The sequence below is a fragment of the Thermobia domestica genome, chromosome 17, assembly GCF_964235325.1.
Source record: "Thermobia domestica chromosome 17, izTheDome1.hap1.1, whole genome shotgun sequence".
Lineage (NCBI taxonomy): Eukaryota > Metazoa > Arthropoda > Insecta > Zygentoma > Lepismatidae > Thermobia > Thermobia domestica.
The window spans coordinates 160,836,739-160,908,827 of record NC_137470.1 but is presented as its reverse complement, the minus strand read 5'-3'; the positions used below and the strand labels follow the sequence as shown (position 1 = coordinate 160,908,827).

Genomic DNA, 72,089 nt, shown 5'->3' with positions numbered 1-72,089 from the left:
AACTCATGTTGCTCCAAAAAGTACACTATTCTCACTGCGTCCCGATCTGACTTACACAGTAGCACAGAACTGTACAGCATAATTCCGAATACAACGGACCAGTTTCCTGTTTCTTATTGACCTTGGCGAGGTTGCCATCTAAGGATGAAAACTCAAATCCCTACATCGCACCGCACATCATTCCAATTGTAAGGTACACTGGTGAATATTTGCTGTTTTTCTTGAGGCGTGGCCGATATTACCCTGGATGAATTTAAACCGGTAAGCATAGTCCCATAAATCTCCCATGTTTCCTTGATTATTTGTCACAAACCTCATGAAAATCGGACTGCAGTTAGAAATTCTAGACCGAAATGAAATCCGTGAGTTTGAAAAAAAAACTGTATTTTTCATATCATTAAAATCAAATGATAAATTGTATTTTTGCAGCGCTAAATTTATAATTTTCAACTATGCAATACAGCTGCAAAAGGAGTTATTCGAAAAAAAAAACTATAATACGAGGTAGGCTTAATATGAATTTAACATTCACCTCAGGGGCGGATCCAGAGGGGGGCGATCGGGGCGATCGCCCCCCCCACAAGAGGAAACTTTCTTATTTTATATATAAATAAACCCATCCATAACAAGTTTGGAGCTCTTAAAAGTAGCAGTATTACCGCCGACCGCCCCCCCAGAAGTCCGTCCTGGATCCGCCCCTGATTCACCTAATGTGATAGTTGATGTATCTTTCAACTAAAATTGATAATTATATTTCTGCTTTTATGTTCCATATTCTATTACTCTCAATTGGTTGAAACCTAGGTAGTGTACATTACAAATACACCTTGTGTGAAAAACGTAATAAAAAAAAAACTAAGTAGAATGAAAATACAATGTTCCGCGGGATCTATTTTAATCTCTCGCGAGCGAGAAGTTGGGAAACATTAGCTTAAGTTCAGTTAATAGAATTGTATTGGAATTTTACCGTTCAAGACTCCTCAAGGTAAGTATTGTTGGAACTCTTTTTAAAGCTGCTAGTTTTGTTTTTTTACATGGTAAGCTATTTTTTTTTACAGGATAATCTATCACAATTTTAATTACACGCAAATATAGTCTTATTTCACACTTGTATACACAAAAATATACATTCTATGCATTCATGAAATGGAATGAAATCGATGGTGTCAGGCGTCCAATGTTTGTACTGTTTAGAAGATAGAGTACCCCGATGAAACCCACAGGCACGAGTTTTTCTACCAGAAACTTGTATGGTCTGAGACTGAAGTAAGGTTTTATCTTACCAAAGGTCTGAGCCACGGCTCCGTATACTGAGTCACCATACTCTCCTACAGAATCATCATAGCTTACACAAAACACAAACATTTTTTATGCATCTAAAACATAATCGTTGTACAGTGTTAGGTACAGACAGTGTAAAGATACTGATAGTTGGGTTTACGGTAAATTCATCCATTTAGATCACTAGTATTACTTATAATACTAGTGTTTGATACCATGTTTGATGAACTTTAGCGTCTCTTTTGAGCATCGAGGCTATGTGAGATGTGAATGGGACCACGGTGGCTCAGTGGTAGAGCGTTCATGTCTCGTGCATAAGGTCCCTGGTTCGATCCCAGCTCAAGTGGGCTTAATGGTGGTCAAATACCGTGTGCATGGGTTTTCTCGGGCTTCTTTCTTCTCCTTCCATTCTCTTTACTTCATCACTTAATTCATTCTCTTCGGGGCACAGTGGTCCAGTGGTAAAGCTGTCACCTCTGGTGCATGGGGTTCCTGGTTCGATTCCATCTCGCGCCAAGTGAGCATTGTGGTGGACAAACACCGTGTGCGTGGGTTTTGTCGAGGTTCACCCATTTCATCTCACTTTCTTCATTCCACCATTTCATTTATTTCTCATCATTACCGTTTCTCTTAGCCTCAATGCATAATCATGGGACGTTAAACTAAATATATCATTTTCCTCATCATCACTGTCTCCTCTAGCTTAGCCGGCATAAACGTGGGACGCAAAACCCAAAACTTTCATTTCATTTCATTTTCATGAGACGTGTACGTGAGTTTAAAGTGGAATCTGAACCATTGGGAATAGAATCCGGGACCACATATACTGCAGACACTAAACTAGCAGGGAGGGTTCAATTTACGAAAGCGTACAGTTACGATGTAACAGCCTCTCAAATATTATGGAAGCATGTAACTTTTTAGAAAAAAAATATTATTTTAGTTACCGGTATGCGGGAAGACACAACTTGGATGGTTCGGACATGTTTACCGTATGGAATGGGAGGGGATACCAATTTACAATAGATGTACAGTTACAATGTAACAGCCTCTCAAATATTATGGAAGCATGTAACTTTTTAGGGAAAAATATTATTTTAGTTATGCGGGAAGACACAAGTTAGATGGTCCGGACATGTTTACCGTATGGGGAGAGGAGGGGATACCGAGAAAAGTGTGGCAGGATAGACCAGATGGAAAGAGACTGAAAAGAAGGCCAAGGGAAACGCGGGAAGAAATGGTAAGGAAAATTCTGAAGGAATGAGGGTTGGGGATAAATAAAGCAAAAAAAATCCCCAAAAGATCGTCACAAGTGGAAAGATCTATGTAAAACCTCTAAATCTGATGATAAAAAAGAAGAGGCTAAGTAAATAAGTTTGCGGAAACTGCTGCAAGTACAACCTTTATTAACACTTCCTGTTGATTAAAGGCTATGGCTATGCTTTTATGAGGGTGCTTTGACGAGGATGTATTTCTGATGGGTTACCCCCCACAGCGAACGCGACCTAGGTGGCTACTCGGTAATTTTACTTTTGCCAGAGTTGTAAGTCATACTGTGAGCCAGTCAGGGTTTCCAGGTCTTTTTTCTATGTTATCCTATTATGTTACATAGATTTTTCTGTGATAAGCTATTTTTTCGGAATTCCCTTGTATTTTTGTGAATTTTGTTACACACGCACACACTTTATAATAGCAGAGTTCCAATTCTCTGCACAAAGCATCTTCCAAGCAGCTGTTTCTTGGTAAAAAAAAAAATCCCCTTGCCTGGCAACACGTGTTTCCACTTTTTCCTTTCTTTAGACATCTTTTACTGATTCCGAAGCAGCAGGCGGTCTATTGTTCCCAAACGCACCAAATACACTCGATCCGATATATTCTGCGCGTTTTTATTGCTTTCGCGTTTGTATTAGCCATCCACATTTAAATACATGGTCAGCATATTCCAAGCGTACGCATGAGCCATAAAAACGCGTTGCAAACGCATCGAATAGCCGTAGACTTAGTGGCTAGCACATGCATGTCTATGGTGCACATGATTCTAGACTCGATTTCTGGTAGGAAAGCATTGAAACTTGAATATCGATCGGATTCCATCTTAAACTGTAAGTCCACGCCTGTATAGTCTTGGTACTGATAAGAGACGCTAAAATTCAAGAAACAACAACAATGAATACAATATTTGTTGTACAGCCAGCAACAAAAGTTCTTGTCTTTTGGTAAGATTTATTTTGGGAATAACGGTAATGACTGCAAGGTACAGAAAATTACATTCATTTCAATTTACTGAAGACTGTGCTCAAATTGTCCTTCTATTCTGAAGTTATTTACGAAACTAATTACATCAAACGGAAAGAATTTTGTCGCTGGCTGTACAAGAAATGACAGTGTGTAATGGTTCAACTGTCCCTTAAGTAATATCTTAAAATAGGTGACCACTACTCATTTTGTAAATACAGTAGAAGTTACTAGCAGCGCTTCGTATTTCTTTTACATCAATTCTGCTGGCTGTGACAGCAACGTAAGGTGACGGAAAGGCAGACTGTCAGAAGAAGGTAAATTAACTTTGCGCCAGGGGCGCGCTCACAGAGGAGGATCCAAAATGTCATGAATCTCTACCCCCCCCTAAAAAAACTTACCAATTGAGCATATTTTTGTGCACTTTCTCAATAAAACTACGTTTATTTAACAAGGAAATCATTGATGTAACATAAAAAGTTGATCTTACACTTCATCTGTACATTTTCTCTAATAGGGGCCGCGGTGGCTCCTTGGTAGAGCGTTCACCTCAGATGCATGGGGTCCTTGGTTTGATCCCAGCTGGTGCCAAGTGAGCTATGCGATGGACAAACACTGTGTGTGTGTGTGTGGAGGGGGGTTGATGGGGTTCTCCTATTTTCTACCACGTTATTCATTCCACCATTGCATTCATTTCTTATCACCACCCTCTCCCTTAGTTTAGCCGGCATAACCGGGGAACGTAAAACTTAAAGATTTCATTTCATTTTTTTCTCTTGTAAAAATAATCTAGTTCTATCACTTTTTTTTCTGAAAATATAAGTGGAAGTATTTTACAATTACTTATCGTCTTTTCGGGTGCAGAATAGTATCCGTTCAATACTACATACACGTAATGGATTGTAATATTGGGCCAACAAAATTTCTGGGTACCCGCCTGGGCCGCACAATATATTTTTAGGCTAGAGAGCAGAAATGATTAATGAAAGAATTATGGAAATATTGGTAGAATGAAAATGTGGGATGAAGTGGGAGAACTCTCAGAAAATCCACAGATACGATGCTGCCCACCAAAAACTTACATGGTCTGGGATCGAGCCAGCGACCCCTCGCAACAGAAATAACCGCTCTATCACCGAGTCACCATGCAGCTCTAAGTCAAGATGAACTCATATGGTTGATACTGAAGTAGTAACAGATAATTTGAGACTGAAGGATAAAAAAAATAATGTGTGTTTGAATTTAAGTGAGGATTATGGATATTTAGGTTGAGTAAAATTGAAAGTACAGAAATAATTAAGTAAGGTTGAACTCATCTAAATTATCATGAAGTGTCATGAGGTTAGGTTTGAGAGATCCAGAATTGTTGCTACATCGAGGGCGGAAGAACTGATGTCAGTTTGAGGTTGAGGATACCAGTGTGTTATGTGAAGTTGGAAGTCTAAATGTGTCAATGTTGGGTTAGTTTAAGAGACCATCAGGAGTTCGAGGGAACCGTTTTGAATGTGGCTAAAGGTGAAGCTGAATAAGTGTACATTTCCAGATTGCTCTCTGTTTGTCCCTTTTTCATTGAAACTACACTGTAAAAAATGAGGTGTTGAAATAATACAAAATGACTACCACTTTAGCGTGTTACTTGTGTGTTAATTCAGCACCAATCATTTTTTTTTGTCCGTCGTCCCGGTTAAAGGGTTTTGCCCTTTGTTCGGTGAGTGCTTCAGATATATAAAAGTAGGATTGAACTTTAATGTGGTTGGTCTAAGAGGTTACATATATTTAATTCTTTTTTCATTCATTAAAGCACCAATCATTTTTTTTGTCGTCTACCCGGTTAAAGGGTTGCGCCCTTTCTTCGGGGAGCACCAATCACATCGTCTTCCGAGCATATCAAAAATAACTCTTTACTGCCTGAGAGAATTTGCATTGGTATTTATCGTTTAATATGAGCAAAGCTTTGCGAAATATGTTTGGCACTTATGCCAAACAACAAATAATGTTCTATATTTTCTGTAATCAGTCACAACAATATTGTTGTAAACCTGTGAATCCTCTGAAAAACGTTACACAGGCAACAGTTCTGCCATCTTCTGTTCATACATGCTTAGACACAAGAATAACAGATAAAGAAAACAAATGGAAGCACTACTATCTGTGTAACTGTTGTCAGATAATTCAAAGGTTTACAACAATATTATTGTCACCGATTACGGAAAACATAGAATGTTATTAGTTACTAATCGTAAATGTGAAATATATTTCGCAAAGCTTTGCTCATACCAGTAAGGAGGTATTTCTGATATGCTCTGAAGACGATGTGCTTGGTGTTAAATTGACACACAAGTAACACGCTAAAGTGGTAGTCATTTTGTGTTCTTTCAACGCCTCATTTTTTTGTTGTACATTGACTATCTCATGATTTGGACCTGGATTCAGAATACCATCTAATTTTCCTGTGTTAGAAGGTGATGATCCTACTGGCATCTCCTGTTCTAGACCTTCATAGGTAAAGCGTCCATTCATTTTTGCAGTAACTTCGACGTGGATTGAAATTAAAGGTTTACCCATAAGAACGTCAGAACTTAAATGAGATTAAGTTAAAAATCAAGTGATGATGAAATATTATTTTTATTATTATTATTGTGAAAAGTAATGAATTGCATCATGGTTTGAAGATGATGTCGTTCAAATGCGCTCCTCTGGTTTAGTCAGTGGAATGGATTCTCAAAATTTATTTTATGCATATATTGCGCAGTAAATTTACAAACGTTCGTTTCAATGTTCCCTTTCGGTTACAAATTGTTCATCACTTTTTGTCATAGATCTGAGACATGAGGCAATCACATAGGAAATAATCCAGAGAAAGAGATTACACAATCTGGGCAGCCAGTCCACATCAACATTTCTCGACAGAACGTGTGCAAGGAACTTTTCGTGCAATAATTCTACAGTAATCCATTTCATTCACTAAAACAGAGTAGGACATTTGAAGTGATATTTTCCTCAAAACATAATGCCATTGATTGCTTTTTACAATGATTAAAAATCATTATCAATTAGAATTATCATTGTATCCCATTTTAAATTTCTGACGTTCTGATTGGTGAAATCTCTATTTGAATGCAGTTTATTTTAACGTACTGTCATGTTCAAAAATCATGAATACTTACACCTTCTAACAGATCTTAAAAATGGTGCCTTAGGTACCATGGTTTGTCGCATTGGATTAAAATAAACCTATGAAAAAGCCAAAGATGAACTATACCATCTTTGATGTAATTCTAGTTGCTTGATAAAATTAGAAAGTTTCTCAGAGAAAGATGGTGTTTTTTTTCAACATTACTGCAAGGACAGTCATCAAAAACTTATGTTGGACACTGGAGAACTTCATGAGGTAAGGTGGTAAACTTCTGATTATAAACAAATCATCCTCATTTTCTGTGCCAAGCGTTGAGTTGTCACGAAGTAAAGCGAAATTCAGGAGTCACTACATTGAGGACTTTTCAAGTTGAGATTGGGATAAAATGTCTAGAAAAGCGCTCAATCCAAATTGAAAGACGAAATAAAAGATGGGTGTGAGTATGGCAGTTTTGCTGACAGTATTTCTATTAGTATAGAGACTCCCACTCTTCTAAGTCAATTAAAACCTATACTAAAATATTGCTTACCTACTTTCTACTACACATCTAGGTTGCAATACTGTTCATATAAATTTAATTCGAGATATAAGCTGGAGTTGAGTCGAGTTTTGAGTTTAACGTCCCTTTCAGCAGCGAGGCTATATGAGACGTGGACCTACTGATTAGCGTGGAATCCGAATGACATGAGCTCCCGTTGGGAATCTAATGTGGGGCTCCCGCGCCAAAGGCGCGTATTGTAAGCTGGAGAGTTTACCTTAATTGTAATAAGTAATTCTGTGGTTTCATTTTCCGCAACTGAGAAAGTGATTGAGATTCTAACTTAGATCTCCTGGTTCGAAGCAGCAGCACAACTACTCAAGTCCATCTCCTTATAGTAGGAAGTTATAAAGATACAGTTGTCACAAAAAAATCTGTACTCATCCCATTCACTTTCTTTTGTCAAAAGTAAGTTTTTTAAACAAGAAGATGACATAATTTCCTAGAAAGTACTCAAATTGGACCTGTGAAAGATATTAATAAATGAACATAAGTGGGGAGCTATGCACCTTTTCTGGTAACTGTGCAACATATAAAATAAAAATATATTGTGATACCTGTGTGTGCTTCCAGAATAATTTGAAAGGTGCTTTTGAGGAATCGAGTTACAGGTATCAGACACGAAATTAAATTACTTACATATAAGTTTAGGCACATTAAAAGTGTCTTAAAAATTCTTTATAGATACTGGTAAATGGTTTGTGATTTGATTTGACTTAAGGTGAAATCAACTCATTGTTCAGCTCAATGGTCAGCTCATAAACATATGAAAGGTGTCAATCCAGTTCTTTGCATAAATGTCATCGTGGAACAAAGAATTAGATACATTTTGGACAGAAAATAACAAGAATTCAGACAACCTTGCAGGATAGAGTCGAGTTGGTCCTGTGACTTCAAAAAGTATATAGTAAGTGACATTGATTAGTTTCTCAGAAATAACGAAAATTTGCAGATTGATTTTATTTCGCAAAACGGTGAAACTTGTCTCATCTTTTTTCGAAACAACAAGAATTCAATTAGTATTTTAATGCCCTTACAATTGAAAAGAAAACGTATATTAGATAGCTGCTAATTAAGTGTTTGTTTTCAATTTATTTCCATTTTTAATTGATTTTAGTTTTCAAAAAATTGTCGTTACAAGCTTCTAAAATTTTGATTTTAAATCATTAGTAATATAAGATTGCAAAGTAGACTTCTTTTTGTCCTCTGAGTAAAAAAAAAAAAAAAAAAAAAAAACTGCGATTAATCCTGATGATAAATATTGATTTTATTATTTATAGTCAGTTTATTTTTCTTAATTGAAAACGTACTCTGAAATTTTGTCTAGAGTATAACCAGAATTAAAGCAGCAAAATTCATTTGAATCAGTCATTTTGGAAAGTTCATGACACATAAAAGTAAAGTTATGAGAAAATAAAAAAAAGAAAAAAAGAACTGTTTAATTTTTGAAAATCCTGATAGTCATGAACTGATCAATCTCTGAAAAAAGTAGAGTTTTGTTGTCATTGTAGGAAATGAACGACTTCAGTCTTCCAAAATAAATAAATAAAAAGTTGGACTAAAGCAATCTCGCCATTTTCTGACTCATGGGCATTTCAAAATTACTGATTCATTTAATTTTAATGTCTTTGAAGCCGAAATAAAACGTATTTACAACAGCTATTAATGAATCCTTGTTTAGCTAGTTGCAAGTTTCCAAGATATTTCTAAATTGTGAAAGTCATTTTATTTCTTTTTTTTTTTTAAATAAAACAATTACTCTTATAGCCATATAGTATAGACTTAAGATACTTCTGTAAGCTGCAAAAAAGATAGATATTTTACTTACATTTATGCTGCCATTTAAGTTAATTTTTAAAAATTGTAGAACTTATACGTATTTTCCTTGAATACAATGAAAATTCACACAACCTTATAGCATAGGCTTCTGTGACACCAAAAACTATATAGTTTTTTTTTTTTTTTTTTTTTTTTACGTTGATTAATATTTCACAGTTTACAATCCCTTTTTGGTTATATTTTGCTTTCAAAAATCGTGAACATCATCTGAAATTTTTCTCAGTTCAACAAGAATTCAGTTAGAACAAATTTGAAGTGTCCTCTTAGTTGAAAAAAAAATAACAGCTCTTGATGAATGTCTCCTTATTAGTAACCAATCCAGTCTGGTTATTTCAAAAGTGTGAAAATGTTCTTCAGTTACACATCTCTTTTTGTATGTGAGTACATTTTACAGAATATACCGAATTTAGTCAGATTTCTTAAATTATGAATATTATCAAAATTTTTCCGTCGGCACAACTGTAATTTACGTAATGTTGAGTATAAAGGTATTTTATACCTTTAAGTAACAATAATTGCTTTAAATGCAACAATTATTTAGGTGACAGACCATTTCTTTCTCTTTAATAGCTACTGTGGATTGATATTTTTCCAAATTCTTGAAAATGGTCTTGTGGGTTATACTGACTGCAACAATGATACCTACTTATTAGCACTTTTAAATAATATGCGAAATTTAGTTAGAATTTCTGAAATTCTGAAAATAATCTCAATTTTACCTTCGACAAAACAGTAATTTAAGTCCCTTTAGTGACAATAATTACATTAAATGCAACAATTACTTAAGAATCTAACATACTAAAAATAATACAAAATTTTCCATTTTTCTTTTGCTTGTTTTTCATAAGTGAAAGGAGATAATGAAATGCAACTTACCACAATCATAGATAATGTTATTCTACAACAGAATGTATTAACCTGAGGAATTTTCAGTGTTGCCATCCATAGAAATTACAGTGTTGTCAGAATATAATTTCTCCAAAAATCTAAGTTAAGGCTGCGACTAGAGAAACAAACTCAACTGCATTTGATTACGTATCATGTTGTTTTGGTATCTTGTAAACTACTTTTTAAATAACACTAGCTGAATCTGCGCTTTCTACACAGCGCATCATTCACATACGAGCGTGAATCTCCTTGTTATTCCTCACATCTGTACATGTCCTTTACAGACGCAAGTGAAAGACGTCTTGATAAAAATTGGTAAGAGATACGATAAAGGGGAAAATTTTCGATTACTTTTTCAATATCTCGCACCGTTTGAGCCTACTTCCGGTTGGAGTTTTAATTCATGTATGATCAGTGTTTTCTTTCTTCTTGCATGCAATATATAATAAGCAAATACATTACACACACAATTAATTATAATGTCAGTGATATATGGTGTTGATTGGGCAAAACACTCCAAACAAGATTCAACTTAGAGTGGAGAAATGGTTATCGGTTATCCTTCGTTTTTCATTATCATTTGGCCATGAAACAAACTCCTGAGAGGTATGCAACATCCGTATACAATTATGTGGTGTTGAAATGTATAAAGCGTAGGATGTGATGCTTTAGTTTTTTTTAATTTCAACACTTTCAGTGTACCCGTAAAAATGTATTAAGGAAATAATGACCACGCTTTTTAAATATTTTATTAAAACTGGACAATCTACATAAAATTTGCAATCAATCAGCGGAAACGTCATCTTTCTAGAGCCTGTAGTTTCCGAGATCTCATTGTCGAAAGGATTGGCCACAAACATATAAACGTCCTCAACATATAGTCTAAAACAACTCCGGAGATGGTAGCACAGTTCACTTGCATTGATTTTGGAAAAGGCTTATCAAAATGCAAAGGCTTTGAACAATAATTTAAAAAGAAATAAACTTTATGAAAAAAGATCTATTTAAATAATTTATTTAAGGTACACATACTTTAAAATATTTGTCTTTGTTAAACGTGAAATCAGAAATAACCGTAAGTCAGAGGTTTGAAATCCAAAGTTATAGGTTAGAGCTCAGGCGTTTTTGTAGCTATTGTAGCATTTTAATAGATAGATTATTATTTAATTTTAATAACTGTATGTTAAAACTATTTTGTTTATCACAAACTAAATACGACTATTATTTAGAAAGTAGTCCACAAGAATTTTAAGAAAACATGATACGTTAATCAAATGCAGTTGAATTTGTTCCTCTAGTCGCTGTCTTAACTTAGATTTTGGGGGAATTTTTCTGGCAACAGTGTAATTTCTATGGATGGCAACACTGTAATTTCTATGGATGGCTACACTGAAATTTCTACAGGTTCATATATTCTGTTGTAGCATAATATTATCTATGATTGTTGTAAGTTGCATTTCATTATCTCCTTTTACGTATGAAAAATAAACAAAAGAAAATGGCAGATTTGGTTTATTTTCAGTATGTCAGGCTCAAAACTAGCCTAGAGTACTTTTCCAGTAAGTAGATACTTCAGATTTACTTCAATAAGCTCTTGAAATTATTCTCTAGTTTTATACCACAACAATAACAATTAACTAACTTTGCAGATAGCTGTTGATGAATACTTTCAGAACAATATGCCGACATTCATCAGAACTTTTCAAATTGTGGCAATCATCTCACTTTTACATTCTACACAACGTTAGTTAATGTAGTATTGAGTAGAAAAATTCTCTTAGCCCCTTCAGTAACAATAATTCATTTAAATGAAAGAATTACGTCAGTATCCTTAAGTATTTCTTTCAGGTAATACACTTCTATTTATTTTTTTTTTCAAAATTCATGAAAATAAAAATGTGTTTTATAAGAATATAACAGTGACTAACCTACATTGCTCACAACTGCTGAAGAAAGCTTTTAAAAGAATATACTTAAATTAGTAAAATCTTTTTAAATTATAGCAATAATATAAATTGTACTTTCTACACAAGAGTAATTAGTAAAGCTCTCTCAGTTTCTCCAGTAACAATATTTTTTATCTAAATTAAACAATTACTTAGGTAGCCTACAGTACACGTTTTAAGTTAGTAGATATTTTGGATTGATTTCAATATGCTATTAAATATATTTTGTTGTTTTATACGACTTTAAGAATAATTAGCTAACTGCACAGACACCTGTTGATAAATTCTTCGTAAACAATATGCCGAAATACATTAGAACTTTTTAAATTATGGAAACTATCTTAATTTTAAATTGTGCACAACAGTGATTAACGTAATATTGAGTGTAAAATTTCATTAGTCTCTTCAGTAACAATAACTGATTTAAATCCAACAATTACTCATGTACCCTAGACTATTTCTTTTAGTTAAGAGTTATTACACATTGTTTTTTTTTTCAAAGTTCCTGAAAATGACTTTATGGTTTATACTGATGACAACAATATTTAACTAGCTTTGTTGATAACAGCTGATTAACACTTTCAAAATAACGTAAAATTTAATTACAATTTCTCAAATTGTCAAAATCGTTTCAATTTTACTTTGAACACTACACTTATGTAAAAAGTATGAAGTGTAAAACAATATTAGCACCAGTAAGAGCAATAATTGATTTTCATACAACAATTTTAGTTTTCACACATCATAAATTGAAGTAATATTAAGTGTAAAGTTCTCTTAGACTCTTCAGTAACAGTAATTACTTTCAGTAGCCTAGATATACCTTTCAGGTAATACCTATTTTCAATTGATTTCTTTTTGAAAATTACTTAATAAGGAACTGTTATTTTATAACAATACAAAAATAATTAACTTACTCTGCTCACAACTACTGATGAGAACTATGCTAAATTTACTAAAATGTTTTTAAATTATAGGAACTAGATAACTCTTATTTCTACACAGCAGTAATTAGTAATATTGACAGTAAAGTTCTCTTAGTTCCTTCATTAACAATAATTGTTGTAAATTCAACAATTGCTTAATTAGCTTAGATTACTTTTTTTTAGTTAGTAAATATTTTAGATTCATTTCAATAAGCTCTTGAAATAATTCCCTTATTTTATACCACTCCAACAATAATTAGCTAGCTTTGTAAATACCTGCTGACGAATTCTTTCAAAACAATATGCTGAATTTAACTAGAACTTTTTTAAATTGTGAGAATCGTCTTAATTTAACATTGTACACTACAGTAATTAACGTAATATTGAGTCTAAAGTTCTGTTATACCCATTATCAGCAGTAAGTGACTTAAGTACAAAAGTGACTTATGTACACTATAACTCTTTTAGATAATAGTTATTTCAAATTGATTTTTCACAGTTCTTGAAAATAATTTCTTTCTGTATACTGACACCAACAATATTTGACTCAAATGACTCAAATGATTTTGATGATAACTACTGAATAGTACTTTCAAAAAATATATCCTATTTAGTTGGATTATTCTAAATTGTTAAATTGTCTAAATTTTACCTTTCATACACCATAAATTAAACTAACAATGATTGTAAAATTCTCTTAGTCTCTTCAGTAACAGCAATTAATTTACATTCAACAATTACTTCAGTAGAATGGTAATTAGTAATATTAAGAGTAAAGTTCTCTTAGTTCCTTCATCAACAATAATTATTGTAAATTTAACAATTTCTTAAGTAATCTGCAGATTTTTAAGTTAGTAGATACTAGCATATATTATCCGCTTCGCTTGGTTCAAATGAAAATTAAAATGCACAACTCCGTATCTCATGTGTTTAGTATAAGTGGAATATACTGTTCTCGTTTTTAATGGCATCGATTTAAATTCATTCATCGTCTCGGCGATTCCGAAAACCATGGATTCGATACTAATATTGGTCATTTTCGACCATTATTATATATAGTTTCCCCTCCCCTCCTCCGTGCTGCGGCACAAGGCATCAGAATTGTCACTGTCAAACTCAGCTACTCCTAAAACTATGGATTCTAAACTAATATTAGTCATTTTGTTCATTTTTAAATGTTTATCACCCTCCGCTACGTTGTACCCTCCCCCTTCCCAACGATCAGGGCTGAACTTGGATTGAAACAACATCAAAAGTGTCACTGTTTCTCTAATCAACCCCGAAAACTACGAGTAAACACCAATATCGATCATGTTTCATCATTTTTAAATTTATCTCCCCCTTCCCTACGTTGCATCGTCAAGTGAACAGCCTAAAGTAATCTGACTGCAACAATATTTAATTAGCTTTGTTGATAACTACTTATTAGTACTTTTAATAAATATGCCCAATTTATTTGGATTATTCTAACAAGGGAAATATGAATGAGCTCATATCGGAACCTACCGTAAAATTTCTCTCAGAGGAACGAAGTCCCACAGAAAGACCACACACAAAAGAACAGCTACATTTTCGAAGTGGAATTAACCAAAATGGTAGATTGAAATGTCGCGTATCCATGTCGACAATTGCACAATACGTTCAGTACTACCAATTGTAAACGGCCTGTTAATAATAAAAAGTCAATAACAACAATGTGGGTACATACTACACCTAAGGAGAAGTCGTACGGTAAGGTGAACCTTGACAGCAGCCATCTTGAATTCAGGTCAAGTTTTGTAAATAGGAATAGGGCAATATGATACATGATTTTGGGTTAGAATTTAAGCAGAAAAACAATGGTAGCAATAGTATTAAGATATGTGCATTTAGTAAAAAGTTACAGGCATATTTATTGTGTATGTTTTCATGTGAACAACTCCCGAATGAAGCAGCTGTCCAATCTGTAAAATACAAAAATATAGGAAACACCCTCTATATTTACCCAATTTGTTCCAAATGTTGTTGAGCAAAGCTACACACTTGTAGGAGATTAGTCTGCAAATTTGGTCCAAATTGGTTGAATAGGGGCGGAGATAGATCAGCAAATACGAAAATTTAGCCAAAATCGCTTATAACAAAATCGTTATATTAAATGCTGTATGTGCAATTTTCTCTGATCTGTCTCATTTCTGCTTTTCTTTCGTCCCTCATTGAAATAGATTGTGGAACTATCGAGTAGAAGTTACATTTCAACAGCGACACGTTATTTTTGGACAGCTGCTTCATGCGGGAGTTGTTCACATGAAAACATACACAATAAATATGCCGGAAACTTTTTGCCAAATGCACGTATCTTAATACTATTGCTACCATTGTTTTTCTGCTTAAATTCTACCCCAAAATCATGTATCATATTGTCCTATTCCTATTTACAAAACTTGACCTGAATTCAAGATGGCTGCTGTCAAGGTTCACCTTACCGTACGATTTCCCCTTAGGTATAGTATGTACCCACATTGTTGTTATTGACTTTTTATTATTAACAGGCCGTTTACAAGGGGTGGTACTGAACGTATTGTGCAATTGTCGACATGGATACACATTTCAATCTGCCATTTTGGTTAATTCCATTTCGAAAACGCAGCTGCTCTTTTGTGTGAGGTCTTTCTGTGGGACTTCCTTCCTCTGAGTGAAATTTTACGATAGGTTTCGATATGAGCTCATTCACACTTCCCTTGTAAGTTGTTAAAATTGGTCTGAATTTTCCTTTTCACACATGATAAATTGAAATAATATTGAGTGTAAAGTTCTCTCAGACTCTTCAGTACCAGTAATTACTTTACATGCAAGAATTACTTCAGTAGCTTGTTATATACCATTCAGTCAATAACTATTTTTAGTTGATTTTTTTTTCAAAGTTCGTAAAAATGGACTGTTATTTTATAAGAATGCAACAATAATTAACCTACTTTCCTCGCAGCTACTGATAAGAACTTTTGAAAGAATATCCCGGATTTAGTCCAATCTTTTTAAATTTTAGGAATAATATACGGTAAATTTTACTTACTCTACAACAGTAATTAGTAACATTGAGAGTAAAGTTCTCTTAATTCCCTTATTAACAATAATTATTTCAAATTCAACAATATATGGGGGCGCGGTGGCTCAGTGGAAGAGCCTTCACCTCAGGTGCTTGGGGTCCCTGGTTTGATCCCAGTTCGCGCCGTGTGGACTTTGTGGTGGACAAACACCGTGTTCGTGGGTTTTCTGGGGGTTCTCCCGTTTCCTCCCACTTTCTTCATTCCACCATTTCACTCATCTCTCATCGTCACCGTCTCCTTTAGCCTAACCGGCATAACCGTGGGATGTAAAACTTAAAGATTTCATTTCATTTCATTTTAAATTCAACAATTACTTAAGTAGTCTAGAGTACTTTTTTAATTAGTAAATATTTTAGATCGATTTCAATAACGTCTTGAAATTATTCTCCTGTCTCATACCACTCAAACAATAATTAGTTAACTTTTCAGATAGCTGCTGATGAGTTCTTTCAAAACAATATGCCCAATGTTCTTAGAACTATTAAAAATTGTGAAAATCATCTCATTTTAAATTCTACACGACAATAGTTAACGTAATATTAAGAGTAAAGTTCCGTTAGTCCCTTGAGTAACAATAACTGAGTTCAATGTAACAATTGCTTAAGTATCCCAGAGTATCTCTTTTACGTGATAGCTATTTTACACTGATTTTCTCAAAGTTCTTGTAGATGACCTCTTTGTTTATAAACATCGCAGGAATATTTGACAGGCTATGTGGATAATTACTGACTAGTACATTTCAAAAATTTGCTAAATTTAATTAGAATTTCTCAAATTGTGAAAATAGTTTCAACTGTACTTTGGAAATGAAGTGAAATCTTTCAGTTTTACATCCCACTATTGTACCCTCTAGGCTAAAGAAGACGGTGATAATGAGAGATGAATGCAATGCTGGAATGAATAAAGTGGGAGGAAACGGAATAATACGGTGTGTTTCCACCATACGCCGAGAAACCCTTCCAATACGGTGTTTATCCACCACAAATCTCACTTGGCGCGAGCTGAGATCGAACCAGGAACTATGCTTCAGAGGTGAACGCTCTACCACTGACTCATCGTGCCTCCTTAATTTTACTTTATATTCAACATTAATGTAAGTAATATTAATTGTAAGGTACTCTTATTCCCTTTGGTTACAATAGTTGCTATACACACAAAATAACTTATGAATCATAGAGTGTTTCTTAGAGTTAGTAACGATCTGGGATTGATTTTTTTTTTCAAATTCGTACAAATAACTCCTGTTTCATACCAATGTAACAATACTTACAAGAGAAGTATCAATGAGCTCCTATCAAAACCTACCGTCAAATTTCACTCAGAGGAAGGAAGCCCCACACAAAGACCACACACAAAAAAGCAGCTGCGTTTTTGAAGTGGAATTAACCAAAATGGCAGATTGAAATGTCGCGTATCCACGTCGACAATTGCACAATACGTTCAGTACCACCCCTTGTAGACTGCCAGTTAATAATAAAAAGTCAATAACAACAATGTGGGTACATACTATACCTAAGGGGAAGTCGTACGGTAAGGCGAACCTTAACGGCAGCCATCTTGAAATCCGCCTTCTTGAATTCAGGTCAAGTTTTGTAAATAGGAATAGTTCAATATGATACATGATTTTGGGCTAGAATTTAAGCAGAAAAACAATGGTAGCAATAGTTTTAAGATACGTGCATTTGGTAAAAAGTTACAGGCATATTTATTGTGTATGTTTCCATGTGCACAACTCCCGAATGAAGCAACTGTCCAACAATTTGTAAAATACAAAAATATACCAAATACACTCTATTTTTTCCCAATTTGTCCCAAATGTTGTTGAGCAAAGCTACACACTTGTAGGAGATTAGTCGGCAAATTTGGACTTACGGATGTGGGCTTTGGATATTGCCAAGGAACTTGTAATTGGCAGGTGTAAGTTCAGCGCATCCCGAGCGTGGCTAAACAGCTTCAAGAAACATTTCCGAATTAAAAGTAAGAAAATGACAAAATTCATATCTCGCGCTTACACACATGATGAAGAACAAATAGACAGAGCCATTCGTGGAGGTAGCCCGGGAAATTTTGTGAGCTATACTCCTGCTTTGCTTTTGGGGCCGCGGTGGCTCAGTGGCAGAGCGTTCACCTCTGGTGCTTGGGGTCTCGGGTTCGATCCCAGCCCCCGCCAAGTGAACTTTGTGGTGGACAAACACCGTGTGCGTGGGTTTTCCCGGGGTTCTCCCGTTTCCTCTCACTTTCTTCATTCCACCATTTCATTCATTACTCATTATCACCGTCTCCTTTAGCCTAACCGGCATAACCGTGGGACGTAAAACTCAAAGATTTCATTTCATTTTTTCCTGCTTTGATTTACAACACGGATCAAAGTGGTTTTGTCTACGAAATGCGATCGAAACGGACCTTGTCTTTTATGGGAGAAAAACTCACACAATCGGTCTCTCAATCGACTAATGCATTGACGCATTCATACACAATAATGCCCACTGTTACTATAAATGGTTCCCTTCTTCCAAAATTATTTGTTGTGCTTCAAGAGCCAAGTGGAACCTTTGGTCTCAGAGTTTAAAAACAAATGTTTCAGGCTGACAATCTCATTGTCACTGCCACTAAATCTGGGAAAATGGGGGAATCAGAGTTGAAATGTTGGTTTAAAGAAGCGTTTTTCCCTTTCTGTGCAGAACAGTCTGCTCTGCTTCTAGACTCGTGGACAGCTTACAGTGATACCGTTTGTCTTGAAGACACTCCTCCAAATAGCACTATTACTCTTCTACAGATACTTCCCGGTGCCATAGGAAAAATCCAGCCATTGGACAATTTTTTTTTTTCGGCAGTGGAAGGCTCTTTACCGTCGATTGACAGAAATTCTGATCTCGAGAGACGATATTCATTTTGAAGTTTACCACAGAGACAATATACTGAAACTGCAGTCTTGCATACATTTCCAGTTTTCCTTTCCGCGGTTCAGGGACATGATTTTATATTCATGGTATGAAACTGGGTACACACAAGAGCGGCCTACTGCGTTCATAGTGCCACCAGACCACTACACGCCAATGTGAAGGGCAGTGTGAGAACAAAGTGCTTATGCGTTGTGCCTGGTGTCAACAGAATTTGTGTTTCTCTCATTCCATCGACGAGCCTCATTTCTGCTTTTCTTTCATCCCTTATTCACATGTATTGTGGAACTATCGAGTAGGAGTTACATTTCAATAGCGACAACTTATTTTTGGACAGCTGCTTCATTCGGGAGTTGTGCACATGGAAACATACACAATAAATATGCCTGTAACTTTTTACCAAATGCACGTATCTTAAAACTATTGCTACCATTGTTATTCTGCTTAAATTCTAGCCCAAAATCATGTATCATATTGCCCTATTCCTATTTACAAAACTTGACCTGAATTCAAAATGGCGGATTTCAAAATGGCTGCCGCCAAGGCTTACTTTACCGTACGACTTCCCTTTAGATATAGTATGTACCCACATTGTTGTTATTGACTTTTTATTATTAACAGGCAGTTTACAAGGGGTGTTACTGAACATATTATGCAATTGTCGACATGGATATGTGACATTTCTATCTGCCATTTTGGTTAATTCCACTTCAAAAACGTAGCTGCTTTTTTGTGTGTGGTCTTTCTGTGGGACTTCCTTATTCTGTGTGACATTTTACGGTAGGTTCTATATGAGCTCATTCATACTTTCCTTGTTAGCTAAATTTTTAGACACTTGCTGCTGAGTATTTTTTTTTTTTTTTTACAAGCATTTAGTTAGATTGTTATTAATTGCGAAAATTAGATATATTTTACTTATAACACCTCAGAAATTAAAGTAATATTTAGTATAAAGTTCTCTTAGTCTAATCAGTAACAATAATAGCTTTAAATGCAACAATAACTTAAGTAGCCAAGACTATATTTTTCATTTAATTAAAATTATAGACTGATTTCCTCAGCTCTTGAAATTATTATCTTGTTTTATACCACTGCAACAACAATTAGCTAACTTTCCAGATAGCTACTGATGAGTTCTTTCAAAACAATATACTGAATTTAATTACGACTTTTTAAATTATGAGAATCGTCTTAATTTAGTATTGTACATAGCATCAATGAACGCAATATTGAGTCTAAAGTTCTGTTAGTCCCTTCAGTGACAGCAACTGATTTAATGTACCCTAGAGTATTTCTTTTACTTAATAGTAATTTTACATTGATTTTTTGGAAGTTCCTGAATGTGGCTTCTTCTTTTATACTGATGACAACAATATTTAACTAGCTTTGCTGATAACTGCTGATTAATACTCTCAAAATAACGCCAAATTTAATTAGAATTTCTCAGATCGTGAAAATCGTTTCTATTTTACTTTTAGTCTGGTAGCCAGACCATTGAGCCAGGAATTGTCGTATGCCCAAAGTTTTTTTTTTTTTTTTTTTTTTTTTTTTTTTTTTTTTTTACTGTTTCTTACTGATTTGAGAGCGCTAAGCAAGAATCTTCCGGGTGCCACTCTGTCACTGTTGGGCAAAGCAATTGGAGGTCTTTATCATTTCGTAGTTCTTCAATGTTTTTCTGCAGCTGAGTGCAAATGTGAAGACTTAGTGTCCAAGTTGCAACCATGTTTTCGTTTAGAGTAGCACCAATAAGCCCTCTATGACTCTTCCCGTACTTCATGAAGGTAGTTTCAATAAACATGTCACTCCAAATAGCGTTCCATATACCTCGTCTGTGTCGTACAACATGTTTTTCTTTTAAAAACTTCTGCAATACATTACTATCAATGTTGCACATCGAATAGTAATAATAAAGCCAGTAATGTCTGCTGCCAAAAAGGATGGAATCATTTCCTTCACAGCATACATATGTAGTGAAAAATCAGCCTTTTGTTCAGCTCTTACAAACAGCATCGTTATTAGAACAGGCTTCACTAGGCAATTCACGCACAACTTACACGTTTTGCTCATGTCTGCTTTACATGAAAGATATTCCGTAAGTAATCTTTCATCACTGATAGATACACAATATATGCGGCCTAAGTATTTCTTCTGCTAATATTCCTAACGCTCTTACGTTCAGTGGAACATTCTTTCCCGACAACATTGAATGAACACTTCGAAATGCACATGACAATATTTCTTCAATCCCACTATTTGCCATGAGAATCCGAACACATCCAACGATGCTCATTAGGGTATGCATTCCACCAAGTCTAAGAGTGAAATTCTTTAGCTCCTCAGAGTAAGACCACATGATATCAACAGCAATTCGATACAGAGCCTGATCAGCTGTGAAAACTACAAACTGCTGATCTGCTTCCTCAGTTAGTTATTTCACCTCCATCATTGTTGTCATTACTGTGTCTGGATTTCCAGTTGGCATTTTTATTGTTGGATGATTCCCGAGACATTGAAGGAAATGTCTATAAACAGTAGCGTAGCATAGATATAATAAGGTTACTGATATCACAGGCCCGTACCTCAATCTACTCAACAATGACAGAGTGGCACCCGACAGGTTCTTGCTTAGCAAACTCAAATCAATAAGATACAGCAAAAAAACTTTGGACGTACGACAATTCAGGTTCAAAAATTAAAAAAATAAAAAAAATAATAAACATTAACATTTAGTTTTGAACCTGGCAACACTGCTGACATTTATTGTATTCTTTCAAACTTGAGTTGGGTTTAGTGTTAACTATATTGATATTCATATACATACCGGATTTAATTGTTCTAGGATGAATGGTTTCCGAGATACAAGAAAATGTCTTAAAATAGTGGCTTAGGATAATTTAAAAAGACCTCCAATTTCAGGCGCCCCTATATCTCAGTTTACCCAACAATGACAGAGTGGCACCCGGCAGATTCTAGGTTAACACACTCAAATCAGTAAGAAACAACAACAAAAAAAAAAACTTTGGGTGTACCGCAATTCTATGTTCACTAAATTTTACCCCTTTGGTTATCGGACTATTTGAACACAAGGGTAACGTAAATAATATGAAGTGTGAAGCAGTCTTAATTCCTTTAGAAGCAGTAATTGCTTTCCATACAACAATTGTATTTTTCACACATCATAAATTGAAGTAATATTCAGTGTAAAGTTATTTTAGACTCTTCTGTAACAGCGATTGCTTTACTTGCAACAATTACTTCTGTAGCCTAGAGTACACCTTTCAGCTAATACCTATTTGCAATTGATTTTATTTTTCAAAATTCGTTAAAATGGACTTTTATTTTATAACAATGCAACAATAATTAACCTACTTTTCTCACAGCTTCTGATGACAACCTTTGAAAGAATATGTCGAATTTAGTCAAATCTTTGTAAATTATAGGAATAGTAATATCAATTTTACTTTCTAAACAAACAGTAGTTAGTAATATTGAAAGTAAAATTCCCTTGTTTTCTTTAATAACAATAATTGTTTTAAATTCAACAATTAAGTCAGTAGCCTAAAATATTTCTTTCAGGTAATATTTATCTTTAACTAGTTTTTTTTTTTTTTCAAAATTCGTGAAAATGGACATTTGTTTTATACCAACGTAACAATAACTAACCTACATTACTCACAGCTTCTGCTGAAAACTTTTAAAAGAACATGCTTAAACCAGTAAACTCTTTTTGAATTGTGGGAAAAATAAATATTTCACTTTCTACACAACAGTAATTAGTAGTAATTGTGAGTAAAGTTCCTTTCGATCCTTCAGTAACAATAATTGCTTTAAATTCAACAATTACTTAAGTAACCTAGATTGCTTTGTAATTAGTAAATATTTTAGATTGATTTCAATAACGTCTTGAAATTTCCCCCCTGTTTCACACCATTCCAACAATAATTAGCTAACTTTGCAGATTGGTGCTGGTGAGTTCTTTCAAAACAATATGCCCAATGTCCTTAGAACTATGAAAATTGTGAAAGTCATCTTATTTTAAATTCTACACGACAGTAGTTGACGTAATATTGAGAGTAAAATTAAATTAGGCCCTTCAGTAACAATAACTGAGTTCAATGTAACAATTAGTTAAGTACCCTGGAGTATCTCTTTTACGTGATAGCTATTTTACACTGATTTTCCTAAAGCTGTTGAAAGAGACCTCTTTGTTTATATTGATTGTAGCTATATTTAACTGACTTTGCTGATAACTAACGATTAGCACTTTTCAAAAATTTGCTAAATTTAATTAGAATTTCTTAAATTGTGAAAATCGTCTCAATTCTACATTGAAAATGAAATGAAATCTTTCAGTTTTATGTCCTATGTTCGTGCTAGCTAGGCTAAAGGAGACAGTGATCAAGAGAAATGAATGCAATGCTGGAATGAATAAAGTTGAAGGAAACGAGACAATCGCGGGAAACGCCATGAACACAGTGTTTGCCCACCACAAATCTCAGTTGGCGCAAGTTGGGATCAAACCTGGATCCCACGCTCCAGGGGTGAGTGCTATACAACTGAACCCCCTCAATTTTACCTTGAAGACAACATTAATGTAAGTAGCATTAAGTGTAAACTACTCTTATGACCTTTAGTGAGAATAGTTGATTTTCACACAACAATTACTTATGCAGCATAAAGTGTTTATTAAACCTAATAACAATCTTCGATTAAGTCACAATGAATATTTAAATATTGAAATTTGTGGCACTTCTTATTGCCTCGGTACCAACCTTTTCACAAGGCTACCTAATTATAGAAATTAATAGTATTTCATGTTACTTCAACAAAACATTTTCACAATCAATATTTAAATATTGAAATTTCTGGCACTTCTTATTGTCTCGGTACCAACCTTTTCACAAGGCTACCTAATTATAGAAATTAATAGTATTTCATGTTACTTCAACCCAACCATTTCACAATGAATATTTAAATATTGAAATTTCTGGCACTTCTTATTACCTTGGTACCAAACTTTTCACAGGGGTATCTAATCATAAAAATTAATAGTATTTCATGTTACTTCAACAAAACCTTTTCACAATCAATATTTAAATATTGAAATTTCTGGCACTTCTTATTGTCTCGGTACCAACCTTTTCACAAAGCTACCTAATTATAGAAATTAATAGTATTTCATGTTACTTCAACCCAACCATTTCACAATGAATATTTAAATATTGATATTTGTGGCACTTCTTATTGCCTCGGTACCAACCTTTTCACAAGGCTACCTAATTATAGAAATTAATAGTATTTCATGTTACTTTAACCCAACCATTTCACAATGAATATTTAAATATTGATATTTGTGGCACTTCTTATTGCCTCGGTACCAACCTTTTCAGAAAGCTACCTAATTATAGAAATTAATAGTATTTCATGTTACTTCAACCCAACCATTTCACAATGAATATTTAAATATTGAAATTTCTGGCACTTCTTATTACCTTGGTACCAAACTTTTCACATGAATATCTAATCATAAAAATTAATAGTATTTCATGTTACTTCAACAAAACCTTTTCACAATCAATATTTAAATATTGAAATTTCTGGCACTTCTTATTGTCTCGGTACCAACCTTTTCACAAAGCTACCTAATTATAGAAATTAATAGTATTTCATGTTACTTCAACCCAACCATTTCACAATGAATATTTAAATATTGAAATTTCTGGCACTTCTTATTGTCTCGGTACCAACCTTTTCACAAGGCTACCTAATTATAGAAATTAATAGTATTTCATGTTACTTCAACCCAACCATTTCACAATGAATATTTAAATATTGAAATTTCTGGCACTTCTTATTACCTTGGTACCAAACTTTTCACAGGGGTATCTAATCATAAAAATTAATAGTATTTCATGTTACTTCAACAAAACCTTTTCACAATCAATATTTAAATATTGAAATTTCTGGCACTTCTTATTGTCTCGGTACCAACCTTTTCACAAAGCTACCTAATTATAGAAATTAATAGTATTTCATGTTACTTCAACCCAACCATTTCACAATGAATATTTAAATATTGATATTTGTGGCACTTCTTATTGCCTCGGTACCAACCTTTTCACAAGGCTACCTAATTATAGAAACTAATAGTTTTTCATGTTACTTTAACCCAACCATTTCACAATGAATATTTAAATATTGATATTTGTGGCACTTCTTATTGCCTCGGTACCAACCTTTTCAGAAAGCTACCTAATTATAGAAATTAATAGTATTTCATGTTACTTCAACCCAACCTTTTCACAATGAATATTTAAATATTGATATTCGTGGCACTTCTTGTTGCCTCGGTACCAAACTTTTCACAAGGGTATCTAATCATAAAAATTAATAGTATTTCACGTTACTTCAACACTAACATTTCACAATGAATATTTAAATATTGAAATTTGTTTCATTTCTTATTGCTTAGGTACCAAGCTTTTCACAAAGGTACCCTATTATAAAAGTAATAGTATTTCATGCTTTGCCGGTAGATGTCACTACAGTCTTCGTATCTCTCATGTATTTTTTACCTTTCATGAAAATTCATGATTTTTCTTACAGATTTCAGCCTAGAGACTTCAAATTTTTAGAGAAGGAACATCATAACCTATCGAAGGTAACAATCCGTGCCGATTTCTTAGAATTTCCTTAATTGTTGAAACGATTCTATTGTTAAAGGTTTGTTTATCCATTTCAACAGTGAAAAAAATTCTAAATAAAAAATCAGCAGGATTGTTGCCTTCGATGGATTATAAAGTTCCATCTCTAAAAGTTTGAAGTCTCGAGGTTGAAATTTGTAAGAGAAATCGTGAATTTTCGTGAAAGGTAAAAAGTATATAAGAGAGATACGAAGACTGTAGTGACATCTATTGGCAAAACTTGTCCCTTTAAACCAACCTTAACCACTGAAATTACTGGCGTTTCATGTTGCTACAACACTAAATTTTCATGATGAAGCTTTAATAATTGAGATTGCTTGTGTTCTAAATCACTTCAATGCCACTTGTTTTTAATGATTACTAAGATTTACTAACGATAAACATTACTTCAATATTACTTTTTGCTACAAAACTAATTAGATTACTGATATTCCATGTCACTTTACTCCTCTTGATTTATCAAATTGTGTACATGTATTCCATTCTGATATTAGATCTCCCACTGCTTCTTCTCTGTGTGCGCAGAACAACTGCCTCTTCTGAAAATACCCAATTCGAGATTCGGCAATACCTGTCAAGATAAAATAGCTCAAATCAGACACATGATATTAGTAACATATGTAAAAATTCAATCCCTAATAGGGGTATTGCATTCGCCTATGTCCCTTTGTCAAGGAAAGTACTTCCTGGTGACGCAGATAGATGAAACTGTACTTCTACTACATATATATATATATATATATATATATATATATATATATATATATATATATATATATATATATACAGGGAAAGATCTAGGTTTTTTGACGGGGATGCACCAATAACTACCAAAATAACCAATCACATTGAAACTCTTCAAAGTGACACGTGAGAATATTCTTTACCCCTGAAAACGCTGATGCATAGAACGGAGATTACTATTTTAAAGAGGGTCGCAAGTAGCATGCAGGAAAAAAAAATATTCTCTCTTACTAGCTTCTGTTTTTTTTTCCTACTTGAGGAATGTTCTATTGTTTTGTTTTGTGAACCATTTTCCTCAATCTTCAAAAAATCGACTTAAACTATTGCTTTTTCAAAGCTCTGCTTTCTTTTAAGTCTCAAACGAAAACATGATGGCAGAAAGTTTCAGAAAGTGTAGTGTTTCTTCACTGCTATCTTCTCATTTTAGATAGTGTATATTTATAATGAAGGGGGTGCACGTGCACAGGTGCACACCCCTAAAACCGGCCCTGGTGTATATATAGAGAGGGAGGGCAAGAGAGAGAGAGAGAGTAATATTTTTATTACAGTAGCAGCAGAAAGTAGTGTAGTCACGTAACACAATTTACACAATTCCCTTCGCCAGGCATTTAGAGCCGTGTCTTGGCTATAGGATCTGTTGGAAACCCTGCAGTCAAGTAACTTGATCTAGATGGTTCCTTCCATGGACATTTAAAGTCATATCTGGGCTACAAAAACAGTTGGAAACACTAGAGTCACGTAACTTGATCTAGATGATTAGCTCTATGGACATTTAGAGTCATATCTGGGCTACAAAAACAGTTGGAAACACTGGAGTCACGTAACTTGATCTAGATGATTAGCTCTATGGACATTTAGAGTCATATCTGGGCTACAAAAACAGTTGGAAACACTGGAGTCACGTAACTTGATCTAGATGATTAGCTCTATGGACATTTAGAGTCATATCTAGGCTACAAAAGCAGTCAGAAACACTGCAGTCACATTTCTTCTATGGGCATTTAGAGTCATATCTAGGCTGCAAAAGCAGTTGGAAACACTACAGTCACGTAACTTGATCTAGATATTTCCCTCTATGGACATTAAGAGGCATATCTAGGCTACAAAAGCAGTCGGAAACACTGCAGTCACGTAACTTGATCTAGATATTTCCCTCTATGGACATTTAGAGTAATATCTAGGCTACAAAAGCGGTCGGAAACACTGGAGTCACGTAACTTGATCTAGATGATTCTCTATGTGGGCATTTAGGGTCATATCTAGGCTACAGGAACAGTCGGAATCAGTGCAGTCACGTACTTGTGAGTACTGCTACAGCAGTCGGAAAGTATGGGAGGACTAAGCTGTAAGATACGGGAACTTATAAATTAAACGAGGGATCCAAATCACATTTGCTTCCACCAAGAATCGAACCCGTGTCCACACTTACCGAAAGCCAGCGTACTGATCATGTGGTTCGTGCTATAAAATCTCAGTTACAAACTAGGGAAATTAGCTACATTATTCTCATATGTTTCGTAAAGAGAAGAGAATAATAGACCATCCGTGTATGTTTTTAAAGTATTCATTGTTCGTAATAAACTGTGATGTCTACTGTCAATGTGTGAAAGAAGTGCAAAATGAATCGCCAAAGGGGCGTGGTGATCAGCCAGGCGCAAAACCTGTTCTTCCCCTTTTTGTATGAAAGTAACAATGCTAGGTAAAGAATAACCAGTTCTGGTGCATACCTAATACGGTTGCTACGGCAACCAGGTGTGCCAGGTAGACGAGAATTTTCACGCAAGCCTATTACTGTTATGATTTCTTGGGATTCCCCGATTTCTTTTTAAACGCTAAAGGTGTTTCGTTTCATAACCTTACATAAGAGAAACGTGCTAAATCAACGTTGCAAGATGTGTAAAAGTTATAGTATTTGAATTAATTTTTGTTACGTATTCCTTTAGTAAATTTAGATAAATAATACTGATGTTAGTTCTTGAAAGACCAATTTCCATGCTGTCGTGTACCAATTACGTACTCATAAAACATCATTGAGTGCTGATAATTGACATGTCAAACAAGCACACACACACACACAAACGAGCATATATAGGACGACAATGACAAGTGATATTTTCCGTTAAACATTCCCATTCAATGCAATATAATGGCATACGAAAAAAGCTTTCCGTGCCATCTGCAAGTAAAGTTCCGAAATTGAACTACATATATGCTGTTCTGTGGTTTGATCCCAACCCATTCCAGCTAGTAACGAGGACTGGCCCTAGGCACTTTGCCGCCTCGTGTAATTTTATCATTTGCCGCCCCCTTCCCTTCTCCAGAAAGAACAAACTTTAAGAGCTACGATTTTAAGTATGCTATTCCATCATGAACAACGAAGGGGAGGGGAAGAGCACTCGCACTCAGAAAGGCCTAAACACTACCAATTCAATCTCGTTGTGTCTGTTTTTCTTTCTTTAAATAATAATTTATTATGTTAGTAAAAGATAAAGCAAACCACAGGCAGAGGTAAGAAAGTTATCATTTTTATAGAATTCAATATGGAGTTTCAATTTCAATATATCGGTTTGCAGTGCCAGTGCAACTAGCTCTTTTATCTTTATTTCTTGATTTTCCTTCTACATCCGTTAAAAAATTGAAAACGATTTCACCTTCAATGATGAGGAACTTGTTTGTGACAAAGACAAGATCAGTCTTCATATCAAAACTGTGATAACTAACTAAATGGAACAGATGTTCGCTACTGTTTAAGAATTGAGTTCTTGTATTTGAGAACAATCAAGCAATTCATGCTGAGATTTGTTTGACCATTTGCTTTAGCACTGTTCGTGTTACCTTACATTAATGCTACGTAGACATGATTTATGACTGTAGTATTCAAATAGAAGGTCAGCTTAGTAAATTTAACTACTATCATCATGAAGTCTGTTTCCAACAAGAAATATTTATTTTAAATAATGTAGTTATGACAGATTTCACCGCCTCGTGCAAATGCATCTGTTGCACATATGGTAGGGGCTGCTAGTAACTCAATTTTACTGTAAGTTGCTCTTATGATTGTGTTCTCCCGATCCGGTCATTTACAATGGTGGCTTTTGAGGGATGGCACATTGTTCAAATTAACATTTTATTACTACAAACCCTGGGGACTAGTATACATTTTATAGCTACAAACTATATACAACAGCTAGTATTAATGCGTATTTTAATGTTTCTTTACTTAGCTTATGGTGAGAAAATGTCCATTTTTACCTCTTGAAAAGAACAGACACGGAACTTGTGGGACGTTATATAAGTGAAAATTGACATTTTCTCGCTATAAACTAAGTGAAGAAAACTTAAAATAGATATTAATTCTAATTTGTTTGTGTACGTGTGTGTGTACTTCTTATACATGTCTATTAATAGCCCTCCATGATATTTTTCAAGCTATGTCTCTGGTAAGGTACTACAAGAAAATTGTGTTTCAAGAACTAACATCGGTATTATTGATGTAAATTTTTACTTTAAAATATTAAATTATAGAGAGCAACTTTTAAGACTCAATTGATATTAATAATTTTTAACAATTAAATGTGCCTTTCACGCCGCAGATGGCAAATTTTGATGCATATCCTAACAAGAGAGAACTTAGAAAAGATGAATAAAACAGTAGCTAAATATCTAATTTGATAAAAACCTTGTGTGAGATTACATGAAATGAAGTGAAAACTTTCTATTTAAGGTCCGACGATTAAGGCCTTTAGGCTAAAGTAGACGGATAATTAAAGCAAGTAAATGATGGAATAATTGGTGGAATGAAATGTGGGAGGAAACGGCAGTACTCCGAGAAAAACTCAAGGACACGATGTTATCCACAAGAAACTGTTTTCTTTTACCGGGGATTATGCCCCCCCCATCTGAGGTTATATATAGAATCACATGAGCTATCGGTGGGAATCAAACCCAGATCCCCGACGCCAAAGGCGCGTATGCCAATCTCTTAGCCATGAGGGAGATCATGTACAAATATAACCACTTCTGTAAAGCAAAATATAAAAAGTGTGCCAACGTTCCCCATGTTTTTAACACGACTGTACAACACTTCTTTTTGTGGCAAACTATAAAAAAGAGTAACATTGGGGATCACAAATGGAATATACAAAATGAAAATGAAATGAAATATTTGAGTTTTACGTCCCACGATTATCCCGGTTAGGCTAAATGAGACGGTGATGATGAGTAATGAATGAAATGGTGGAATGAAGAAACTGTGAGGAAACGGGAGAACCCCAAGAAATCCCACGCACACGGTGTTTGTCCACCACAAAGTGCACTTGGCGGGGGCTAGGATCGAACCCGGGACCCCAAGCACCAGGTGAACGTGCTACCACTGAGCCACCACGAAATGGAATATACAGTATAAGCAAATCCACAAAAGTAATTGGGACGATTAAGCCGGGTGAATCTCCCTGCCTACACCACTGTCGTCTATTAGTTTTATTTAGCCTGTGTATGATAGCCATTTTTATTGCTAGACCTAAACTTCAAGTCATAACCCCATCTTACAAACAAGCTAAAGTGCAATAACCGTGGGATGTTATACTAAAAAGAAAATCATTTGGTTTTTCCCATCTTGCAAATCTTTACATTTTATTAACTACTAGCTGAAATACCCATTTTCCGCATGGGCCAGATAAAATATCTATGTAAAGAAGAAAACTGAAAAACGAAAGGAAAAATCGATCATTTTCTACTACTTTTACATAATCCGGTAAACGCTCCCCGAGACTCCATGTTCCGAATTAAAAAAAAAAAAAAGATGCCTCTGGCCCCAGCCGATAGGCGCTCTATTTGGATGTCCATGCCTGTGGTAGTATTGTCACCATTCATCTGAGCGACAGCAAAAACTATGGATTTAACACTAATATCGGTCATTTTGTATTATTTCTACATGTCTCGGTAACCTTCCCCACGCAGGTGATCACAGGCCTACATACAATGGTATCTGAATTTGAAAGTCATGGTTAATGGAAGTGTCACCATTGATCTCAGCAACCGCAAAAACTATGGATTTGTCACTAATATCGGTATCACCCCACTGACTACCGGCCCGCAGCCGAATGGGGTGAATTTGGAAGTTCGTGCGATTAGAGTTTCACCATTGATTTCGGCGACCGCGAAAACTATGAATTGGACACTAATATCAGTCATTTTTTACTACTTTTACAAGTCCCAGTAAATGCCCCCTGAGATCCTCCTGGTTCGAATTTTGAAGAAAACACTTCTTCTTGGTTTGGGGCTGGACCAAGGTACCCGTGACCAGAATTTGACAACTCTCGATCCAATCGTTTGGTCCCCAGGCCACTCGCAGACATACATACATACAGATAGACACACGAACAAACTCTTTATTTTATTTATATTAGATAAAAGCTGACAAAGCACTTCCAAACGTACACGAACTTCAAAAACATTATAACTTAGTAAAAACAGGTAAAACCTCGAAAAAGCGACTAATTTTTGTACTATGTACCAGGTATTTTGAGATAAAACGTAAAGTACTTATAAATCACAAACGGCTGGAGACGAAATGGCGCAAGAGAAAGTGATATATAAAAATTTCAGATAGTTCATCGAATTGAGTCCCACTAGGCTCCTTATCATGTCATCTCTGTGGATCACCCGAAAATTTTAAATAACAAAGTATGTAATATTTAACTTTGCTGAAAATATATCATGGAAAAACAAACAGCTTTTATGAGAAAAAATATTACGTCTGGGATACCGTTTAATAAATTAACACCATTGCACATTCAAATAAATTGTCCAATGGTTATGAATTGTAAATCGATGGAGATAAAAAAGATGAAACAATAACTGAGATAAGAAAATATCCGGACGCGCATCGAATGGAGCGCTCTGCTTTCCGTACAGGATCCCGTATCATGGGGCTCTGGGTTGTCACATGGGAAATTTAAATAGTAAGGTACGTATTTTTTTTCTTGACATCATTGAAAAGATCGTGGGAAAACAAACAACTTTTGTAGTAAAAAATCTTTCGTGTTGGGTACCGTTTACGAAATGGGTTCCATTTGACCTATATGAAATGGGTTCCATTTGAGTTTTATCTTACTGTGCAAGACCTAACAATGAAATTGTGGCCAGTTCATAAATAGTGTCCCCCTCCTCCAACATACACAAACTTTCTCCTACAAAAGCTGTTTACTTATCCAATATTTTTCAATGGATAAGCTAACAGAGGAGAGAAGATAAATGACAGAGGAGAGCACAATTGAAAGGAGAGTTCCATAGGGATGCTTTCTCTCGCCTACATTATTTAATGTCTATCTAGAAGAGAGAGTGAAGTAGAGTTTACATAATCAAGACCACATTTCAGAAGGAGCTAGAATGATTAGATGTATACGAATTTCGAATGGTATGACATGGCAAAAGAAATAAGATATTAGAAAACTTGAGGAAGGGCTGTGAAGAACATGGGATGAAAATAAATGTTAGAAAGACAAAAGCAGTGGGGATTGGAACGAAATGAGAGGGGAGAAAATAGAGCAGGTGGCCAACTTTCGATACTTGGGAAGTATTATTAGTGATGATATGAAGTATGAACGGGAAATAAAAGCAAGGATAGGAATGGCGAAAGAAGCCTTTAGGAAGAAGAAAATACTATTTTGTGGGACCTTGAATAAAGAGTTGACAAAAAGACTCATAAAATGCTTCGTGAGAAGTATTGTACTTATGAGGCAGAAACATGGAAATTATGCAAAACTGATGAAAAACAACTGGAAGCCTTGGAAATGTGGGTGTGGTGAAGAATAAAGGGAATTAGCTGGGTCGAGAGAAAAACGAACGTGAGTGTGTTAGAAAGGGTGGGGGAGCAGGGAACAGTTTTAGATATCATTTAAGAAGAGGAAGAGAAACTGAGAGACGTACTAGAGGGTATGTTGGCAGGTAAGAGAGGGAGGGAGCGAAGAAGACTTCAGTGAATGATATCAAAACAGGAAAATTGTACGTGAAGACTAATATCTTAGCGGAATACTGTGGAACATGGAAGTTTCTCAGTTGCAGCAAGTGACCTGCCAATAATGGCAGAATACCTATGATGTGATGATGTTCTTTTCAATGATGTAAAAATTTACTAACTTACTATTTAAAATTTTCGGGTAACCCATCGAAACTCCATGATATCAATCAATGCCTATGCGTTGCAGAATATACCCCATTCATTGCTCCCTCGGACATTTGTTCAATCTCAATATTTGTTTCATGCATTTATTTCCAGTCATTTGTAATTTATAAGCATTAAGCATCTTATTTTAAACACTCACTGTATCAAAGAATGTGAATTGCTTCGTAGTAGAGTTATATTCACAGCTAATATCGACTGTTTTGAAAATCAGCTGTACCTTAGTTCAATAGTAACAGTTATAAGAAAGATGAAATACTACCTACTTACTGCTGTCTAACACGCAATCTTACAAGCCAGCGTTTATCAAACTGTAGCCCACGAATCACAAGTTGTCCTCGAGGTGTGCTCTTGTAGTCATCTGAGATTGAATATTACCTCAAAAAGACAGAAAAGATAAAATTAAAAGAAATTGCATGTCATATACTATAGTTCAGAATTTGAAACAAGAACCGATTTTTTCAAATTATACAATTCAATAAACGTTGGTAGACAGTAAAAAGAATCACGCACTAGAAGTTTCAATTTCGTCCTTTAGATGTCAAGCTCTGAGGGGCGTTTGCTGCAATCTAACGGTAAGATGTGTAATTTGCAATACTTTGCAAAAAAAAAAAAAAAAAAAAAAACTTAAATTGGTTTCGTTTAAGAGTTGTTGTATGAAGTAACGGATGGATGTAAATCACCGTTAGCAGATAAGATGTTAACAAATTGACTACGTTAACAAATTTGGCCGAGATAATTGCTCTAACTATATAGTGCCAAAAACCGTGTTCAAAAATTCGCTTTCCTTCAAGAGTTCTCGTGTACACTAAAGAATAAAATGTAAGTCATCGTTACCCGTTAAGATCCTAACGGATGACTCGATTAACGAATTGGGCCGAGATAATTGTTCTAACTGTCTATTGCCAAAAACAGAATCCAAAACTTCTGTTTCGTTGAAGGAGTTCTTGTGCATAGTAATGAACAAAAGTAAGTCATCGTTATTCATTAAGATCTTAATTGATTGACTCCGTTAACGAACTGAACTGACATAATCACTCCATCTCAGTGGCGTAGGGAAGGGGGGAAGAGGGGCTGCCCCCCAAAGAGGTTTGACAATGTACTTTGGTACTTTGATGTTTGTAATTTCTTATATATTTTTATGTTTATATATTTTTTGTTTGTAATTTTTCTATATGTACCTATAACAGCACTTGGGCATCCCCCCAAAAACACATCCTGGCTACGCTACTGCCCCAGCTATTTATTGTCGAAAAAGAATTTTTAGAAAACGTTTTCCTTCAAGAATTGTCGTGAGGAAAAACGGGCGGCTTGACAGATCCCAATAAGATAGTCTAGTGCTTACACAAATTCTGATAGCTTCTATAATAAATTAATCAATGATTGCACAAAGGACATAAGCTCAATTTGTGTAGCTTTGATATTTTAATGAAAAGCGATTTAAATCCAAGAGCGCAGACTTTTATTTCGCTCAAGCCATATTTCAATGTTGCATTTACACTGTTGTAACATCTTCGACAACTGTCATTTCTGTACAAACATTTTGTGTATACCTAGAGGAGAGAGCATTCATATTACTGATAATAATAATTTTAGGAATGATCCGAAAAAAATGGAACAAAACATTGCAATCTTGGCCAAGAATTTTAGGAATGATCCAAAAAATGCATCAAAAGATTACGATCTTGGTCAATAATTAGTTTTTGGATTATTTTTACATGTCTCGGTTTTCCCCCCGGTGACTCCCAGGACCGCACCGGAATGGGGTAAATTTGGAAGTTAATGCGATCAGAGTTTCGCCATTGATCGCAGCGTCCGCGAAATCTATGAATTTGACACTAATATCGGTCATTATCTACTACTTTTACATGTCCCTGTAAAGATCCCCCCACTGGGACCCCTGTTTCGAATTTTGAGATATACGCTTTGTCTTGGTCTGGGACCTGGACCAATGTACTCGTGACCAAAATTTGGTAAGTGTCGGTCCACTCATCTAGTCCCCAGGCATTACACAGACACACAGACAGACAGACACACAAACAAACTCTTTATTTTATTTATATTAGATTCATAATATTTTTTAGTGCATTAATTGTTTTCGTGAACGAACAGGACATGCAAATAGTTGAATTTCGCATATCAGCTAAAAGTATAATGACTTTGAAAAATTGTGTTGGCAGAACAAAACGAAAGGAGTTTCGCCCTATTTCTGTTGTTGGAAATTTTATTTTCCATTCTTTACAATGTCCATGTTCCAAATTCTTTTCCAATGCTAAGTTTATGGACTTTCGTTTTCCGGTGATTATTCCTGAATGGTATGTCCGATCTGGACATTCAACCCCTTACGACACTCAGCAAGCGCTTTCAAATTACCATGTCAAATTACCATGTCAAATTACCATTTCAAATTACCATTTCAAATTACCATTTCAAATTACCATTTCAAGTTACCATGTCAAATTACCATTTCAAATTACCATGTCAAATTACCATTTCAAATTACCATGTCAAATTACCATTTCAAATTACCATTTCAAATTACCATTTCAAATTACCATGTCAAATTACCATTTCAAATTACCATGTCAAATTACCATTTCAAATTACCATTTCAAATTACCATGTCAAATTACCATTTCAAATTACCATGTCAAATTACCATTTCAAATTACCATGTCAAATTACCATTTCAAATTAGTTGAGAACGGTTGAGGCATCTCGGAGAAGTATTCAGATAATGGACACCTAAGTCGAGTAAAGAGGAGCTTCATTCCAATTAATTTTTACAGCATATCATATTCAAAAATCTCTAATTCTAACTATCAATGAATTCTTCTACTCCAGCTCGTAATTATGAGTTTGTTCTATTTCTCTTTGAACCTTATAGGACACGAACTGGCCACTCTACGCCTTCCTACGTTAGAATAAGTTTGCTAGAACCTGCTTTCGGGCAGAACACTCAGACAAAAATATGTAAAATCTTGCAATAAAAATACAAAAAAAAAAATGTAGGCCTATATAATTATCTAAATTATTTGTTGCAAATTTATATTATTTTTAACTAGGGATGGGCAAAACCGGTTTTATGGAAACCGGTTCCTAGAAAAACCGAAACCAGTAAAACCGATATTTCGATTATCTTAAAGACCCGTTCGTTTTTTACCGAAACCGGTTTCGCTTTTCTCCCAAATTTGGTTCGGTTTCTCACCGAAACCGTTGTTGGTTTTCTCGAAAACGGTTCGATTTTTTCACCGAAACCGGTTTCAGTTTTCTCCAAAAAACGGTTAGTTTTTTCACCGAAACTGGTTTCGGTAAAAAACTGTTTCGGGAAACACATAAAACTATTTCTGTAGGAGCAGAATCGGTTTTTGCAGAACAACGAAGTACTATTCTGGTGAGAAATAGAATCAGTTCTGGAAAAGCTGAAACCTGGTTTGGAGAAAACCGGAACCGGTTTTGAAGAAAACCGATAACCAGTTTCGGGGAAAATCGAACCGGTTTGTGGAGAAAAGTGAAGCCAGTTTTGGCGAAACACAGGTTTTTTGAAGTTTCAAAATTGGTTTCTCTTTTTTTCTAAAACCCGGAAACCGAAAACCCGTTTTTTGTGCCCACCACTAACACACATACAAGACACAACATTTCATATACATAGCATCACTATTGTGCTTAAATCTGGGATAAGGATTAGGATTAGAAATTAGGTTTCTGGGCTTTCGACATCTATGGCCATGTTAGCCCGTCACTAGGATTAGGATTAGGAATTAGATTTCTGGGCTTTCGGCATGTATGGCCATGTTAGCCCGTCACTAGGATTAGGATTAGGAATTAGATTTTGGGGCTTTCGGCATCTATGACCATGTTAGCCCGTCACTAGGATTAGGAATAGGAATTAGATTTCTGGGCTTTCTGCATCTATGGCCATGTTAGCCCGTCACTAGGATTAGGATTAGGAATCAGATTTCTGGGCTTTCGGCATCTATGGCCATGTTAGGCCGTCACGTATGAGTGATGACGTCTCTTGGCGATCACACTGTCTGAAAAAAGCGGGGAAAAAGGGGTTGGGGAAGGAAGAAAGCGGCCTGGGACCAGTACGTTAGGTACCATTTTGACATTTGCCATTGTGTGAATGAGGAAAGTTTAGAAAAACCTCTGTCAGAATGGCTGGCCTGGAACAGCTTTTACATTTGTTCGACCTAGTGTTCCCCACCAGCAATCGAACCCGGTTAAATGTTCCGTATCTCGAGACTAGGGTCACTGTCTCGAGCTTAGGCAATCCGCCTCCCGATCCTCCCTGGTAGCCCCACCTAGCTGGTTGCTAACGTTCTCATCTTTGGTGCGAGTGATCTTGGGTTCGATTCGCGGTGGGGACACTTGGTCGCAAAGCTGTGAGAGACCTTTCAGGTCAGCCATTATGGGTGAGGTTTTCCTGGGTTTTCTCATTCACACCAGGCTAGTGCCAAGATGGTATCTAACATAAAGATCCGAGTCCACCTGCCTTCTTCCCGGTCACTTTCTTCTTTCCCCACTTCCACGGGTAGTGTGACGTCATCCCTCGTACGTGATAAACTTCAAAAAGCCATTGATGATAAATGGCAGGAGATAATTTCTGATTCCTAAAAATTCCTCCCTCTCCCAATCCCAATGACCTTTATTCACTTTTGGATCCGCTGACTTCTGATTTCGTACCTCACTACCTCCTCTTGCTCACTCATTTGTGTGTGTGTGTGTTTCGGTTCTGCAACCTGAACCAGAACAGTTTTCGCTGAAAAAAAAAATGATTCCGCGTACAGAACGAGAATATAGTTTCTGATTTAAAAAAAAGAAAAGAAGTTTCGGTTCCAGTACAAAAACCAACTATACGAGTAAATGGTTACGATCTCAGTACCAAAATATACCGTATATTTATTGAGAACATCTGCTTTGGTTCCGGAACCTAAAGTGACTTTTGAAAAAAAAAAAGTTTATTAGATCCCTTATCGGCATCGATATTGAAGTGGCATGAAAATTACAGAGCGAAGATAAAAAAGTTTTGTAACAGAATTGATCTTTTGTTGCTGTAGATACTTCCCTCGAGTTATCAGTGGCTCAACATTGTTTGCAAGTTGTAGATTTTTGCGGGTTGTAAAGTTAACAATTTTTGCAAAGAATGACAATAAAACCGTTCCAAAACATAGTTGAATGTAAGTTTGGTTTTCAGAATCATATCCTCAGAACCGATATGCTAAATATGTTTCGCTTTTGTGAATAGAACAGATACGTCCAAATGTATTTTAGTTCCGCATATCGAATTAAAACGTTATTTTGATTCCGGAATCGGATCCTAAAACTTATCAGTTCCGTTACTATTAACATCCGGGACATAAAACTTCTCGATTTCGTTACTGTTCACAACCCTGCTCCTGGTGAAGGCACATCCTACGCAGTGATGCCAACTCGTGGGGAAAATCCCATTTTATGGGATTTTTCGACACTCGAAAAGGACAAAGAGAACTTTCGTCGCAATTAGCAATAAGGATTTAGAAATTAGATTTCTGGGCTCTCTGCATCTAAGGCTATCTAGCCCGTCACGTTTTGAGGGATGACGTTCCTCAGCGAGCACACTATCCGAAGAAAGGGAAGGAAGCGGCCTGGGACCTGTAAGTTAGGTACCACCCCGGCATTTGCCTGGTGTAAATGAGGAAAGCCCAGGAAAACCTCATTCAGGGTGACTGGCCTGAAAAAGCATTTTACACTTTTCCAACCGAGTGCCCCCCGGGACCGCTCACAATTGGCAATAAATATGATATTTTTCATCGACAGTAACAAAATTCTCTGAAGATAGAAAGTAGATCAATAAATCCTCAATAATCTTGGAATCAGTGTTAACTGTCAGCTTTTGTTGGAAAATGCATGCTAGTGCAGAAGTAACTCGTGATTCTCTAAAAACAGGCTCCAAGAAAGGTAAATTGTGTATGGTATTTTTTAAATACAAAGAATATAATTAACGGAAAAGCAAGTAAAATGCAAAATGATAAACAACCAACTTCTAAAACGATCTACACCAAATGACTGGAGAATTAAGTTCTTGTAGTAGTCTTAGCTCATTACAACATGATGACACAAAGAAGTAATGTAAATTTCTTTAAAGTAAGGAAAAAATAGATATTCATCAACTACTTGATAAACGTAGAAGTTCGAAAATTACGGGTAGTTTACTCATATATCAAAGAAAATGTGTGACATATAATAGTTTCATTTTTCCTGTTTTTTTTTTTAAAAAAAAAAACATTTCGTAATTTTGTAATTAATATAACGTGGGAAAATGAAGTTCGATGCCCACTCAAGCTAAATTAACTTCGCGGTGGTCAAACACCGTGTACGTGGGTTTTCTCGGAGTTCTTCCGTTTCCTTCTACTTTCTTCATTCTACCATTTCATTCATTACCCACCATCACCGTCTCCTTTAGCTTAGCTAGCTCATTTTTGGGAATTTCAAGAGCAAAATGGGAATTTTTGAATCTTAAGATGGGATTTTATAATGTTGCAATGTTGGCATCAATGATCCTCCGCCACATTAGTAAGTTAAGTAGCATTTGGTTAAGGCATTTTCATTATTTTGATCAATATCTGAATTTATTGGGTCCACGATACAATCGCCGAATGCTTGATTAGCTATTTAGGATAAAAAGAAGGCAAGTAATCATTAAAACTATAATTCCGACACAAAGTTGTTGTTTAGTATTAATTTATGTAATGGTGGTGAATAGCTGTACGAATCGCGCATGCTCCGGTGACATAAAATTGCCGATCATGATTGTGCAATTTACTTGTACGTGACACATCGGATGGTTGCGCACCACTTTTACCGGTATGTAGATAAATTCATAAATATATGTTTTAGAGGCATCTGGAGGATTGCTACTTAGTAGAAAATATTCCGGATATAATTTTAATTTTTCTGTCAAAAATTTTACATGATGTTAATTGTAAATATAGTCCTATATATATATTTTCCAAGAAAGTGCAATGAATGACAGCATTAATGGCCTACAACCTTAAGGCACGTTTGACATATTATGAAATTATAGTAATTTGGTGCATACAACAGTGTTTTGTCAAGTGTTAAAAATGTCTCTAGGTAATTATAAAGAGAAGTGAATTTAAATTGATGAGAGTAACGTACTTTTACTTGAAAAATCTTTGATTCTATCTTGTGTGTGTTTCTTTCCGCCATTACATAGTCAGTTAGGGTTATAGCAATAGTTTTGTATATTTGAAAAAAAAAAAACACCTGGATCAACTCAAGTAAAAATTGGAGTCATAGTGAGATGATTTATATTTTTGAAACAAAGGAAATGAATTTTGAACAATTTTTTTTTTCTTCATGAGACCCCATGGTGTGGTCTCAGCGTTTACAAATTTCAACGAACTCTCATGGTTTCCTCTGTAAAAGTACGTTGATGTGGACAAATCTTGTTCGACTCAACTAATAATTTTTTAGTTGTCCCAATCTGTGCTATGCATAAGTAGAACAGTTGTAATATAATTAATATGACCTTTTGTCTGTGGAAAGGTACCAGGGCAGGAATGTTGAAACGTAGCGGAAAAAGATTTTTGATATGCTTTCAGCCGTTTTTATTATTCTATTGAGACCGAAAGTGCTGGAAATTTGCCGCCTTCGGCTTCAGTATTGATCAATATAGAGAAAAAAAAAAAATAGATAGCAAAAAATGTGTTTTGTATGTGAATTCAGTTTCATGGATGTCCGCCATGTTGTCTCTATTGAAATAGGAAATGGCAGACTTCCGGTTGTAGTGTTGGATACCCATACATTTAAAGTGGTGGAGATAGGTTTTATTTAAGGTAGGCCTATTGATTAAAAAAAAGTAGGTTCCTTCTCCGCATTTGTGCGAAAAATTGTAACGCCCAAGCCCTTGGGAAGTATGAGCACCTCTGCACAGTATTAAGAAAAAATAACATATTCATCTTAATGATATGTGTAACCACTCCAACCAGTCATATAAACAGCCGTTCGTGCAATTAGCCGGGAATGGTGAATATGAATACATGTTTGGGGTTTGGTACACCACGCTTGCTGTGAAACTTGTAGATATGCGGTGGTCATTGCGTCAGCCCGGCTTCCGGTGAGTCGCCATCAAACACGTAGTCGTAGGGCATAGATGTAGATTTAGCAGGTCAGGGTAGGATATTTATACCGAGTGGAGCTCGCTAGGATGTTCAGCTGCAAAATGGAATACAATGTTCATCCTTATTATTATTATTATTATTATTATTATTATTATTATTATTATTATTATTATTATTATTATTATTATTATTATTATTATTTACCGGTCTATTCTCGTATCTAAAAATTTTACATAGCCTTTGTTTGTGTATTTTCATATTTAAAAATATGTATTTCTATGGATTAACTGCTGTTTCGCCGGACCAATTTTAGGAAATTTACCGGGTGAATTGGAAAATTCGTTTTGGTTTTTGAGGAAGAGTGAGTGAAAATCAGGTGAGGGGAATAGTTGAAGTTAAGAAGGTGATTGTTGTTGTAGGATATTTTTGATGATGTAAGCGGCACTGTATGTGGAGGCGGAAGGGGCTATTTGGCGGAGAGGTACACTTGTTAAGATTTAGGGGCCGCGGTGGCTCAGTGGTAGAGCGTTCACCTCTGGTGCTAGGGGTCCCGGGTTCGATCCCAGCCCCCGCCAAGTGAACTTTGTGGTGGACAAACACCGTGTGCGTGGGTTTTCTCGGGGTTCTCCCGTTTCCTCCCACTTTCTTCATTCCACCATTTCATTCATTACTCATCATCACCGTCTCCTTTAGCCTAACAGACATAAAAGTGGGACGTAAAACTCAAAGATTTCATTTCATTTTGTTAAGATTTAGTGACGGGAAAGGCAGTGTGGAAATGGCTCGAATGTGTAAAGGCTATCGAGTTTTATCAAATTGTGCAAAAATAACTAGTGTGGTATGTTTTGGTATTTTTCACGATTTTCGTCTGGTCCTGGATACAGCAGCTAACCTAACCTAACATAACCCAATTTAGTACACTTTGGTACATTTTTCGATTTTCATGTTGTCCGGCAATGCAGCAGAAATGTCATTTTTACTCACATCTGATCTGCAAAAGATAAGAGAGATCCAAGAAACCAGTGGGACGTTCAGAGCACAAAGGAATCAAGTAACATCCCCAAAGTTGTCAGAAAAAGAGAGAGAATATTTGTACGATACGCTTAAGTACAGGGAAAAGTTTTAACGCTTTTTTTAATGATCAGAAATGGACTTGATTCCCTTATGCACTGACGCACTAATTCTAGATAAAGGTATATAGCAGTAGCAAAGGACTTTCTAAGGTCCTTATAAAGACTTTTCTGGAAACATGCAAATGTTTTTTTCAATGTTACACATCTAAATAGTAATAACACTTAATCTACGTTAACTGAAACCTTAATTTTTGGAAAAAAAAAAAGGAAAGAAAAGAAATCTTTCTCAAGAACTTAGCGTTATTTTAATCGAGGCATGATCACTCTCGAGGTTAACTGAAAAACTCTAGTTTAAGAGGGTTCTCAACGCCGAAATTAAATTGCCCGCAAATTTTAAACTTTATCGTAAATATCTCAGAAACGTATAAAGCAGAGAAAAATTTCAAGTTGTTGTTCTTTTAACAATATAATTTTCCAAATGATAGCGTAGTTACAACTTCTTTGAATGTTTTCCGTTGTTTGAAAGTTAGGAAATCAACTTTATAACGCGAAAAAAAAAAAAAAAAAAAAAACAGTTCGTTCCTAGCTTTTTACATAACCAAAACATTCAGAGGAGTTGTAACTACGCTATCATTTGGAAAATCACATTGTTGAAAGAACAGCAACTTGCAATTTTTCTCCTCTGTAAGTTTATGAAATATTTAGGGAAACGTTTAAAATTTGCGGCAATATAATTTCGACGTCGAGAACCCTCTTAAGGTCTCACTATTACGCCCTTTAGGCTAAAGTCCAGTATGTTAATGAAAGTGAATGATTCAAGCCACACACTAAAATAAAAATGTTCTGTGCAGGAGACCCCACGGTATGGGTTTCATGTATTTTGTTACACAGAATCCAAATTTCGAAAACCCCAGGATGATTAACCATGTAAATTTTTTTAATGGGCAAAAAACTTGAGCGATTTTGGATAGGGAGGATACACATGTGTTTCTCCCATAAAACAAAATTGACATATTCAATCGTCCTGGAGTTTCAAAATTTGAATTCGATGTAAAAAAAAAAAAATCGAATCCATACCCTGGGGTCCGGGGCACAGATTTTTTTTTGTATGACTGTGTTCAGTGTATCCTCCCTATCAAACATCGCCGAAAATTTTCACCCATAATAAAATTGACGTGGTCAAGCGTCCTGGGGTTTCGAACTTTGGATTTGGCGCAAAAAAGAAAGAAAAAGAAAAACATCGAATCCATACCTGGAGTCCGAGTCACATAACTTTTTTTTTCATTTTTTGTGTGGCTGTGTTATGACAGGGGTGCCCACAAAGGGGGACTATGACGCAAACTCCGTCACTGAAATATTTGAGGGGGTTAAAAATCTATATAAATATGTTTGAGGGGGTGTAAAAATTAATCGAAAAGATTTTTTTTCATGAAAGAACATCTATGGATAGACAATTTGGGGAGGGTGCGTCATGGACATAAGGGGGTGGGCACCACTGGTTATGAACTAATTGAAGGAAACTAGAATGTGGGAGAAGATAGAAGGCTTACCCACCTCACACAGCAAAAAAATACAGAAACTACTTTCAGACACAGTAGAACACTGCACACATTACCAACACTCTTTGAACACCTCCAGACGACACATATTCACCCCTAATAGATACTATGTTGTTCAAGTATGTCCCAGATGTATGTACAAAATGTGCAAAATGTATGTCATCACTTTGTTTTTGACCTGTGCTGAGAAGAAGTGTTTCAAATATGTCATACTAGATAATGTTTTCGGAGAATGGACGCTTTTGGGCACGCGAAACACACTTTATAAACACACACTTGATATATTTCCCCTTCCACATCTGTACTAAAAGTGTTTATTTTTTAATTTTTTTTACAGTGCGGAGGTGACCCAGTAAGCAAGGGCGTCGATCCTAGAGGGCCGAGGGGGCCAGGGCCCCCAAAGCTCATGTATGCCCCCTCATTGTATTTATCAATATTCTATATTTGGCATCATTTGAATGCAATTTGTCTTAAAAATCCCCATATATGCCTTCTGCATGCCTTCCCAAATTTACAGAGAAATCGGCGCCCTTGCCAGTAAGTCACCATGGCTTCTCACAAAGTTAATTTTATTTTTGCTAATATTCATATTATTCTATTCTCAGATAATTGGTATGGTGAGCTCTAAAAATTGTAGCAGCTTATCATCCAGAATCAATGCTTTCACATTGGGGATTGGAAAAGTAGACATATGAAGGTTTATGCTCGAGTAAGTATTTTAGAAAGGTGTCTAATAAATTTTCATCTTATCAGGTAAAGTTAAGTTTGTAGAGTAAAATTTACGTCATTGAAGTTGGACAGTATCTATTGAAAGCTCCATACTAAGCTCTATTTCTTAAGTGTTCCGACACTTAAAAATGAATGCTCAAAATATGGCTAAATAAAACGCTTTTGTTTTCATTTTACCTCAGGTTTAGACCTACATACAGTTTGTTTTAATGCAAATAATGTTTTCCCCGAGTAAGCCTACCGATATAGTTTCAACCGGCGGTTAAGCCTACCGATATAGTTTCCACCGGCGGTTAAGTGTCATAACAAGTTCACAAGAAGGATGCTAGGGTCACGACCAGGCGCACACTCGGAAATTTTTGTTAGGATGGTTCCAAAGTTTTGGGTAGGGTCCAATACTACCAAACACTACTACTAGGTACTACTATACACTATTGAATCTGTATTATTCTGCACCTGGAAACAGGCCCGTATTCAAGGGGGGTCTAGCCCCCCCCCCTAAATTTTGGCTGGCTCCCTAAAATTTTCACGGTAGGCTAGCAAATAAACTATAACATGATAATAAACTATAATATGATTGGATCGCCTCCCCTAACTTCAGCCGGGCTCCCCCTACATTTTGGGCTAGCTACCGGCTTGCCTGGAAAGACGAAAAGAAATTGTTATGTACTGCCGCTTGTATTCATAGAAAAAAATATAGAATTAGATATCTTTGATAAAAAAAAAGAGAAAGTACCAATCTTCAGGCTACATCAGACACTTCACAGGTAAACAAGTATAGATTTATTAAGAAATTGTATAGATGTATACAGGGGCGCCATTTAGGGGGCGCAGGGAGGGGCAATTGCCCCCCCCTGGTTTGAGATTTATATAGATTTTATCAATAGAATAGTAATAAATGAGTGAAAAACGTGAAATTTTACTTTTATCAAGGGGTCTTGCCCCCCCAAGCAAAATCTGAAACGACGCTCCTGGATGTATATGAAGCTACGAAGTTTTGAAGTTTTGCTCGGGTCCGCCCCCCCCGCATGGGTACGCCCCTGATCACGATTAAGTAACATTCTTTTCCTACTGAAATTGTGTTGAAGCATGTTCAAAACACACGGTGTGACCTCTAATTTTAATACTGCTCAACCTAAATCTTACTGTCAGCAAAGAGTTTGTCGAAAGATATCCTCCTACCTACATGTATTTCACATCGACCACTGTATTGAATGTAAAGTTAGAAGGGTCTGGTATTATTTTAGGGGACGAGGTTGAGTAGAATCAATTTAAAAAAATAAAACTACTTACCAGGATCATACAGGGGAATTATAGGGTGGCTTATGATGTTTGAAAGACTGCGGTAAAGAAACTAACAACATAATTTGAACATAAACACACATAAACACATTACTCTAACACCTTTACTTATAAGAATTTTAATCTCTATTCTCCATGGCATGCTCAAGCAATGAACCATCCAAACAGATCATGCCTGGAGACGAAGGACAACATTGTCGCAAGCAGCTTGACAGACTTGTACTAGTATCCAATGGAACTTTTCTGTAATAGCTTTCCGAACTGTTAGGTGTACCGACTTAAAGAGTCTTCATCCCGGCGAAATTAAAATACCGCTAATTTTACAGTAATTATGTGATATCTTCAAATAGATAAAAGATAATCGAAATGTGGAAACAGAGCGCCCTAGACAATATTATTTTACATGTGAAACCGTTATCACGACTCACTTATCTGCTTTTGATTTCGAGCCATTTTGAAAATCGGCATTTATTTTCGCGTTTCTAACCGGCTGGAAACGGAAAGCCGCTACGTGACTTGTGATAACGGTACCTCACGCAAAATAATATTGTCTAGGGCGCTCTTGTTCCATATTTCAATTATCTTTAATCTATTTGAAGATATCACATAATTACTGTAAAATTAGCGGTATCTTAATTTCGCCGGGATGAAGACTCTTAATAAACCTTCCCACAATTATGCACCGAAGCTGAAGAAAACGATGGTGATAAGATGCATTATAATGGTGGAATGTAGAAAGTGGGAGAAAATAGAAGAACCCTGGGAAAAAGTTACGCATACCGTCTTTATACACAACAAAACTCACTTGAAGCTAGCTGAGATGGAATCAGAGACCCTACGCGTAAGAGGTAAGCACTCTACCACTGAGCCACCTCAGCTCCTTAGGTGCATATATATATATATATATATATATATATATATATATATATATATATATATAGATAGATAGATAGATAGATAGATAGATAGATATTGACAAACACAGTGAGTATGGTTTAAATTTAAGTACAAAATTAATGTATTAGCCCAACGAATGCTAAAAGATAAGGTAATGAGTAGCTCCGATGATTTTAGCACTTACTCACACTAGAAAAACTTCGTTCTGTTTGTACAGTACAACACGATTCAAACATATGGTTATTATAAAATTTGTGGCACACTTTCGTATAATTTAATAAACAGTTTGAGTTAAGTCGAGTGGATTTTGAGTTTAACGTCCCGTTCAGCAGCGAGGCTATATGAGACGTGCACCTACTGATTAACGTGGAATCCGAACCACATGAGCTCAGTCAGGAGATCATAAACAGTTTGAGTTAACACCCGTAGTTTTCGAAGTAGATTGCTTTAAGAGTTATTTCTTTTTCTCCCATCATTTCAGTGGGTTTTCTGAGGTTTTTCTTTTTTTCCTCTCACAAACATTCCATTAATTCTTTCATACTGAACTCATTTTCATTATCCATCCGCCTCCTTTAACTTAAAGTAGACAGTCGTGATATGTTAAATTAAGTACAAAGTGTGAACAAAAAGTACGGTGAATACAGTTCCACAGTGCCATCTATCGACATTATATTCATCTCAACTAGTAATCCCGGCAGCCTAAACCTTTGGTACAGTCAGTGTCGAGTTTAAACAAGTTGTGACATGTTAGTTGGCTTTCAGAGGCAGAAGAGTGAGAACGTGTTAAGAGTGTCTGTCGCTCGCCAACTAAGTTCTGTACTAAGCTGCAAAATAAAGTGCCAAAGAAGCAGATGAAATGTCAAAATCAGTGTATGGAGATGAAGAGGTGGTATTGAAGAGTTTTACAAGTGGTATGAGCAAAGGCGCAGGTCCTGCCTCCCTCCCCCAAAGCTCATGTGGGAACCCTCATTATATTTATGAATATACAATATTTTTTCATAATTTGAATTGAATTTGTCTTAAAATCCTCATATATGCCTTCTGCATCTGAATGCATCCTCCCCCAAATTTACAGAGAATCGGAGCCCTTGGGTATGAGTGATTCAAAAGCGGCAAGGAGTCGGCTGGAAACGAGTAACGATCGAGACTTCCTTCGACGTCAGAAACAGATGAAAACGTAAAAAAAAAGTGCCACAAATGATTTGTTTAAACAGGCGAATGATTAATCGAGAGCTTTTCAAAGAACTAAAAATTGCGTACCAGTCCGTAAAAAGTATTTTAACTGCCGATTAAACTGGACAAATGGCTTCTTTCTTCACCATGGAAACGTGTAATGTCATATCTTGCTTTTAGTCCGCAAGTTTTTGACCGGAAAAATGTTCCTATCTGTTCATATTCGTTGTGCTCTCCAGATATAGCACCATGTTTCTTCTGGTTTTTGCCAAAAATTAAAACTGGTCTTAAAGTAAAAAGGGGCCGCGGTGGCTCAGTGGTAGAGCGTTCACCTCTGGTGCTTGGGGTCCCGGGTTCGATCCCAGCCCCCGCCAAGTGAACTTTGTGGTGGACAAACACCGTGTGCGTGGGTTTTTTCGGGGTTCTCCCGTATCCTCCCACTTTCTTCATTCCACCATTTCATTCATCACTCATCATCACCGTCTCCTTTAGCCTAACCGGCATAACCGTGGGACGTAAAACTCAAAGATTTCATTTCATTTTAAAGGAAAACGTTTTGACACCATTCATGATATTGAGAGAGCCACGACAGAGCAGCTGAACGCCCTTCCAAAAGAAGCCTTCCAGAAATGCTTCCAGTCATGGATTCAACGTTTGGATAAATGCATTGCTAACCAAGGACAGTACTTTGAAGGAGATTAAATCGAATTCCATGTAAGCTTATTACGTCGTTTCTAATCAAATTATTCACCATATTTTTTGATCACACATGGTATTTCATTTCACTTTAGAGTGGGAAACTATGATATGCATAAAACACGTATGGGAGGTCTTCTTGTACGGCTATATCCTTCTGTCTGTCTGTTTGTCTGTCTGCCTGTCAAGAGGTGTATAACAGTGAAAACGGTAAGAGATGAAAACAAATACAGTAGTTACCTGGCATTTGCGTCTCTGGCATGTAAAATTTGGGAGGGACATCAAAGAAAGTTATTTAAATGGTACTACCTAGCCCAACCTGTTTATTAACTTCGATTCCATTTCTTACCTTTCTGCTTAACCTCACGGATCCCCTAAGCTATATCAAGAACTCGATTACAATCGTTTCACAGCCTGAATATTATATTCCAAATAAATATAATTATTATTATTATATGATATTCTGTCGTTAGTAAATAAATTAAATTAGAATAAAATATTGAATAATTTGTACTTCAAAATATTGGGGGGACGCGTCCCCCTCGTCCCCCCGCCAGAGACGCAAGTGTTACCTGGAATCGATTCAGCGTTCCAAGAATATGTTCTATTTTGGCCCTTAATCTACTGTTCAAATCGGAAGTTAAAGAAATGAACTATTACCTCTTTCGTCATTAATCACCATAGAGTCAAAATGATGGTAGACAACAAAAACAAAAAAATGAAGTCTTTCAGTTTAACGTCTCACGTTTATGCCCCTTAGGCTAAGGGAGACGGATGACTAAGGCAGGTGAATGATGATGGGAAAAATTGCGAAATAATAAGGTTGGAGGAGACGAGAATACCCCGACGGGAAATCCCAAGGATACAAGCTTACTTTCCCGGGGTCGAACTAGGGACCCCACACACCAGAGGTGAGCGCTCTACCACTGAGCCAACGTGCCACCAGTAGACAACGAGAAGTGATATTTTTAGAAACTATTAAGCGTCCTGAGAATTCATTCTATCTCCTCCATATCTCTTTACTTAACCGGAAATGGTACAAATCTTCTACCACTTCCTGTTTCAGTTAAACGTCCCACGATTGTGCCAGCTAGGCTAAGGGAGGCTATGATTAAGCAAGTGAACTATGGTGGAATATTTAGTGGAAAGAGAATGTAGGAGGAAACGATAGTACCCCGAGGAAATCCACGAACACGATAGTGTCCACCACAAACTTATTTGGCCGGGAATCGATCAAGGGACCCCATGCACTAGAGGTAAGCGCTCTACTGAGACACTGTGTCCCTCTCTGCCTGTTTACCTCATTTATCTCAATAGAGCAATGATGGTAAATGTTTTCTTCCATGGAGTCTCCGTTCCAAGAGCAAGTTTAATCTAGAGATTTGTCTCTGTATTGAAACAATAGTTGTAAAAACAAGCAAAAAAAAAAAAAAAAAAAAAAACGGTTTCAACACTGATCGTAATAGTAAAAATATACTTATAGATAGCAAGAAACAACTTAGATATAACTATGGATCCACTATCGCAAAAATAGATCCTAGCTACAATTTTGTTTCTTCCTTGAAACCGGATGTGAAAGAAGTCTCTTACCACTTCCGGATTCAATATTGATCTTCACAGAGCAGAAACGGTCAGACACAGCAATCAATACCTTCTTTATGTGAATTCAGTGTCCGAAGAGGAATTCCTATTTCGATCTTGATTTCTCTATGGAAACCTGAAGTTGTAGAAATCTAGAATTTCCAGTTTTAACGCTAATTACTACAGTGAAGAATCCTTAATAGTGTATATACCGAAAAGCATTTCTTTGTGCGTATCCAGTACCATGAAAACTGTTTTATCATCAGCGTGGACTTTATCCCTCTTTCGCAACCGAAACTAAAAGAAATATTTTACTATTTTCGGTTTTAATTTTGACTAGCCTTTGGCCAGCTGGGGGCCTCGCCCCCAGACCCCCACGTTTGCTCGACCTATGACTTTTCACCATATACCTATCAGCCTCTGCTTCAAGAGTGAATTTTGTTCATTTGTATTTCCAGAACTTAAGAGTGTAGACCTAAAGTAGTCTATTTTGTTAACAACGATATGTACCTCATTTTAAAACAACACATGTCCATAAAAAAAAAAAAAAAAACTACCTTGATACAAACAGAAATGGTTATCGAAGTAAGAACAATACAAATGTATATACAAATAACAGCTCGTAACTTTCATTACACCCGTTTTAGCTCGGCCTATGGCCCCGCACCTCTTAACCCACAATTCAACCAAATTTAAAGTTTCTTTTCCTATTTCAACTACCTAAAAGAGAAGATTTTATACTCAAGAAAAGGCCCGTTTAAATAACATAAGAATTTCTTCATCCTCTTTAGACTCCCTACAAACTAAAAATATTCACTTTTGGCAATTTTCCTGTAGGTTAGTTCCAGAAGGGTACAATCATGCCAAATTGCATCATTCTAATCCTGCTGAAAGTGCCTAAAAATTTTGGGGTGTAGAAGATGTCCCATATAAATAACATGGGAAAGACTTCTCAGTTCCCCATAAAACCACTCTAAAATTGGATTTTTTTTTTTTTTTGCGATTTACTTAAGTAAAACTAACAGAAACGTACAAGCATGCCGAATTTCAAGTTTTAATTTTAATTCCAAGTACCCAAAACATAGGTAAAACAAAATAGTTCCATTTAAGTAACACGGCGAATTTCTTCATCCCTCCTTTAGACCCCCTAAAAATTAAAAATATTCACTTTTGGCAGTTTATCTGTGAATTAATCTAGAAAAGCTACAATCATACGGAATTTTAACTTTCCACGTCAACCGGAAGTACCCGATATTTTATGTCAGTGAGTTTACGCAGTTTTATATATAATTAGGATATCCAAATAGCAGAAACGGTGAGAGACAGGAAGAAATTGATTTTTCACATGGATTCAGCTTCTAATGGATCGGTTCCATCTTTTATCTTGATCCTCTATCGCCACGAGATGTTAAAGACCTACGTGACTTCCATGATTGAATTCACATAGTTTGGATGTTTACTGTACTTTTGCAATGTACGGTACTTTTCCGTTTTGCGGTACTTTTATGTTTACTGTACTTTCACGACACTCACTTGTTTTATTTTCTTCTCTTTGTGAGATGTTTATATCCTTGAAACGATTTTTTTCAAAAAAAAAAAAAAGAAAAAGAAAAAGAAAGAAAAGAAAAGATATTTTGCACGTGAAATATGGAATTACTGCTCATTTTCGTGATATCTATTTCTCGCAACTGTACAACACTTGACTGATGTTGTTTGGTATTCTATCCGAAGTTATTTCGGAATATTTACTTATTAAGATCACGTCAGCGGGGCTAAGAAGAATTTAATTTTAGGACGTACGTCCGTTACTTCTCACGGTAACTAACGAAATCGAATTTTTTGAATTCTGTTCGTTGCAATAGCTACAGCGATTACCTAAGTTAAGTTTATTAATAGAATTAACCGATCAATATATTTAATAGTAATTTTGAGTTTAACGATGTCAAACCATATCGCATTCATTTTCATATGTACGTTTCGCGTAACGCTATTATGGAAACCTCCAATTATTTAAGAGTTACGGGGTGCATAAGTATCAAGGCAAAATCAAATTGATATTCTTAATTTTTGATGTAAACGAAAACCCATTCATTCATAAATGTAGGTTTCGCACAAGCTTGTAGTAAGGGGTACCAGAGTGTTCAGCTCCCCTGCAATCACCTTTGTTCTTTCCTCGAAACTTTCAGTTGTTTTGCCCTATGTATGCATGAATGTAAGATGAAATCAAGTCATTTCCCCTTAAGCGATCGTGGCCCTGCTGCAAACTTTACTATTTGTTTATTTATACCGGTAACATACTGTTGGATTAAAATTTGTGTCTCTAAATGATGTTTTTTTTTATTTATAGGCAATTTACTGCTCGAAACGCCAGTTGATTAACTGTGTTAGACATCATTTCACACATGTGAGGTCTCAGCTCTAGAGTATGTATCCCTTGGAGTATACGTTAGAAGACCATAATGCCTCATCCATAAGCGCTTGAAAAGATTGGTTGGTAATTTAAATTTGGAATGTATTATTATTTACATTAAGAGTATCAATAAGATTTAAGCATTATTCTTTTATTTTATTAATAGTGCTAAAATGACAAGCAATGAAACCAAAAACAAGAACAAGCTCTAACTGTATGAATAAATAAGTTAAATTGAACCCTTGTATTTCTTTTATTAGAGGCTCCAGCAGCGTAATTTTAAATTTTTCATTTTGCGACGGCATTTCCAATGATCTCTGGACTGACATTAAAATCAGTCCACTTGTAATAAGCCGTTCATGTCGTGTAGATGCATCTATGGAAGAAGTAATGTATCAATTGAAACTGTCTAAATGCGTCAGTTTGTTAGAATCAGTCATTTAAATCTACTGCTATGCGTTGATCTCGCTTATTGCATGGCAATGTTCCAGTCCACATCGCTGTTGTTGCCAATGCTACATTGAAAGACAGCGGTTTCGATGAGATCCAGAGCACTGCACACTTGGTAACAACAGCCATGTGGGCTGAAGCGTTGTCATGCAGTTAGCGCGCTCAACCCATAGCGATTGATTCAAATGACAAACTGGCGAAGCTAGACAATTGAAACTAATACATTATTTCTTCTATAAATGGCACTAAATACTATGAGCGACTTATTACCAGTCGTGCAATACTTCAGCGTCAGATCTAAAACTTTTGAAAATAACCTCGTATATTTAAAAAATAATATAGTTTGTTTTGAAGGGCTACACCTATCAAACCAACCCTTCTTTTCACATTTTTCTTTTACTTCAACTAATCAGGTACTTTTATGATTACACGAAATGAATTCCCCATTTCAATAGTAAGTAAATGCAGTTACGACTCAGTAGAATCTGACACATAATCGCCTTTTCCCCTCGGGTTATATTCTTTTAAGTTCTCATAAATTGTAGGTATAAACTACGATATATATTGTGCATATATATGGAGTGTATTAGGCATTGTATGGTACTTCTAGAGCTATACGTTAACGTAAATATGATTTTTAAGTCGTTATAAGCTCAAATTTGCCCTTTATATGTATTTGTTATAAAATTTATTTTAAAAAGAACTGGTATTTAACTTCTTGTACCTGTTTACCGTGCCTGTATGAACTCACTATTTCATTTTCTTCTCTTTGTCAGATGTTTATATCCTTGAAACAATTTTGAAAATGTTTTCCAAGTGAAACGTGGAATTACCCTTCATTTTCGTGGTGACTCTTTCTCTCAACTGTGCCGTACTTCACTCATTTGATGTTCTATCTTAAGTCATTTCAGAATGTTTACTTATTAGGATCACGTCAGCGGAGCTTAGAAGTTAGTACGTACGTCCATTACTCCTCATGTAAATCAATAACGAAATCGATTTTTTGAATTCTGTTTTGTTGTAATAGATAGCAAGAACGATAGCCTCAGTCGAGATCCTTATTAGAGTCAACCCGTTTCTATCAATACTAGTAACTGTGAGTTTAACGATGGCTATCCACGCATATCCCAAAGTTTTGTACAGTTACGTTTCACATAACGCTAATATGCAAACCTCAAAACATTAAAGAGTTACGTGTTGCATAAGTATTTAGGCGGAAATATTTTTACCTCTTGTTATAAACGTAGGTCCATTCATTCATAAATATACATTTCGCGCAAGTCCTTAGGTTTGGCAACAAGAGGGTTCAACTCTCCTGCAACCACCATTGTCCCCTCCTCGAAACTTGAAGTTGTTTCATGCTATACGTGCATGAATGTAAGATGAACTCAAGTCAGTCTCCAAAAAGGGATCACGGCCCTGCTGCAAATTCTAGTGTTTGTTTATTTATACCGGTAACATATTGTTGGATATTGTTTTTAATATTTGTGTCTTTAAATGATGTTTCTTTTTTATATAGGTATTTACTGCTTGAAACGGTGGTTGAGTGACTGTGTTAGACATCTTTTCACACATGCGAGGACTCAGCTATAGAGTATTTATCCCTTGGAGTACACGTTAGAAGACCATAAAGAATCGTCGATAAGCGCTTGAAAAGTCTGATTGGTAATTTAAGTTTAAAATGTATTATTTACATTAAAAATCCCAGTAATACTTAAGAATTATTCTTTTATTTTCATAATAGTATTAAAATGAGTGTAAGTACCTAAAAATCCTTCAGAAGCTCATCACACATTAAACATTGTTTTCATGTGAACAATGGGACAAAAATGCAAGACTAACATTCAGCTGTATGAACAAATAACTTATGTTGAATTCTGGTAATTTTATCAGACCCTCAGGCAGCGTAATTTTCAAGTTCTCATTTTACCATGGTATTTCCAGTGATTTCTGAACTGACACTGAAATAGCCAGCTATTTCCTTCAATACTACGTCCGATTAAGGACAATCCTTGTTGAAGGCTCTAAGTCAGATAACACTTTGAATACTGAGTCTGTCTTTACAGAAATTCAGAGAGTATAATGGCTTGTATATGGACGAATTTCAGCCCTCTGTCTTTTAAACAAACTTACCAACTTTTCAGAAATTATTTCGTTAATTTATGAGCGCAATTTATTAATTATTTATTTAGAAAGTGCACTTCTCCGGAAAGAGAAACAAGCCTGTTTGACTTTCTGAAACAATTTAGAGCTATTGTTTTCAATTAAGGCAATTTTCCACTCGTTTAGAGTAAAACTTAAGAAATAAGTATTTCAACCAATTGAAAGAAAGGACTTTCTATCAAAGATTTCCCTGAACCCTAAGTAATGTGGGCTAAATTTCAATTGTGTTTGTATTTTCTACGTTCCACCCTAGACGATCTTGCCAAATAAGAACTTTAAATAGTTTTGTTTACGCGTTCAGAGAAAATTATATATTTATTGAATTCACATTTTACTTATGCGAGTCTCCGAGTGGCAATACGGAATATCCCATATCCGAAGCTACTGAATTATAGGCTGAAGATTTCAAGTTGATAGATATATGTAATGTAAGTATTAGTATTAATACACAGAAATCTTCAGACTTTACTTTCGAACCTATTAGATTGTAGCATAAAGGTTTCAGAACCATTAATACCTATAGTGCAAGTAATACTGTGAAGACAAAAATCTCTAAACATTACGTTCGAAGCTAGTAGATTGTATGTTGGAGATTTCAGGATGATAAATCCTTACAGTGCAAATATTAGTATGAACTTATAAAAAAAATCATACTTTACGTCCCACGATACTAGATTTCAGAATGATAAATGCCTATACTACAAACAATAGTGCTATGAGAGAATTTTTAAGATTTTATATCAGAAACTACGAGACTAAAGGTTAAAGTATTTATGGTGATAAATCCTTGCAGTGCAAGTAATAGTATGAGGACTCAGAAATTTTTAGACTTTATGTCTAAAACTACTAAATTATTGGTTGCCGATTTCAGGATAAATCCTTATAGTGTAAGTAATAGTATGAAGACACTTAAATATTCAGAATTTATGTTCAAATCTACTAGATTAAAGTTTGATGATTTCAGAATTATAAATCTTTACTAGTATGTAGACACAGTGATCTTCTTATATTATGTCAGAAGCTATTAGATTATAGGATGAATAATTAAAAGTGATAAACAGGTAATGATTTGAAGACGTGAAGTTTCAGACTTTATCTTCAAACCTACTAAATTATATTTTGAAGATTTAAGGATTATTATTAATCCTTACAGTGCAAGTAATGGTATCAAAACACAGACAACTTCAGAGTCTATGTTCGAGGTTATTAAATTATAAGTTCAAGATTTCACGGTCATACATCCTTATAGTGCAAGTAACAGTTTGAGGACACAAAAATAATCAGATTGTGCGTAGGAAACTGTTAGATTATAGATTGCCAATGTCAGGGTGACAAATCCTTACATTGCAAGCAGTAGTATGAAGATATACAAATCTTCAGACTTTGTGTCAGAAGCTACTAGATTCTTGGATAAAAATTTCAGAATAGATACCTATAGTTCAAGTAATAGTGTGAAGACACAAAATATTTCAGACATTGGGTTCATAGCTACTAGATGTGTTCATAGATTATAGGTTGCCTGTTTCAGGGCGATAAATCACTCTAGTGTATCTTTATGTTGAAACCTACTACATCACAGTTTTCTGATTTCAGAATAACTCCTTATTGTGCAAGTAAGAGTTTGAAGATATACAAATCTTCAAGTTTTATGTCGAAACTTACCAGCATGATGGTTGAAAAATTCAAAATGGTTAATCCTTACAGTACAAGTAACAGTAGAAAGACAAAAAAAACTTCAGACTTTATGTTCGAAGCCATTAGATTATAGGTCAAAGGTTTCAAAATGATAAATCCTTATACTGCATGTAATAGCATGATGCCACATTAGTTTTTAGACTTTATGTATAGATTATAAGTACTTAATTTCACAGTGATAAATCCTCATTGTGCAAATAAAAATATGATGACATATAAATCATACAGGATAATAAATTCTTAGAGAGTAAGAAGTAGTATGAAGATACAAAATTTTCTACTTTATATCTGAAGCTAGTAGAGTATAGGTTGAAAATTTCACAATGATAAATACCTACAGTGCAAGTATTAGTCTGATTATAGGTTGCCGATTTTAGGGTGATAAATCCTTACAGAGCAAGTAATTGTATGAAAATACAGGAATCTTCAGACTTTATGTTCAAACCTACCAGATCATATACAGTCGATTTAAGAATAATAAATCCTTAAAGTACAGATAGTAGTTTGAAGACGCAAAAATATTCAAACTTTATGTTCAAACCTATTAGATTACAGGCTGTTTATTTCAGAGTAATAAATCCTTACAGTGCGAGCAGTAGTATGAAGATACAAAATTTTAAATACTTTATATTCGTGGCTACTAGAGTATAGGTTGAAGATTTCAGAATGATAAATCCTGATAGAACAAGTAAAAGTATGAAGATACATAAATCTTCAGACTTTACGTTTGAAGCTACTAGATTATAGGTTAAAAATCTCAAAATGATAAATCATTATAGTGCAAGTAGTAGTATGAAGACAGATAAATCTTAAGACTTTATGTACGAAGCTAACAGATTATACATTCAAGATTTTGGGCTGATAAATCCTTCTAGTAAAAATAACAGTATGAAGACACATAAATCTTCTGTCTGAAACTACTAGACCATGGATTATAGTTTTCAGGGTGATAAATTATTGTTGTGCAAGTAGTAGTAAGAATGCACATAAATCTTCAGGATTTACATTCAAACCAACTACATTATTGGTTGAAGATTTCAGGATAATATATCTTAATATTGCAAGTACTAGTATGAAGACACATAAATCTTCAGACTTTATGTCCAAAACTACTAAACTATTTTGAAGATTTCAGGATGATTCATATAATGTAGACTTTATGTCAATACCTAATAGATTATAGTGTGCCGGTTTCGGGATGATAAATTCTTATACTGTAAGTAATAGTATGAAATCTCAAAAAGTTTCAAACTTTATGTTCAAAAGAACTAGATCAGAAGTTGCTGATTTCAGGATCATAAATCCTTATAGTGCAAGTAGTAGTTTGAAACTACAGAAATCCTCAGGCTTTGTGTTGAAACTTACCAGATTGAAGGTTAAAAGTTTCAGGATTATAAATTCTTATAGTGCAAGTAACAGTATGAAGACACATATAGCTGCAAAATTTGTGTTCGAAACTACTATATTATAGGTAAAATGTTACAGAATGACAAATCCTTATAGTATAAGTAATAGTAGTATTATGACACATTAATATAAAGACTTTATGTACCAAGTTATTAGATTATAGGTTCTTTATATCAGAGTGATAAATCTTGATAGTGCACGTAACAGTATGAAGAAAGAGAAATCTTCATATTTGATGTTCAAACCTACTAAATTATAGATTGCAGATTTCAGGATGGTAAATTCTTATAGTGCAAGTAGTAGTATGAAGACACATACAATATGAAACTTTATGTTCAAAACTATTAGAATACAGATAGAAAATTTCTGGATCCTAAATTCTTATAGTGCAGGTAATTCTATGAAGATACAGAAAACTTCAGAATTTATGTTCAAACTTACTAGAATATAGGTTGAAGATTTCAGAATGAAGTTCTTAAAGTAGAGGTAATAGTAAGAAGACACATAAGTATTCAGACTTTGTGTATATAGCTATTAGATTATATATCGAAAATCTCAGGGTCATAAATCTTTAAAGTGAAGATAATTGTTTGGAGACACAGAAATGTTCAGACTATGTTCAAACCTACTAGATTATTGGTTGAATATTTCAGGATGATAAATTGTTATAGTGTAAGTAATAGCAAGAAGACTCTTAAATCATTAGATTTTATGTCCAAAACTAGTCGAGTATGAGTAAGAGATTTCAGGGTGATAAATCCTTGCAGTGCAAAGAAAATTATGAGAACTCAGGATTCTTTAGGCTTAATGTCTGAAGCTGCTAGGTTATAGGTTGGAGATTCTAGTGTGATGAATCCTTGTAGTACAAGTAGTAGTCTGAAGATACAGAAATCTTCAGATTTTAGGTTCCTAGATATTATATTATAGGTTGAAGATTTCAGGGTTATAAATAAAATTTAGTGCAAATAATAGTATGAAGACAAATAAATCTTCAGACTTCATGTATGAAACTTCTAGACTATCTGTTAAAGATTTTAGGGTGATAAATCCTTACAGCGCAACTAATAATGTGTGGACTCAGAAATATTTATACTTTATTTGTGAAGCTACAAGATTATAAGTTTTTAGAATGATAAATTCTTAGAGTGCAAGTAGTAGTATGAAGACATATAAATCTTCAGACTTTATGTTCAAAGCTATTAGGCTCTATGTTGATTATTTCAGGATGATAAATTATTATAGTGCGAATAATAGTATAAAGACAGAATATGTCCGAAGGCATTAGACAATGTGTTAAAGCTTTCATACTGATAAATCCTTGAAGTGAAAGTAATATTATAAGAACTCAGAAATCTTTTAACTTTATATCTGAAGCTACTAGATTATAGATTAGCAATTCTACGATGTCAGGTCTCTTGACCCTACAAACCATCTTATGAAGACCCTGAAAGTCTTGACTGAAATCCAAGAGTGTTAAGTTATTGGTTGAAATATTTAGGATGGATCTGAATGCTTACACTGAACGTTTTAGTGAAAGACAAATCCAAAACCCAAGGTCCTAGAAGCCTTGCACTTGAAATCTAAAGCTGCTAGGTTGTAAGTTAAAAGCTTTAGGATACTTATTGAGCAGCTCGTAATATGACGACACTGAAAATAATAGGCGGGAAATACCAGAGCAGTACATTATATGTTCAAAATTTAAAAATGTCAGACACTTTTCCAGCGTGAAACAGTAACAATACAGTGACATCTTTAGTTTTTATCTCTAAAGCTACTGTAGAAGGTGGCACGTTGGCTAGAGTGCCTAACTCTGGTACGTGGGGTCCCTGGTTCGATCTCCGGCCAATTAAGTCTGTGGTGGACAACATTGTGTCCGTGGGTTTTCTCGGGATACTCCCCTTACGTCCCACATCCTCATTTCAACTATTCTTTCATCTTCATTCACTTGCTTTAATCATGTTATCATATGAAGACGCTCTAATGCTTCGACCGGAAATCCAAGTCTAATAGCTTGTATGTTGAATGTGTTAGGATGTGACATCGTTATTGTGCAAGTCATAGTATGAAGACACAAAAATTCTTATGATTTTATGTCAAAGCTATTAGCTTACAGGCTTGAAGATCATATCATGTGATTAGAACCAATGACACAGAGATGACTCAGCTAGGACCGTTTGCAAACATTTTGTTAGCTACAGGACTATGATTACAGGTGCTGCTCATCAGATTTCCGTTAAAGCCTCGCCATGGTGCTGCCCACCTCAATGTTGTCGGGAAAGAAGCAATTGGACTTATTAATTGGCAAGAATTGTGCTTAATGATGGGAACCTGTTCTACCTTGGATCTAGTAATATCCGATTGTATATGTGATATCGAATAGGTGTGCGAAGCCTTCATCAATGTTTACGACAGTAATATACAAGACCAATGTTAGGTATCAAAATGCGGTGAATCACGGCCTACAATAATCATTCGCCTTTGGTATTTATGCAGGCAACATTTATAGGGAACATCATACAATCTGCTATGCTGCAGTTCCTTCACCATACTCCTATTCAAGAGGTCGAATCCCTCCAACTCACCACTGGTGTTACCCAACGCACTATCCAAGCCTACGTCATCTTCCTTGGCCTACACGACAACTACACTTTTCTCCCATTCAGCATGTATGGGACTCATTCATATGGTATTAAGTTCGGTCAGCATACCAAAAGAAAAACCCATGACTAATTGAACAACTAGATGAATGAATCGTGGAACACCATTTCCCAGGATGACACGTGGTATCTCTGCAACCGCCTTTATGCAAGAGTTCAGGCCTGTTTTGATGCTTAAGAAGAGTGCAAAACGTACTGATGTCATTTGATACAACGTGTACCTTTTATCCATGAGTGCACGAACTTGTGCCAATAATCATGTACAATCCATAAAGTGTGTGTATAAAATTATATTCTCGTGGGCCCTGATATCTGGATGTACATTTTTCACTTCCTACTAGCTACGTACAAAGAAAATAGCTTCTGACATACCACTGATTTCAATAGTACAACTCAGTAATGCATTTAGAAGGCAGATTTCATTCGAAAACACGACTGATACGAAATAGTGAGTTTGAATGGATACAAAGTAGAGCACTTTCATGCTTCTTTTTAAACTTATAATTTGGATAGCAGAGAACAAGTCAACATTCAAAGAAAAAAGTTGTATCTTGTGTCTAAAAACACATATTCAAAATACAGAGAGCGTTTGTTTTGTGTTTGCATACTTTCCGCCAGTTCACTTGGTTGACTTTTAAAGTAGTTTCTGCTAACACTTACGTGAACGTTTTAATCCAATAGACGCCTTATTGGCTCTGTCGTGTGGGTGACGTTAGTTGTCAGCCAGCCTATCAAATGAGGTCATTGCTATTTGGCGGGTATTTGAAGTGCTTAGTTGCCACACGCGAACAAGTGTGTTATAGTGATTTGTTAGTGCTGTGGTGTTTTGCTGTGTAACTCACAAGTTGACCGTGACGTGGTACGAATGTGTTATAGATAGGTCTACTTTTAGACGGGAAACATGCCAAGAAAAAGCAAACGTAGCAAACGTATTCTAAGCATAGCAATAGTATTGGATGCTATTTAAAAATTGCCCTTTCTGTATGTTTATTTACGTATATAGTATTATTAGTATATAGTATTATTTTGTTATGTACTTAATTAACTTTTTCTATAATAAAACAATATTAAATTCAAAATGCATACTTTCAAATATTTCTTTAGATACTTGTAGATTTCTGAATGAAAATCTAATACAATTCATACCGTTTCTAATGTTAAAAACAGGCTGAGTCAAAAGTATTTTGATGCTCATTTATTTTGAAACCTTACAGAGAAATGTTAAATAAAAGAGAAATCGCAACTTGTAGAGTACATGGCGACCATGCCGCCATCTTGAATGCATGTTGGAAATTTAAAATGTGAAGAATGACAAGAAACTTAGATGCTTAGTTCTTCGGAAAGCTCTCGAATAGTCATTTGCAGGTTTAAATAAATCATTTGTGCCATTTTTTGCACGTTTTCATCTGTTTTTGACATCGAAAGACGTCTGGGTTGTTGCTCGTTTTCAACAGACTCCTTGTGACTTTTGAATCACTCATGCTACTTGTAAACAGTCTTCAATGCCATCGCTTTATCGCCATACACTGATTTTGACATTTCGTGAGCTTCTTCGGCACTTTTTTTCGCAGCTTAGAACAAAACTTAATGTTGGCGTGCGACAGACACTCTTAACACGTCCTCACTCTTCTGCCTCTGGAAGCCAACTAACATGTCACAACTCGTTTAAATTCTACACTGACTGTGCCAAAGGCTTACGCTACTGGCATTACTACTTAAAATGGATACAACATCGATAGATGGCACTGTGAAACTACATTCGCCGTACTTTTTGATCACACTTTGTATACTAAATCTCTCCTAGCTCTTAGAGAAATAGCTTTCCATTTATGACGTCTTTTAGTTAGTCAATTACTGATAAAATTAAGTATAGTTTCTTCCTTCAAACGGCTTATTTATTATTTATTTATTTATGCTTTATTTTCTAGGATAATTGGCTATCAGCTCTACGGAAGAAATAACGACAAATAGAACCTAGAAGAGTATTCATTGTCAGAAGCAATTTGGTCGTATGGTAGCAGAACATATCAACCCAAGATTCATCAGGGAGCATGCTAAATAATTCAAACGTCAAAGAAATCAGTAATATCTTTTCCATCTGCATTTAAAAACTTTCAGTTTATCTGAAAATATCAAAGCAAAATGTTCCGCAGTACAGAGTGTCCAGGACCTTCTGAATCTAAGACTTGTGGCGACCAGGATGCACCCGTTTCTATCGCAAGTAATAGCATCGGGCAGCCAGAAGTAGGTTCAAAAGAGGGCGAATCCAGTTTTGAGTCCGTAGCACACGACAATAATACAGATGTATCACATGTCAATTCGACAAATGACAAAAGTCCAAATAGAGTTTTCGTGTTTGACAACATATTAATGAATTTGAGGGAAGAAAGCGAGGGCATTTTTAACTCGAATTTCGCTGACTCATTCCCAGGCCATGGGAAAAACCTACAGATTTCTAATGACGATGGAAGAACGAACAGTGATCTTAGTAATGTCCGAGAAATGAATTCACACGCTGCACCAGATTCTACGTGTATCGAGTTACACGATTACTTTGATCCATTCGAATTGGAAGAGTCACTTTCATTCCAGACTGATTTGGAACCACTTATGCCATCACTTGAAGACAATTTGGAGGATTTGATAGATCCAAGTGTTTTTGACGAATGCTCCCGTATACTAAACGAAGTACCTGAAGCAGATGCAGAACATACGGAATGTGCCTCACGATGCATTCAATATCCTAAAACATCAAACAATGAAACCACTTCGCTCAATGCCAAGAGATCTTCAACCCAACGAATGACGAAATACATCCTATTGAGTACTGGGAGACAGCCGAGGAATTTGGCTGACAACAAGAATGATGTGTGTGAAAATAGACATACGTCGATACACGATATAAAACAATTGCTTGAAGAGTACGAAAATAAGTTTAGTAATGCTGCGATTTTGCATATCGAGGAGAAACTTGACGTACAATGCAACATACAACTCATTGCAAGTATTACGCGAAATACAGGAACGACTGGAAAGCAAGCAAGGTAAGAAAACTTGTGGTAGAAAGTATTTTTAAATATTATTTTTTAATTGTGGTCTTCCCAATCTATTTCATTCATCATATATTTCGATCAAAAGATCCAATATATTTCAGGCAAAAATTTTCTTGCAGGCCTTATATCCCGAGAACTACATATAGTGTAGCAACACCAAAACTAACAATTTACTCAGTATGATGTGCTTATTCCGTAAAAAAAAATATGAAAATTCAATTTAGAGGCCGTTAAAAATGTTATGGCCCCTGATCGAAAAAAATCAATATCTTTAATTCAATCGAACATTTTCTTGTTTTTGTATCTTACATACGAGGGGCGACCAATAAGTTATCTATCTAGTCAAGAAGGTAGGGGCGGAGCATAATAACGAATGACACGCGCCAAGGCCACTGTGGGGAACCCCGCTGCGCAATTTGAGGTCAGTCGGATCAATGCAGTGGCCGTGAGCAAAGTTTGTGTTGCGCCACGTTGCGAATGTTTGCCGGATGCAGCTGTCCCAAAACTTGTTGGACTTCTTTGAGGAGGAACAGGATAAATTCCTGGCTCAACTGGTGACAGGGAACGAAATCTGGATGCATGATTAGGATCCTGAGAGCAAGCAGCTGTCCATCCAGGTCCACCAACGAGGTCCAACTGACTGTTTCGCTGTGGTTTGCAGACCATGACAAAGACTATTTTTTCTCTGGGATTTCTTCGCTACGCACAAAGTGGTGACGGTGCATAGGCCTCCATGGGAGGACTAGCTCAGGAGAGTAATGCTCCCGGAAGTACGAACGAAAAACACAGTTCTGATTGGTTGGCGTTAGCCATTTCTTGCCACGTTGAATTTAAATAGCAGAAATCAAATGAGTGTTGTTGTATATTCGTCGCCAAGTGGGCTAGTGCTATATGCTAACAGTGAAACTTTCTTTTGGCGTGAGTTCAAACCCGGCTCGAGGAAAGTTATTTTTTACATGTTTTAAATATTTTTATAAAACTTTTTAAATTAAAATAATATGAAAATAATACTCAAAAAAGTGATTTACTTATTTTTGTGCAGATAAGTAGTAGTAGGAGGAGGAACGGGTTAGAAGCCTCGCAGGGCTCGTTTTGTTCCCCTTGTACTCCATGATATAAATTTTGTGACCAACTTAAAACAACTGGCTAGGATAGCGTTTAAGACAGCTGGCTAGAGTAGCGCGCGAAAAAAACGTACTTCCGGGAGCATTACTCTCCCGAGCGGGTCGTTCCATGGGGACTACATTGAAAAAGAGTGATGACCAAGTAATCTATCTGCATTCCTTCCTCTCTAGGTAGATAACTTATTGGACGCTCCTCGTATGTATACTAGCTGAAATGCCTGTTCTTCTCACCGCAAGAATCAAAATACTTGAAAGTTTATGGAAAATACTTCAAAATCCTTCCCCTCTTACGATATGCATTTGAATCAAAGTGAAACAAATGAGTTTTATTCACAGTGTGAAACTACGGTAGATTCCGAAACCATACAAATTCAATACCCAAACTTGAAGTAGTACATATTTAACTTACCAATTCTATGGCCTATGGAACCCGAAGGTTCAATCCCGTGTTCACTAAATCTCTCCATTGATTTCTATCCTTGGCCAACTGATTCCAGTTTCTACTTTGTATTCCTATTTCTGCGAATAAAGTGTGACCAGAATTTGAATTACTCAAAAATCTAGGTAAATGCGGCGACTAGAAAAATGAACTCAACGGTAATTGATGACTTATCATGCTGTCTATGTTCCTTGTTTACTACTTTTTAAATAATGTTTCTATTTATTTTGTAATAACTTATTTATTTTGTAACAATTTATGTAAGTTTTATAAAATAAATAGAAATATTGTTTAAAAAGTAGTAAACAAGGAACATAGACAGCGTGATAAGTCATCAATTACCGTTGAGTTCATTTTCTAGTCGCTGCCTTAATCTAGATTTTTGAGTAATTCAAATTCTGGTCACACTGTAATTTCTATGGATGGCAACACTGAAAATCCTTCCGATTCGTATTTTCGGGTGTAGAATAACATTATCTATTATTGTAGTAAGTTACATTTTATTACCTCTTTCCATTTACGAAAAACGGGCAAAAGAAAAAATATTAGTTTTTCAAAAATGTTTAGTAGTCTGCCGCCTTAATATTGTCCTCCCATCTGCGCCTAGGTCTTCCTAAAGGTTGTTTTAGGATTGGATTTCCAGTTGAAACTTTGAAAGCGTTCCTACTTTCTACCATTCTGGCTACATGACGTACCCACGTGAGTTGGAGGGGACGAAACATATATACTGAATCTATATAGAAAAAAACTACTTGTTGATAACTAAGGTAGGTGCAGGTAAATACGCCATGTTAAGGGTGTTGGATTTTTATGGCCTTGATTTTCATAAAACACAAAGAAAAACACATGTGCGTTACAGAGTAGCCTTTCCCACGTGTAGAAAATGATACGGCAATGATGTCACTCACTTCTGTTTTGTACCTAAGCTAAAAGAAAAATGTGTTACAAACTGGCGTATTTAATAACACGTCCAGGTAATTACACCAAGTCTGGGATTCTACTAGAAAAATGTAATAAATCTTGCAACTGCTTACATAGTCTGTATTACACGAACTTAAATATTACTACACAGCACGGCTGAAGCAAAAAAATAGAATAACCAAAGTGCAAGATGAAGATAAAAAGATAAAATGTAAAAACGATCATCTCTAAAGTTGAAACGAAGTTCCAAACTGAAAAGTTTTAGTCCATAAGGAAACAAACAAACAGTATCACTGTACTGTAACTTAAAAAAAAAAAAAAAAAAAAAAAAAAAACAACACCGATCTTACATGGGACATGTGGGACAAATGGAAATGGACAGTGGTAGAGCACTAGTCTCTGGTGCGTCGGATCCCTGGTACAAACCCCTTCCAAGTAAGTTTGAACGTTGTTAGAACTTGGATTGAGATGGGTTTTGTCGTTTCATTTCGATTCTAAAACGTATCGTAAGAGGTTAAGTGTTTTTTTTTTTTTTTTTTCATAAACCCACTCTTCCCGCAAAGAACAAGTTTCATTTCACAACTAGGAACATTTCAGCTAGCTTTTTTAAAAGTTCAACTTCCTGATCTACGTCAATAACTCTTTTTTTTATAGCAATTTCCCTATTGACACACAACATTGGTCTCTTTTGCGTAAACTAAAAACTAGCATTGTTTCAAGCCTACAGTTACTCAAATTGAAAGTGCAAAGGGGACAATCTACATATATAGGATATCTCTTCTTATCTGGTAGTTTTAATCCTGTCTTTCCAGCTTGGGAAATGGTAGACAGGATATACAAACAATGAATTTAATGCAGAAGATCAAAGTAAAAGTTGACCAAAGAAATATTAATGGCATGTGAGAGTAGGAAGTGGTCTCTTAAAAAGTGGTTTGAGAAGAACTGAATGAGTTTCCCAAGCTGGTAAGACAGGATTAAACGTATAGGTAGGCAAAGAAACGTCTAGAGGCTTTCTTATCCCTAGATATATGTTCCTTAAAGAAAATTAAAATCTGACCAGAACAAATACTTATCTGTGACACAGGTTTAGGAATATACTGTTATCTTCATCAGTAGCATCAGATTGTAGTTAAATGTGTGTAATGGATACAACGATATATTACCGAGATTGTAAAACAGATTAATAATAATAAATATTTGCTTTGGTCAGTACATAGCTCCAAAACTAGAATGAACATTATTCACATATACGGGTAAATTCTAGGGATGGGCAAAACCGGTTTTTATAAAAAAACGGAAACAGGTTTCTAGAAAAACCGAAACCCAAAAAACCAACATTTCGGTTTTCTCCAAAACTGGTTCGGTTTTTCACCAAAACTGGTTTCGGTAAAAACCTTTCGAAAACACATAAAATATTTCTGCGGAAAAGGATTCGGTTTCCGGAGAACAACAAAACACTATTCTGGTCAGAAATACAAGAAATTTTTGAAAAAAACAGAACCGGTTTTGAAGAAAGCCGAAACCGAATCCGGTGAAAAACCGAACCGGTTTTGGAGAAAACCGAAAACCGAAAAACCTGTTTTTGTGCGCACCACTTACACTACCCACTTCTACCTCTAACTCTTTAGTTATGCAGTAGAACAATGTAGATTTTTCCTCTCCTCTTGGCCACAAAACGACTGTCTTACTAAATATCTTCTATCGTAGTTGTCGCTATTATCTTCCAATTATCTTCGTTGAATCTTGTAGTTATTCCTTACTGTTAATGTATCATACCATCAACTGTGTGACCTGGAACAGTAAAAGTACCATCAAACAAGCTGTCTTATAGTTTATTTTTACATAATACATTAATAATTTGTGTATCAGTCTTTGAAGAAATAAGTTAAACAATATATTATATATTACCACATTTTTACTGTACATCTAAGAAAATATATAAAATAAGCACCCCGGACAAAATATTACAAAGTGTGGCCATTCTAGGGGCTTTGTGGAAAGTGGCTTGGGAAAGTAATATGCTTGTAGATACCACGGATGTGAGTATTGTATGTTATTTGTGATAATATGCGGCTGGTAAGACGTGCATGCGGATGCGGTATGATTTCATTAGATTGAACCATGGGGTGAAGAAGGGATGTGACCGACTGGCGAAAGAGAATCATTATCTTCGAGCGTGAACATGGGCATACCCTGCCTGAGGTGGCACAGTTTGTTTTCATGACCGAATCCACGGTCAATACTGTCCATGCAGAATGGGGGACGTCTGGAAGAAATAAATCCTCTCGGAGCAATAGTAGCAGAAAACCCATCACGTCCGAGCGCGACCGTAGATGATTGGGAAGATTAGCAACGTCTAAACGGTTCCAAACCCATCAGAAACTTCTACAAGAGTTAATGTCCAGTCAAGTCTCTGAGCGAACCCTGTGATGAGAATTCCATGGTGTAGCCATATTCAGTCGCGTTCCAGGGTCCGCTCCAGGCTGAATGCAATAAGAAGAAAAATTGCCTCTCGTGGGCGAGGGATCACCGCCACTGGACTAATGGCGACGCATCTTATGGTCAAACGAATCCTAGTTCTGCCCTATTCCAATGACGGCCGCCCCAGGGTGATGAGGTGGGCCCAAGAAGCCTACAAAGCTGTATGCAAAATGCTTTACAGAAGGGGATGATAGTGCCATATTGTATAGGTGTATTTGAACGCTGGTGTGTGTTCGTTGATATAGGTGCTCAACCGCATAAAGGCTGTGGGTTACGTATCCATTCTATATAATGAGGTGCTGCCATTTGTGCAGTTTCTGCGAGATGGTCACATCCCAGAGTCCCAGTATCTAGACGACAACTCCACCTTTCACCGAGCCAGGATTGTGCGAGAATGGTTTGCTGAACATAAGTGTAACATTTCACATCTCACCTGACCAGCGACTTCACCTGATCTCAACGTTATTGAGAAAATTTGGGACATGTCGGATCGGGCCATGAAGAGAAGACATCGACATTCCTCCCGTTCGCCTTACAGTTTTTCAAGGAATGATCCAAATTAGACTTGAACGTCATCTTCTTCCCCATTGACAGCATATCACAGAAAATCAACGCTGTAATCCGCGCGTGGGTAATGTAATGGCTTATTGAGCAATAAAGTACGCACTTCATACTTTTTTTTGTACGGGATGCTTATATTAACGAGTAGAGATTAAATTTGTATGCCATAAAATCTTTAGCACAATGCAGACGTTTATGCGCTAAAAACAATCAAGACATTTTCTTAAATCTCAAAATATTTCCTACAATGTTGCAAAGAGCTATTAAAAGTACACATGTTATTAACAATTTTAGAAGATTAGTTTGTTAATATAGGTATAATCTTGGAAAGTGAAATTCCTTGTTCAAAAGCATTTTTCCGTTCATAATTTCTCCATGTGCTATAAGAAAACCACTTGTTCTCCCAATCCTTCGGCCCATTCTGTAGTATAGGTTAAAAACATGCTTAATTAGAAGCACTAATTGAGTACAGTTATTTATTTATTTAATTCGCTCCTTTTTTAGAGTTCTCCCACCAACCTCCCCAAACTTCACACTATATTTATGCAATTATACCTAGGTACAAGGACTTTTTTACAGATAACATTGTGTTGATTTAAATGATTGGGTAGTAAACAATATCTGAGATGGCTGTGTCTATTAGCGTTCCTGTTTATTACAAGGAACGATCAGAAGCTAAGCTACAAAGCCGATGTCTCTGGAGTTTCGTCTGTTATAGAGGAGTGAGGAGTGTGCGGTAGTTTTAATACATGTTGGCAACTGTACAGAGTTTCAACCACCCGCCATCTGCGGCACTAGTTGTAGTTAAACACAAATGGCGACTCGTTTAGAAAACTGGTCTTGCAAAGAAGTTCGCTCAGTTATTCGATTCCTGTGGGTGAAACACGTAACCGCGGCTGAAATTCACCGGCAGCTGGTAGAGGTTTACGGAGAGACTGTAATGTATCGTGAGCATGTCGCAGAACGGTGTCGAAAGTTTGCGGCTGGTAGAGAAAACGTCACCGACGAGGAGCGCAGTGCCCGACTCAGCAGGGCATCAACAGACTTGAACACAGCTCGCGTGAAGGAACTGATTCAGGACAACAAGAGAATCACGTTACGACATCTGATGACAGAATTAGGTATGTCGTTCAGAAGCGTTCGTGAGACGAGGAGGTCGTGACTGAACACGAAAGGACAGAATTTTTAGCACAAGATAATCTTCAAACTCATTCCACGATGCGACAATTGCTTCAAAAGATATCGACACTATGTCGAAAAATAACCCAATGTATGCACTATCTGTCAGCTGTATTGGCTGAATGAAATAATTTATACACGTTTCACTGCAGGCTTTGTAAACTTACATTCTGATCATTCCTCGTATTAGGAATTAGTCTGACGCACATATTGAGATGTTTCTCATTTGTTTTTAAGAACAGTTATTGTGGAGGGATATATATATTTAGCAACTTACTTTTTTCTTTAGGTCAGAAAGGAAAGAGATTGAAATTATTGAAATTTCCGATAGTGAGTCAGAAATAGAGGAAGTTACTGAAGTAATTCCTGAAGCCATTCCTGAAGCCATTCCTGAGGCAATTCCTGATACAAAGAAATCGAAAAGGAAATTGAGAAAAAGACAATTAGATTCTTTGAAGGATTACGAATGCCGTGTCTGTCGGAGATTTTTCATAGAACAAAATGAATTCTTCCTGCATACGAATTTCGACTGCACGCTTCTAGTAAACATGGATCCGAATGATTTTGGTCACACAAAGAAGAGAAGAAAAGGACAGGTTAAAGATCAGGGTAAGAAGCCAAACGATGACTGTGGCCTGCGAAACTTCTCACAGTGCCCATTCTGTGGTGAACTGTTAAAATGTTACAAAAATCGCCATGTTGAACTTCATGGCATCTTTGCGCCTTATAAGTGTTCATACTGTGATGAAGAATTTAAGAGTTACAACGTTCTTAGCAAACACATTAAACTACACTCAAAGCACTTTTTACTTACTTGTGAAGTTTGTAAAAAAATGATGACAAGCAAGTTGACTATTCGAGACAATACTGTGGTAATCAAGGATGAGCCATATATCTGTACCATGTGTGAAAGGAGGGATGGAAGCAAACAGTAGTTTAGTCACATGAAACATCAACCGGATCATTCCACTCTAAAGCAAAGTTATTATGAACTAAGAGTTTTCTTTTAA

General features: G+C 35.7%; 1 long non-coding RNA gene across 1 annotated transcript; it reads left to right on the top strand.

The window, feature by feature from the left end:
- The first annotated feature begins 40,215 nt into the window (after window positions 1-40,215).
- LOC145673919 (uncharacterized) lies at window positions 40,216-55,023 on the top strand. Its single transcript, XR_014128846.1, has 4 exons — window positions 40,216-40,249; window positions 44,767-44,870; window positions 52,887-53,029; window positions 54,919-55,023. It is a non-coding gene; the product is annotated as an uncharacterized LOC145673919 (long non-coding RNA).
- Window positions 55,024-72,089: the final 17,066 nt, after the last annotated feature.